At 35.5% G+C, this 72,089-nt stretch overlaps 2 protein-coding genes and 1 long non-coding RNA gene across 3 annotated transcripts; all 3 read right to left on the reverse strand.

Annotated features, from left to right (window-relative positions):
* Positions 1–15,381: 15,381 nt before the first annotated feature.
* LOC145113074 (uncharacterized) lies at positions 15,382–24,824 on the reverse strand. Its single transcript, XR_013710721.1, has 5 exons — positions 24,523–24,824; positions 17,997–18,146; positions 16,608–16,957; positions 15,748–15,901; positions 15,382–15,510 (listed from the first exon to the last, which is right to left on the reverse strand). It is a non-coding gene; the product is annotated as an uncharacterized LOC145113074 (long non-coding RNA).
* Positions 24,825–32,186: 7,362 nt separating this feature from the next.
* Positions 32,187–36,455, reverse strand: LOC145117256 (tubulin gamma-1 chain-like). The gene is made up of 12 exons (XM_079053566.1): positions 36,067–36,455; positions 35,459–35,665; positions 35,204–35,315; positions 34,714–35,114; positions 33,704–33,757; positions 33,505–33,609; positions 33,351–33,425; positions 33,223–33,267; positions 32,974–33,102; positions 32,791–32,895; positions 32,571–32,647; positions 32,187–32,472 (listed from the first exon to the last, which is right to left on the reverse strand). The coding sequence occupies exons 1-11, from the start codon at positions 36,193–36,195 to the stop codon at positions 32,576–32,578; spliced, it is 1,434 nt and encodes a 477-aa protein (XP_078909692.1). The 5' UTR covers positions 36,196–36,455; the 3' UTR covers positions 32,187–32,472; positions 32,571–32,575.
* A 4,611-nt stretch (positions 36,456–41,066) lies between these two features.
* On the reverse strand, positions 41,067–41,384 carry LOC145112704 (uncharacterized). Its single transcript, XM_079048840.1, has one exon. The coding sequence runs from the start codon at positions 41,382–41,384 to the stop codon at positions 41,067–41,069; it is 318 nt and encodes a 105-aa protein (XP_078904966.1).
* Positions 41,385–72,089: the final 30,705 nt, after the last annotated feature.

Raw genomic sequence — 72,089 nt, forward strand, 5'->3', positions numbered from 1 at the left:
ACGGATTAATTTGATCATTTTCTAGGTTATTGGGCCTTAGTTGCCCATTTTTATGTGTGATAGGTCCTGTATACTATTTATATGTTTATTGGGCCTCATTGACCCATTAACATGTGCGACGGACCTTGGATTCTATTTGCGTGCTATTTGGGCCTGTAAATACCTTACATGTGAAATGGGCCTTAGTTGTCCTTTCACATATATTTCGGGCCCATGTTATATAATTTCATTCTAATTTGGGCCTTTAAATGATTTACATGTTTAGCGATGCCTTAGTGGTTCACTTTCATGGTTCATTGGGCCTGTAATGAGGTTATACCTTTCTTCGCGTAAATTCGATTAAGGATCTAGTGAGTTTTGTCGGTTGGCACCTATTAAGTGTACGATCGTAGCCTGTAGTTATAACCAGAGTCTCTTGGAGGGAGAGCGGGGATTTGTGTATAGATCTATACGCGGATGACACCCCACACCTGAGCTGTTCGCTACAGTTAGACTAACTCAGTCTAGGGTGACGAAAACCTTATAATCAAAATCAAAACCGGCGTCCAACGACGCCAAGACAGGTGAAATTGTCATTATTTAGTATGGTTATGACGGCTCGCTTAGAGGAATTAACGTTATGAAGTTTATGGAAGACCATTCTTTTTTTTACAGACAACATCGGGTTGTCTGGGAACATTCTCTTTACATGTTCTTTACATTCTCTCTACATTCTCTTTACCTTTTTAGTCAAATAAACAATAACATACATGCATTAATATAAGATCTAACACAAACACACTAAACAGTTTACAGAAAATATAGGATTTTCTAGTGGTTTTCAAAGTTATACAAATCATTTTCACAAACATGCTTATGAACTCACCAACATTTTATGTTGACCGTTTTCAAAATAACTTGTATTCTCAGGAAACCGTTGAAGCTGGATGAACGAAACAAACTAATGGATATTGTGTTATATTTTGTTTCATCATACTCTTACTATTTTAGCATGTAATATTCAAATACAATACTCGATGTAAACAATGAATGTTGTTATATTACATGTGTGATGATGATGATGTTATGCTTCAACTATATTCACTGTAATGATATTTCAAGATGAAGTCACGCGCAAGCCCCCGGACGTTTCCGCCGTCTGGTTCGGGGGTGTGACATTTTTGATAGACGTTAAATCTTCGTTATTACTCCGAAACGTTTACATGTTAGTTCTAATATCGTAGTCATACGTTTAGAATCCAACACACATAAGGGTTCCAGATCCGGTCGGCAACAGACAATAGAACCGAACAAATAATGGCATATTTGGCAAACATATAGCATTTAGCGCATAAAAGCATTTTAGGCATCTTTCCTAAAATAGACTAGTGCTCGTGTCTAAAATATGATAGAAACTCATCTCACAATCATCACTTAGCATTCTAAGTTTAAGTCTAGAAATCCTACAAATTCCTAGTTCGCTTAATGTGACATCCCCCAATTTCTCGGCCAGAAAAGACCGATTTAATTTATGCTTTTTAAAATAAAGTCAGAGAAATCCTTTTAAAAGATGTTGCGGAATTGGTCCCCAAAACAAAACATGATAAAAGTTTATCAAAACCTTTCTTTAAGAAATATATATTTTCCTTTTATATCAAAACCTCGGGATGTCATGTTCCGATACAGATCAAAAGCATAAACAAGACATTATAAGCCTTACAACAGTTATTTACAACTACCGGCCTATAATCCAAAAATCACTCATCATCATCCGACTATGCTCGGGGTCCACTACCTGTAATATAAAAAGCTGAGTGGGTCAGGCTTGGGAGCCGGATGAGCATATAGGGTTTTCAACCCACAATAAATAAATTTATTATGCTTAAACATCAAACAATCAACCAAATTACCCCAACCCCATTATCTTATTTATTTCTTAAGGATTTACCCTAAGAATCAACTATCACTCATTCCTAAGGATTCATCCAAAGGAATAGGCACGAAGTCACATCGTCACCCGGGTTTATACAACAGGCACTAACTCCATAGCTGGCAGGGTTTATACAACATGTGCTAAGTCCATAGCTCTTATTTATCGACAGTATTATTCACAGGAATCTCCCTGCAATACATGTCAATGGGTTTTTAGAGTACGACTGATGAACATATAGTTCACACACTTACAGGTTGCGAGCATGCTAGTGTTCCACAGATCATCTAGAATAGTCCATGGTTGTCATCCATACTCTGCTGAATGACGGGGGCCAACGTTTGGGTAAGTGCTTTTCTCATATTTCACCACTCACCCTCATCTCATGATCTATATCACCGATCATTTCATCTATCCAACTCATCTTTCATCACACACCAACTATTTCATCTACCCATGTTTTACCCAACATTTTTGTAGATAAAAAAAATTACATATACAGTTTAAATTATTTAAAAACCTGTATAAATCATTCCTTCAACATCCATCTCAATTAAACAAACAATATATATTCATATAGCACATATTTTATATAAAATACTTCATATCTATGTTTAAGATGAAAGTGACTACACACTCACATGATTTAATGATAATCGGGCAGCACTTCGATTCCTAAAACGATCATTTCTAATAAAACCGGGAGTTTTATTGAGAAACCGGGCTCTGCGAGGGTTGGGCTTCAAAACCGAAAAGATAAATTTCTTGGGCTTCTCGGGCACTTCGGGACGTGTTTCGGGTGTTTAGTATAATACCGGGGCTTTGGGGGAAGTTGGAATGAAAGAAATATTGGTTTAGGGGTGTAAAATGACAATTTTCTAAATTATCCCCGGGAGGTCTCGTACCCTTCTATTTATAGGGGCGAGGCTTCTGATCGGACGGCTGAGAAGACTCCACGCGGCAGCAGATGCAAAGGTCAGGCAGATGGCTCGCACGTGCGAGGGTCCAGGTGTGGGCTACTGATTGGACCGAGGTCTAGGGTCCGAGGGTTGGATCGTGGCGCACCATGCGAAGCTCGGACACGCAAGAAAGGGCACGCGTCGGACCGTGGTTGGACCAGCGCTTCGGATGCGAGGGTTGCGACACGCCTCGCCAGCTGGCCTCGGTGACTCAGCAAATTTCGGACACGTGGCGAGCATAGAGCGAAGGTGACGTGGCCGAAGTCTCACCATGCGAAATTTCTCGGATTTTGTGTTTTTTCTTGATTTTTGTGCCAAAACTTCTAAAATCCATAACTTTCGCATATGGGCTCCGTTTTTTACGTTCTTTATATGCACGCGTAGGTAAAATTACGCTCTACAACTTTCGTTTAGACTTTGTCGGCTAATTTTGAATTAATTTTAATATTATTATTTTTAACAGATCGGGACAAGAAATCCGTTAAAAATTCATAACTTCTTCATCCGACGTCCGTTTTCGTCTGTCTTTTTACCGTTGTACTACTATTGACGAGACCTTCGATTCTCGTTTAGGTTGTGTCGGCTAAAAATCACTCGATCTAAAATTCGAGTTTTTAGTTGTCTACTGCTAAGCTGAAACTTAGAAAAATCATAACTTCCTCATACGCAGTCAGATTTGGGCGTTCTTTTTATGCATACTCTCGGTTTAACGAACACTACGACTTTCGTTTAGATCACTAATGCTAAAAAGTAGTTTATCAAAAACTCACTTTTTACGTCATTTGGCACCGTGCCGGTTTTGTCGCGAAACTTCGACAGGTCATAACTTCTTCGTTATAACTCGGATTTCGGTATTCTTTATATATCCGGAATCCTTGTCACGACTACTACAACTTTCTTAATAGATATCGGCTTTATCTAAAATTTATTTTCGACGCTTATTTTTTTATTCTTAATTAATTAAATCCTAGTAATTAAGCATAAAACACATAATTCACATAATTCCTTTTCATTTCATCAAAATGAGTTACAAAGGTTAACCTAGACTATTTTGGTAATATTAATGTCTAGCCTAGATACACGGGCGTTACACTAAGGTTTCTAGAGTTTCTTATTTGATGTTCTTAGTTATAGGTTGAATAGTGAAAACATGGATCTTTAGGTTACATGTGAACTTAAGGGTTTTAAGTTTATTTGTTTGGCAACAAACCTATCATATCCGAGCTAACAGGAATAGATGCTCTCATAAGAATCTTAACAAGCATGAACGCATTGTGATTCCTAGTAGCTAGACTGACAATTGTCTGAGACACTTTCTTATAGGATTGCTCAAGGAACCTAGAGCATTGTATAGACCTAGTTTCTTTTCCAAGAGGTTTCCTAGCCTCTGTTTTTGGATGAAAAATGTCCTTCTTGTTTAGACAAGGATTCTTCTTAGAGTTAGATGATAACCCAGAAGATTGCCCGACACATGGATTGTTGAAATAAGGCTTCATCGAAACTAAGGTAGTCTTATAAACAACTTTTGAGTTTGACACAAAGGAATCGGATGAGGAGCCGTCATTACACTTAGACTCTTCATCAATATCACTATCAAGGGATGCCTAAAATAAGTTAGTGGTATCGTTAAGTTTTTCTGAGTCATGTCCACTTGTCTCAGGAATAATTTCCTTAATAACACAATTGTTCGGAGGACCGGAGTTCGGAAGATAGACTCTAGTACCCGTTGTGCTAAGTGGAATTTCGGAAGACTGGTTCAGGTTCAGGGATATTAGAGGCGGAAGTTGCATGGAATCAGGACATGTAAAAGTGATTAGTTTAAACTCAGTAATCAATTATTGATATCCTTTCTAAGTCTCTTGAAAGGACGACAATGGTGACATAGGAGTATCCGAATAAGTATGATTCGGAATGTCTCCCATAAACATTAGATTCTGAAGTTCCTTCAAAGGACGAGCAACAGGTTTCAGAAACTTGCTTCTGAGACCAGGTGCTTTTACCATGGATGAAGAAAATTGTGAGTCATTCGTCCATTTTATTCAATCATGTCAAGGGAATTATGCAGACTATTAATCTTAGCATTACGACACATATTATCATTAACAAGAAGATTTCTTTCACTAACTGAAATTACACATTTTTCATTAAGGATAATACATTCATCCCTAGTTATTACATGTTCATGTTCTAAGGATTCAATCTTAAGTTTGCGGTCTTCGAAACATAATCTAAGTCTGGTTAACTCACTGTCCATCTTCTCACTCACATCTATGGAAGACTCATGGGCTTTAAGAATGACTGTCATATCTGAGTCAATTTTGAGTTAGATAAGGTTCAGACACAGATAAATCAAAATTATTTTCAGTAATAATAGATTTTACATGTTAGATGATGCTTATGTCTGGTGGATCATTGGTTGCCATGTAGCAGTAGTTTGGCTCTGCATCCACATTTGCATCTTCAGAACCAGAAGACCAATAGCCTTCATCACACACAATGGTTTGTCTAGCCATAAGATACAGATTTCTTCCAAAGTTTCATTCACCCTCATCACCAGATGACCAATACCCATCTACATTTCGAGAAACTGTAGTGAAAAATTCCTTTCCACTTTTTATTAGATCATGTGCATGACGAGCATAGTAAGCAGGTTCTTTCACCTTTGGTTTCTAAGGAACATCAGCCAAGCATTCCTTTGCATATTGGTTTCCGAGACCACACTTGTGACACACAATCTTGGGTTTGACTGAGGTCGGAATTTCTTGAGGTTCCGAGGCACGAGTCGTAAGATTAGGTCAATAAGCTGGTAGGTTTGTGGTAAGGTTGAGGATTGTTTTGGTGAGCAGCTTGAAATCTGTTCAGAGGAGGTTTTTTATTAGGATTCCATGGTCACCTATATTTCATCGATAGAAGTGCAAACTCTTGCTGGAAACAAAGTTCGGAATCAAAAGCCTCTGGATCAAAGTTTTCTTCATAAGGGAAGTTCAGAACAGGTGAAATAGATGGAGTAGGTTGAACAAGTGGAACGGGTGGGGCAACTCTGAATGGATAAGAGACAGTTGGGTTCGGAAAAAGTGGATTGACGGAACTGACAAGAGCAAGAGGACCTCCAAAGAGTTCTTTTAAGCTTTTACCAACATAGAATCGTGACCTTGTAGTTCGTCAAACAACTGGTAGAGCTTTAGTTTCTTCATAGATCCATTACTATGAAGACAGGACTTGACATTTCCCCATCCTTTTCCAAGAATATTGATGAACTTGATATTGTACTCGAGAGGAGTTCAAACAACTCCATGTGCTGTCATCTTGTTAAACACAATTATGTATCGATTTGATGCAGAGGCAACAGATTAACCAGGAGTGGTAGTGAATGTGTCAAATTCGTTCACCACGGATGTGAAATGCTTGTCCTTCATGTTTTCCAAACATTCAAATAGATCTTGAAGTGTATCCCAAATCTCTTTTACAGATTTGCACAGCTTAATGTTCTCAAAGAGAGATATTGGAACACCAAACACCATTTTGGAAAACGCAGTCTGGTCTGCATGGATTTTATCGACATCATTGGATGTTAGAGGTGTTGGACGGAGTTCATCTTGACCCATGAGAATAGTATCATCATCTCTAACCATTTTCCTGACAGAAACATGAGGACCTTCTTTTACATACCTCCATATCTCTTCACCCTTTTCTTTGCCAACCAAAAATCTTTCCATTCTAACTTTCCAGTGATCATACTCTTCGACAACTAGCAATGGGCATGTAAAGGGCAACCCATGCTATTTGCGATTTGCATTAAATACATTTGGTGAGATTGATTCAAAGCAATCATTGTTGCTAGATATAAGAGATGAAGTGGTATATAAAATAACTTTTATCCTGAACACATAAATTATTGAGATACCAATGTAATCTTTAACCAACTATAATTTGTTCTTATGGATTCAAAGGACAACCACTTAGGCTCTGATACCAATTATGAGTTCATGCATTTGCGCAGAAAAGGTTTGAAAACTCAAACCTTGAGTTAAATAACGACAATGGTTGCTTGTAATATAAGTACAGTCAAGTCTAGATAAACTAGTCAAGCCTTGAATAAAATAACTCAACAAAGTGCTCAAAGTAGAGTATGAACAATGAACGGTGTTAAGAACAAAAAGAATGTTAGAGAAATGATTGACTGAATAATTCTTGATTTGACAGAAGTGAAGTGTTTTTCAAGTTGCACCCTGTTTACAAAGGTTGACACTCCTTTTACAGCAAAAGGAGTTACTAAAGACAAATTCTAGTAAAGTGTGCATGGACTGAAGATCAACAGTCTGACACAGCCGTTTGTTGTTGATCTTGTATAATGTACAACACTACATAACAAACATTAAACAACAAAATGTACTTTTGCTAATATCAGAAACAACAGGAACTCTGAACTTGATTTTTCTCGAAAACTCTATTCATTTCATAATAAGCCCTATCTCGGAAATGGATTTTGCTTAGATTGACTAAGGGACACTTTTAATGAACTAACAAATCATTTTTATGACGAGTTAAACTTGTCGGTGTATATAAACAATAGTAATGAGAAATCATTAAAAATGTCAGTAAAGATAATTTATGTTGATAGTTTAATTAAATTTTTGTCTCCAAAAGTCAACAACAGCCGCGATAATATTTATAAACGGTCACCATAAGTAAACATTTATCACTCTACATGGAAAAACACATCACTATAAGTATTTTATGGTCACCATTTAATTGTCCAATGAGTGAGTAAATTTACACAATATGCACGAAACACGTCAGCAAAAGTTATCAATAATCATAATAATAATAATAATAATAATAATAATAATAATAATAATAATAATAATAAGCGTTAGTATGGATCATTTTTGGTGACGTCTTAATTTTTTATTTGCCGGTGTATGTAAACAGTCGTAATTAGAAACCACTAAACATGTTACTAAAGATAATTTTTGCTAATAGCTTAATTACATTTGTCTCCAAAAGTCAACAATGGTCGCGATAATATTTATAAACGGTAACTATAATTGAACATTTAGGACTCTCTAAGAAAAAATACATCACTATAAGTGTATAATTCACCACGGTTATCAAAATAAGATAGATACATCTCCAAAAACACCCTATCTTAAAATGACGGGTTTGATCTATAATAACGGGTTTTCATAGGTTATGCTCACTACAATTGAACGACAGCATAACTTATCTTCAATGACACGAGCTTTCCTTTCATGTTGATTGAAAAAAACCCGACATAAAATGTCTATAATTACGAGTTTTTAATGTGGATAAAGTCCAGTTTTATACCAGTGTCAACGTAATATGCACAAAATGATTATCAACGTGAAAATATTTTGACACTCATTAGGTTCTCCCTAACATGATCTTTTCATTAAAACTCATTTACTATGTGTGTTTGTTAAAAGAAAGAAAAAAAGACGTATAAATAAAAGAGAACAAGGTTCAAACTCAAGACATACGAGACACGAGATTTGTTAACCATTGAGCCAAAGGCTCTATTTGTTAAAGTTGTTAAAACATTCTTACGTATGTAAATCAGTGGCGGACCTTAGTGGGGTATTTGGGGTCCCGGGCCACTGCTCAATTTTCGGCACGCAGTGTAAATTTTTTTTTTTTTTTTTTTTTTTTTTTTGGTTTTTTCTATTAGGTGCACCCGCTTGAAGTATGAGGGACACCCCTACTAAAACAGTCTGCGTCCGCCATTGATGTGAATATTGTACATATGTAATGCATTTATGATATAAAACATATTTTGTATGTATTTTTAACGTATTTATCTACATAAAAAATTCCTTTATATTTCTTTAGATATAAAATAATATTTTATAAACGATATATAATTACGTTTTTAAAAAAGAAAAACCGTTTTTATTCTTTACTATATTATTAAGCATATTGGATAATTCTTGAATTTTAAGATGTATAAATATAAAGTTTGATGTACAAACAAATGAAGCCTAGATAAAGAAGTAATACTTGCCAAAAATCAAATATAATATATTAAATCAAATATAATATATTAAGGAGGTTACTATGGAATGTTGAAATCACCACTAATTCTTACCAAAATTGGATAGTAAGATTAAGTGTTATTATTATAGCCTTAAATGTCTATTAACTAAAACTAATCAACATGTGAATATCTTAATGTGAAGTCTTAAATGTCTATTAACTAAAACTAATCAACATGTGAATATCTTAATGTGAAGTAGGAATGTACCTTAACAGGGAAATGTATATTGGATTCTTATCTTGTATTATAAAACCTAATTGGAAAACCTAAATGGAAAGCATGATCATTGCCAAACAAAAAATTAAAAATGTTGGCAAGATGTTTATCACTTGGTAAAACTAATGTTGCAAAAAGTAGAAGGTTGATTTTTTTTTCTTTTAAAAGAAAGATAAAGAAAGAGACGTTGATATGTTATCTCTATTTTTCGCATGAACATCTTAATTCAAGAATTAGAAAAACAATAGCTTCCAATGAACGTTGGGTTTCTTATCCGTAAGTTTATTTATTGGTTATGTAAAAAACATATCAATTTGTTTATATTATTGTTGATTTCAAAAATTAAGATTTGTAATATGTTTTCTTAAGTGCTAGGTTGCACGAGAATTGATAAATTGAGTTATGTTGTGTATTATCAAATATTGGGAGTGCTAATTATCACAATGAATTGGTAATTAGTAAATTAATAATTAAGCCTCCAATTAAGACGTCATTTAGAAAAGTTGATAAATGTAACCATATCAAAATTAGGAAGATGTCAAGTTTTCATTTGTTAATATTGCTTGAAATAATATTGTTGAAGAGAAACGATATGTTCTCAACACCTTGTACAATTGATCTTTTTTTATCTAACGTCTTTAATAAAGAAAAATGATTGATCTTTTTATCTAACATCTGTTAAATGTAATATTAGTACAAGAAATATTTTTTTTTTCATTTTTCTATTTTGTGATTATACATTTAAACTAACATTGGTACTTTTTTCTCATTTACTACCTCTCATTATTAACTCTCTTAGACTAGGGGGAGTGATATTGAGTTTAGTATGCTCTCACATCAGATATTTTGAAACCACGTAACATTTGCTGAAAAAATATGTCTACCTTGTAAAAGTTAGGGAGTGGCAGTGATGCCATTTAAATAGGTTTGATTAAAAAAACAAATTATGGCCAACCAGTCACAAACCACCAACCACCGCTCCCCTTGTCTCTCATCTCTCTTCTCGTTGGCCGGCTAGCAAGGCTTGCTTGGCGAGCTCCTTGTCAAGAGCCAAGGGCAAGGGCAGACGTTCTTGCCTAGGCTTGGCGCCTACCATTCTCTTCGGTCTTAGTGACTATCCTATCTAATTGTAGTGATTGCATATGTTTCTTTTGAAACTTTGTTTTTTTTTTTTTTCATTCACACTTTTAGTTCGTATTCATTAAGCCGATTTCAAAATACCATGTTGTCTCTCTCTCTCTCACCCGTCTCTTTGTTCAAATGACATCTTCCAAAACATTATGCGTCCTTTAAATTATATGTCTATCTTTTTTAAATAAAACAGATTTCCAAAAGAAGACTATGTTGAAATAAAATTGTTTCCTATTTCGATATCCACCGCATTGCACAGGCATACTACTAGTATGGTATAAAATATATTTTGTATGTATTTTTAACGTATTTATCTACATAAAATTTTCTTTATATTTCTCTAGATATAATATTTTATTATATAAAAATATGTTATTATATGTATTTTAGTTTTTTTATAAAAATATGTTATTATATGTATTTTAGTTTTTTTTTAAACGGCATTTATTATAAAGGAAGAACAAACAAAAGGCTAGCAAGGAGCTAGCAAAACCCAATTACAAGTTGATAGGGAATTGAAGCCAAACATTCCAATCCCTATACATTTTACGGTTCCTAACACAATACCAATTAAAGGAATACAATTTAACGGTATCAACAAGAGCATCTTTGCTATATTTTTTAGTGCGAAAGACCATCGCATTTCTATAACCCCATAAAACTCATAACATAGTCATAACAATTGCAAAAATCTTCTCTTTCTGCCTCCCTTGCATCGATAAAGCATCCAAGCAATCATAAACCTCTTGTAGCGAACCAAACAAAGGCATATGTAAATCCGCCCATCCTGCAATTCGACTCCATAGTTCTTTCGCTAACTCATATTTAAAAAACACATTATTTGAATACTCCAAGTCCTTATCACACATAGGACATCTAGTAGAGGGAATATCAACCCCTCTAATCTCCAAGTTAACCCGAGTAGGTAACCTATCCAAAGCAATCCTCCAAACCAAAACATTCACTTTAATTGGCACAAACCTATTCCATCTATACAACACATGACCCATAGGAAGTAAAACATCATCTAAATGATTACGAAGCGATCCAACAGTAAAATAATCCAATTTACCTAATTCCCATCTCCAAGCATCCTTGTTATTCGAACATTTTACATCCTGTAACTCCTCCATCAACATTTGAAGTTGTTCCGCCTCAATTCCTCCCCTCACGTCCCTGCGCCATTGCAAGACCCAATCTTCACCATTCCAGTAGTCACTCACCACCCCTTCTTTAGCCAACGAGAGCGCATAAAGTCTATCATATTTGATTTTAAGACTTAAACCATCCCTCCATTTATCCCACCAGAATTGAATATCCATACCATTACCAAGTTGTCTTCTCATCCATGAATCACTAACATTACCAATACGATGAAGTTTGAAAATAGCATCAGTAATGTTCCTCCAAACTCCCATGCCACGCACCCGACTATCAACTCCAAAAGTCTGAAATTAACTACCATGACATGCTTTTATAACTCTAACCCATAAAATATCAGGATTAGTGCAAAATCTCCATTTCCATCTATACAAAAGAGCATTGTTAAGTGATGCTAAAGAACCCACTCCCAAACCACCATTATCCTTCGAATTCAGAATTAAGTCCCATTTCACCCAACTTATCTTTTTCTCATTGGAATCAGCCCCCCATAAAAATTTTGCTCTAATTTGTTCCAACATTTTGACAATCTGACCTGACATTTTAAACAAAGACATGTAATATATACCCAAACTGCCCAACACAGACTTTAATAACGTTAACCGCCCACCAATTGAAAGCATTCGAAGCTTCCATCTAGACATCCTTTTTCAAAAACCGATCCACAATTACCCTCCAACCAGCAACTCGATTCATATTCTCACCAATAGGTAACCCTAAATAAATAAAAGGTAAGGAAGCCGAACTACAACCTGTCAAATTCGATAAAGCCTCACAAGTTTGGCTCTCAACACCGACCCCCACCAAATTTGACTTAGAAATATTTAATTGTAAACCTGACATCATATAAAAACACTTTATAACGCGAATCAAATTAGTAATATTTTCAGCATCCCACTCTCCCATAAATAAAACATCATCAGCATAAAATAAATGCGATACTTGCATCCCAAGATTACCCAATTTAGCAGCTCTAAACAAACCGCTCGCCACCGCATCTTCCAAAATGACATGCAACCCCTCCATAGCAATGATGAAAAGAAAAGGGGATAGAGGATCACCTTGTCTTAGCCCTCTCTCCAAATTGAACTCTTGTGTGTCCGAACCGTTAATTAAAACAGAAGATCTCGCCGACACCAAACAAGCCCATATCCAACTACGCCATTTATCCGGAAAACCCAAAAAATACATCACTCGATCAAGGTACTCCCAAAAAATGTATGTATTTTAGTTTTAGTTTATATATAAAACGTATCTTCTCCAATACAACAAAAAAAAATAGATGCATAGAAACGTATATCATGTATATATACATAAAAATGCTATTTTTACATTGTATATACTTATTAAATATAAGTAAATACAATGGAAAAAAGTAAAAAATAAGTTTTTTACATTTTATATATGTAAAAATACGTTTTTTCAACATTTTATTTACATACAAACATAAAGGTATAGTAAGGCATACATGGATATTAGCTAAGTGGCAAAGGTGCCAGCATTAGAACCTTTAGAGTTCCAGTTTGATCATTCTTGATAACAAATTTCTTAATGTCGCAAACAAGTTATTCTATATATAATTGTATGGCGAAGAAATTTATGTATCGAGCCTTTGGCACATTGGCTAACACGTTTGCCTCGGAATCCTCGAAATCCTTAAGTCTTCCGATTAAAATCTACGCCAACCTTTTCAACGATTCAATCCTACCTATACATGTCAAGTCAACAAAAACCGCCACATTAACGATAACAAGTTGGTAGCCTTTTAAAATTTAAGAAATGAAACGTCTTTTTTTCAACTTTAATGGAAAAAAGAGTAAGAAAAAATGTTAATGTAATCTGAAACTAAATGCTAAACTTAAGGATTTTTATAACAATACTTGATTATTAGATGTCAAAACGGTGTTGTAAAAAATATTTTGATTAAGTCCGGTATCAAAACATAATACATGATAAGTTGTTTTTTTAGTGTTTTGACAAATTTGCTTATTTGTATACAATTACCAAAATGACATTTTAGATTTATGTACTTTACGATAAGTTATTACCGTAATTTGCTTGCAATAATAGTAGGCTAGTAGCTTAATAAGAAAATTATACACACCCTTCTTTATTGTGATTTTGTATTTTATTTTAATAATATATTAAGAAAATTGTGGCAAATTTTATTACTTTTACCAAAATAAATTATGTTTTATATTTTTTTCTTATCTAAAATAACAACTATCTATTTTACCAAGCTAGAAAATATGTAACATGATCGATTGATAATTGGTTATTTGGTTTACACTTCCATCCACATCGGATCTTGCATGCAGCTTTCAAAACCCAAATAGCAAGTTGGCCGGGATAAATTCTTTCAATACTTGAAAGTCTTTCTAAGCCTTAAAATGAGGCCATATATATATATATATATATATATATATATATATATATATATATATATATATATATATATATATATATATATATATATATATATATATATATATACTAGAAAAGTTAAGGTCCGTGCTAAACACGGTCCAAGAATAGTGTTTTCAGTATTTCCTAGAAAAACCACAAGCTTATGCTGACAAACCATACTCAAACAAATACATTGCATGATTGCAATGTTCTTTCAATAGTTTTTCTATTGAGTATTTCGATAATAATGTAAGAACAATGCTATTATTGGAAACTCTCTTGATGAAGTACGAAAGGGGAGATGTGCTCCTGGATGCCTCACATGTAAAAAAATACCGGTGTGTATAAGGATGGATAATTTTGTCTCACCCTGAAAAAATAGACATTAGATTTGACTCAAAAATTAATATATTGAAATCAAATTGATCAAATTTCTTATATTTTACTATTCTTGACACTCCATATACATGGTTGGTAAGCAACATTTGTTATAATTTTGTAGTATTTTCGGGGACATGATTTATATTTAATATAAACAAATATGTAATTTATTTTTTATTCTGCAAATTGCTTTGTTTCTAATTAGAACAATGTCTTTAACCAATTTTAGCCCATTGTTGTGGTCTATTTGTATTTGTTAAAGTATTTATATATGGGTAAATGTATTAAATTGACAATATAAAGTTGATTACAGGTTTTGATATTTGGGTTATGGATAGATGCAAAATGTGTGTTATAACACACATTTTGTTTGCAATAAAACAAATCCATTGGTGTGGTTTTTCGGAATTCACATTAGAAACCCACTTCTCTTCTAATGTCACTTATGGTTAATAAAATTAGAAATGAAAACCATTTTACATTTATTATTGTAATTGTATGCAATATTATGCACCAATGACTTCACAAGCAACAACAAATGATTAGACCTGAATAATATATATATATATATATATATATATATATATATATATATATATATATATATATATATATATATATATATCAACTTAAATTTTGTAACAATTTAACAAATTTAGAAACATTTAACATAACAACATCATCCATAAATGAACATTAGAATATCCAAAAGTAATTCACAGTATCGAAATTGTAATAGTTGTAGAAATGTTTTGCAATTTTGGCAGTAGCTCGATATCTATTTCATTTTTTCTTGGTCTTGATGTGCCAACTAATGTTGTTTCTGTGTCTTTTGCTTTCCCATTGTCTGGTTGGTGTCTCTACTGTGTTTGTTTAGGAGAGTGGTTTTGATGTTGACAAAGTCTCAGTTTCATTTGATGGTTGGATTTGTAGTTTGATTTTAGTTTTGATGTTCTGGGACTCAATGTCCCTTTAAACGACGAATCCTGTGATTGGGTTTTCTTTGTTCGATGTCTGATATGATTGTACATATGCAACAATTGATGATGATCGAATTGATGTCACAATTATATATTGTAAACTGTTTTCTTGTTTTGTAAATCGGCTATATTATATATAAGATTTGATTAATTTACAAATTGGTAATACTGAAAATAGTAGCCTTACATTTTCTTCGGCATCTCTAATTTCATTGGGGTTTAATGATCGAATGAAATTTTCAATTTTTGGAGATGAAATACTTGCACCAAAACGTTCTGGTTCCATCATCGATTTCAATTATTGCCCTTGACCTGCCCATAAAAACATCATGAAGTATAAAAAATATGGTTTAAAACCTTGAATGATAAAATACAAATATACAATTACATTATTTGTACTTTTGATTCTTGTTTACAAGCAGGGCATGTATGTGGTGATCCAGTTTACATCAGCTTCAAGTGGTTTTAAACAGTTAGCACATCCTGTTTGTGTGAAACTTCTATCTTTATTAGGCAAATTAAAAGCGCCTGTTATCCAAGTTAGTTTACCTTGCTTAAGATTCCATAATACCGGCCATCTTTTAAATCTCCTATCCCATTCTTTGGGCATCAAATTCTTGCTTTATTTAGTCTTTCACTTAGTACACAATATAATCCCAACCGATCAAGGTCCTCTAAGATATATATCCCGAGCTCTCAAAATCTGTTCAAATTATGCAAATCTTTTGAGGTAACAAGGCTTAAGAAGCATCTATAGAAATAGAAATAGCAATGTACACAACTAAGTCTTAGTGTGTCTAAATAAAAAGATACTAAAATGAGAGCATCAACACAAAACCACAATTTGTCTACAGGTAATCACCATAAATACATGTATTTCATGACTTACACCTTTGTTTTGTTATGTTCTCTGGGTATGGAGCCCCGCATTGAGATAGATGAAGGAGCCTTGTTCATGTCTAGCGCCATCCGACTCTTACACCAAGGGGTTATTTTTTTATTTAAGAGGTTAAGCAATTATTTGGACCAACTATACATAACGGTTTATTTTTCACTTAATAGGGGGATAAACCGACCCTTTTATCTATTTTGCCTTCATTCCCACACAACTTCTGTCATGCTAAATTACTCAAATTGTAAAACTTGTTTTTTGGAATGCAAGAGTAAATTAACCTTATTTCAAACGATTTATTCGATCAAGAAAAGATATGAACTTTATGTATATAGCACTTTATCCAGACATACATCATTATCCATTCAGTCACTTTCCCAATACAGCATGGAACACAAAAGTAGGGACGAAGAAGGAAAAAATATTCCTTGTCGGATCAATTCCAAAAGATCACATAAAAAAAGGACCAAAAGCGTAACTTTTTTCGAATAAAAGACCCATATCTCAGAAAACTTACCAAAAGTTTAATTTTGTAAAACAAGAGTCTGACATTGCGTTTTCTTTCAGCAACTTCTTTAGCCTTAGTGCGGTAAATAAGGCACTCAGGAAGTAAATTGTGGGCATTATCAAAGTTCATCTTTTCGTCACATGGCATTGGAAGGATCTCTTTTCTAGCAGCAACTTGAAGTCTTTTAATGGTTTCTGCATACTCATGTACATACCCTTCTGCTTCATTGTCACTAATGGAGATAAATGTGGTGGAAGAACCCCAATTCACATAAAATGTTGAGGAAAGAGATCAGAAACGGCTTGCAATATGATGAGCTCAATAGTTGTTTGGTTGGCTAAAATTCGCCTATCAATAATCTGCAAAAAGAAATACAAAATTAGAAATAGCATTTAATGTTTTTTACCATTTTCACAACCAAAACCTCAATTTACAACTCTAATTTAAAGATTTATTTGCATACAAAACAGATGCCAAAACATTAATTGAAAATAGGCATACTATACAGCAAATATAACTTCTTGTCTATTAAAATAACATCTCTGGTAGTTAAGGAGAAAGCAAACTTGCAACATAACTGAAGGGTGAAAACACATAATCATATAAAGTTCACAAGTTCTCAGATCAATGGTTAACAAGAAGTTAATAAAAATAATAATAACAAAAGGGGTTTGTCATTAGCTAACCATATATTTCTTATACTTTGATCTTATTATAGCATTCAATGGAGAACTACTGTCATTTGATCTTAAACCAATGAGTGCAAGAACTGTAGATCTTATGGCTTGTAACTTGGGTGGTGTTCTATTGTATCATTCTGCCAAAAACTATTATTATTTTTCTTTAAAAAAATGTTAAATTCTATTTATGCCCTTTATAAAGTTGAAAAAAAGATACATGTCCTTAAAGTCAAACCCAGGGATGGTCAATGCGAATCCATCAAAAAAGAAGAAATTAGAAACAAATATTCATTCCTCGACCCTGCTTATCACCAAATCCAATCAAATCCATATAAGAGGTGGTGTAAAAATTGGGAGTGATGCCATTTTTTAATCGCAGTTATAAATGGAAATAAATGGAAAACATTTTTAATCTACATTGATATCTTCCAACATTAACACAATATTCTTCAGAGAATTAAACAAACAACGGTTTTTTACGAATGAACCCAAACCATTATTTAAATCGAAAATGAAAAGGAGATACGATGAAACAAAAATGAAATCTATTGCGCACATCGTTCAGTCGATAGGACACATGACACAGAGACATAATTAGCCGATATGATATGTGAATCGATCTTGATTGGCCAGAGTAAAAAAAATCAAAACCCAACAAAGCTAGGGTTTCAAAGGAAAAAAATGAAAATTAAAAACTAAGAAGAGAATGAAATCTTACTTAACATCAATTCCTTCAGTGATTTCAACAAATCAAATAAAATATGACAACTGTTCGGATAAAAGCAATCCTTAAGACCATGTAATCCGAGGAAAATTCATTATCTTCGGGCTTAATCTGCCACCGCTTTAGAGCATCTCCATTTAGATCCTGCAAAAAAAAAAAAACTAACGATCTTAATAGACAATGAGGAAGAGAGAATGCGTATGGAAAACTGAAGAGCAATCGAGACAGAATAAATGGAATGGAGAGAAGAGGGTATATATATATATATACCCTTTGCCTTCAATAAGTGTATGAGAGGTTGTGTCGATTCAATGCATCATTTTCTGAAAGCCCTGTAAAGAACACTTGTCGGTTCACCTTAATCCCTTTGTCACCAATTTGATTGGTGTCGTGCCAATTTTGGGTGACGTTTGGCCTTTATTAGTACAAATGGAGAGATATGAAGCGACGACTTTGATGTTCATGCTTCATTTAACAGATAAGGTGCGTGGTTGGACATTGTGTGAATTTGATACAGGCGGCATCAGGAAAAGGGCTTGAGGAGAAAGCAAATCGGTGGATCTTGCGGAAAATGAATATTAGGATATGGTGCGTCGGTCGGAATATAAGGCACGTGGCTTAGATTGAAGGGGGTAAATTTCCGTTGGAAGACATGAGATTAAAAGGGCTTTAATATATATATATATATATATATATATATATATATATATATATATATAAAAGATCAAAAGAGAAACTCTCAAAGTTAAAAACCATTTAAAAACCATTTTAATAAAGGATATTTTTGTCAAAAAGTCTTCCTGTATGTTGACTACTCTAACATTATAACTATCAGACAAAAAAACTAACTAAAAACTAACTAATCTGATAAACGTACACTCTCTCATTAAGCTTCATGTACTCAAAGTCTAACACCACTTATGCCACCTACCTCCACCACTTACATCTGCCACCTACCTCTGCATCGTATCTTCCTACCACCGCCGCTACCAGGTCATCAGATTTCAAGCCTCCAGATCGTGAACTACCAGATATCCCAACTTATCAGATTTATTCAGATATGGTCAGATTTTCACCGGAACCTCCAGATCCGCCATCAACGACCATCGTTACCTTCATCTCAATGTTTTGAATGTGGTTTCACACCATACTACTACCGTAAACCACCGGTGTTTGCAAGATCTGACCTCTTCCTCCGTCGTCACTCATAACCACAACCTTCTTTCATCACCGATGATGACCGCCACCAACCTATCATACCAGATATGTGTAGATCTGTGTAGATCTGGTCAGATTTGAATAGATCTAACCAGATATGACATTTAGATGTGATTTCAAAAAGCCGTTTGTTTTCCAATGAGCTTCTTCACCTCAGATTGTCGAAAAGGTCACTAGTCACCATCAACTTCTCATATCTAAAGCCAAATATGCACTGATTTCTCGGATCTGGTCATGGCTAATCTATTTGATGTGTGTTTAGATGCTAATATACTCATTTTTTGTTCCAAAACTCTTGAACTCATTTTTTTCCGGTAGTTCCATCACCGGAGAAATCTCAGTCGTATCCTTACCAGATCTTTTTCGTGACCACTTTCACCTTCTCTCCAACTCATATTCATCTGTTTTTCTCTTATCTCTAGTCAAACACCACTTGATCGTCATCAAATCTGATGTGTTTGTGTATTTTCAAGTTAGATATGGTGTTTATGTGTGTGGTATTTCACGATGGCCAGCAGCGGTTCTACCACTGCATCAGATCTGGTCTCCGATGATGGTGTTTACATAAGAAAGTTCTGCAAAAAAATGCACCCAAGGTTCTTGATGAAATGCCTCAATGGAATTAGGCAAGTTATTAAGTTGTGAATTTAGCTGTGAATGCTACTGTGAAGTCTTTTTAGTGTTTAAACAGCGAATATTGTAAAGTAAGTTATGAATAAGTGTATAAACTACTATTATAACATCGTATTATATATCTATGTTTTATGGTGATTGTGGATCTGATGTGTATTGTGCACACAAAGTGTTTGATGAAATGTCTCAACCAAATTCGGTAAGTTATTAAAGTATGAATATATGTTTTTAATGTATTAATTTGTAAATATTTAAGTTATTAAGTTGTGAATGTGTATTTTTCTGATGCATTAAGTTGTGAATTAGTGTTTGAAATATGAATTAAGTTGTGATTTAGTGTTTAAAATGTTGTATTAAATTGTGAATTCTAGTTATTTTTATCCAGATTTGGTTTTTGAGGGAAGGATGTTGGCGTTGTTTATACCAGTGGTTGGTGGTGGCATATGGTAGTTAGCGGTATTGATGTTGGGGTGGTGATAGAGAAGGGATATATTTCTATTTCTCACTCATATTCTTCGTTGATTTCAGATAAGTTATCCTCTTTTATGATTCATGTATATGTTTTTCTTTTGATGTTAGGTTCTAAAATATAAGATAATTTATGCATGTATTAAACTGTGAATGGTTTGTTTAGTACACTAAAATATGATATTATACGTGTAAATGATTTGTGGATGTATTGTATTAAACTATGAATTTTATGTATTAACCTATGAATTTTATTCACAGCTTACTATCATAAATTCACAATTTAATAAACATAAATCTCTCTAGATATGAATGTATAAATGTAAGTTTTAGTTGAGAATATGGTTGTGAATATATAACTTTTTATGTATTAAACTGTGAATTTCGTGTATTAAAATTGAATTGATTGCATTAACCTGTGAATTTTTTATGAATATTGTGTTTGCTTCTTTGAAAAGAAAGAAGCATTATACACATATATGTTTTTTTTATTCTTAAATAAATTATATAAAACTTAAACTATGAATATTATGTAAATTAAACTTTGAAATAAGCACCGACTCCTATATCTAAAAGTATAAATGTATGTTTTAAGTTAAGAATATGGAATTATGTGTATTAAAGTATGAATTTATTATATTAAGCTGTAAATTTTATGTATTAAATGACAATTGACTGTATTAAGTTGTGAATTGATTGTTGCGAATTTTTTCATAAATTTTATGTTTAAATATGAATGATTGATGTATGAATTTTTGTATTAGTTTTCTTCTAACTATAATTATTTTTATGTGTAGAAATATGTAAGAATGCATTAGTTTTTATAATTGTTTTGCATTAAATTCAAAATGAGTGAATTAATAAGCTTTTAATTTGTGGATGTAGTATTTAAGTTGCCAATATGTAGTATTTAAGTTGCCAATGTATGAATTTATGTACAGAGTTGTTTTGGAAAGAAATATGGTCACGACGTTGACACGAGTGGTTGGTGGCGGTGTGTGGTGGTGGTGGTAGTGGTAAAGTTTGGGTTTGATTTTTCTAAATTTGTAAATTAGTATAAAATAAATTGTATTAAGTTGTGAATTATATGTATTAAAATGTAAATAGACTATATAAAGTTATATTTCATATAATTTTTGTGTTAAGATATAAATGAATGTATGAAAGTCTCGTCCCGGAAGGGGGTGACACGCTTGGGAAGCGTGGAAAATTAAATACAAGGTACATTAGATCATTCGAGATCCTTGCCAGGATCGGTCCGGTGGCTTATAAGCTTCGGCTACCGCAAGAACTCAGCAACATACATCCCACATTCCACGTGTCCAACCTTAAAAAGTGTCTGTTCGACGAAACTCTTGTAGTCCCACTCGACGAAATCGAGGTAAACGAGAACCTACACCGTAAAGAGGAACATGTGGGGATCATGGACGAGGAAATCAAAAGAACGAAGCAAAGTCAAATACAATTAGCGAAGGCCCGCTGGAACGCCAAGCCAAGGCCTGAATTCACTTAGGAGCGGAAAGACCATATGAAACAGAGATACCCGCAACTTTTCCTCCAAATTGCAAGAACCCGTCCAAGATGCTAATTTCGGGACGAAATTCCCTCTAACGGGGGGGTGATGTGACAATCCGAAAGATTTAGATCAAGCAAGGTCTAAATTGTAACCATGTACAAGTGAATTCACAATGCAACCTTGTTGCAATAAACCCTTGAAAGCCATAAGGGCACTAGTTGTATAGGTATGTATATAAGTATATATATATACACCTTGGAAATCATATTTATAACAAGCTTTTGAAACTAAACAAAGTATAACAAGTCGAGACAAATCAAATAGTTGAAACATAAACGATGAATTAATACCTTGCCTTATAATCTTAAGCATAGGACCCCACCCATTTAATGTTTAGGAAGTACTAGACCGAAATCACCCCCTTAGTGAGTGTTTCAAAACCGAAATCACCATGAGGGAATGAGGTAAGACCGAAATCCCAATGCCTAGAAAACACTAAGGCCGAAAACTCCAAAGGTAGGTCCATTAAGGCCGAAAACTCTAAGGATAAGTCCATTAAGGCCGAAATCATACTTGGTGGGGGAGTTAGGACCGAAATCACCAAGAGAACAAGGTGATTTCGGTCATGCATGGCCGAAAACACCACCTTCCTAAGGTGATTTCATTAGGATTTAAGAGGATAAGGTAGTTGACTTTTGTGATAAGATGTTTCATCATTTTCCCATGCAAAGTATTAACCACCAGTATCCCAAGCATTACACAACAGATTTCCAAGTAAACATCCTATCCTAGTACTTCTTCCATTAAAATCGAATTCACCCTCCCCAAACTCCACCATTTCCATCCTCACTCACTGATTAATATCATTTGCTCTCAAATAACCAAGTCCAACTTCCAAGTTCAAAGATCTTCAAGTGTATTCTTAGATTTGGTAAGTATTCCTTCAAATCTAGTGTATTAATACACTTTTATGTTAGTTTCATTATATTTACCCACATATTATTATTTGTTAAACTCTTAGGATAGCATTCTTGCCAAGAAAGTGCAACCACCACCTTCAAGTGTTAGGCTTGGAAACCTTCACACCATCTTCTAAAATAACCTACAAAACCACTCAAGGTGAGTTCATACTTGGAATCTCAATGTATGAATGTTTTGTGTTGCTATGCTTCATTTATATTCAGTTGTTATGATACTGCACATGAAGTCACTCAATCCGCCCCCAGACGTTTCCGTCGTCCTGGTTTTGGGGTGTGACATACATATTTTAATATAAGTATATAAATTCTAATGGAATGTCATAAAAAATGAATAAAATTATTAAAAAATATCATTCTTAAATATACTATTCTTGAACAACCATCCCTTTAGGCCCTTCATCATGTTCCCTTTACGTATTTAATGACAACCCCCCTCTCTTTGGTTCGGTTCCAACATGTTTGTAATCAAGCAAAAAAACAAACAGAGCTTCATTTTCGAAATAATACTCTCTTATTGACCTAAAAACAAAATCCGAGGCATTTTGTAAGAATGGTGTAGAATTATTTTAAGTTGTAAATACAAAAAAAAACACAAATAGTAAAATAATCAAACTATACATTCGTCGTGTGCATTCTAAATGAATAAAACTATAGATTCTGATAGAATGTGGTGGACATTAAAGAAGTGAAATTTATTCTTAAGTAGAAACGACCTTATCTTCTTTAAGAATTATGAGTAAGTTGACCAATTTTCTTGTAATAAGAAGATTAGAACTAAAGAATTCATTTTAAAATGATAGTGTGTTCTAACAGAATATACCACTTTTGACAAGAGTATAAGGGGAAGAACAACTTGAAGGAAAGAATGTTATAAATTTCAACCATTCTTAATGTTTTTTCATATAATGAGTTTTTAAAGTCATATATGCTCATTCTATATCAAATAAACCAACATAATTAACTTATTTTTTTAATCGATTGCAAATTCTCCCACTATAGAATATGAAGATACTAATGTCTCCGTTGACCTAAAACAAAGTTTTGTATTAGCTATTTTGGAGCTCGTGAATGAAATTCACAATTTTGAAAGTTTACATTGGCAATTTTAAAACGTCATACATATTTGCTTTGAATTAAACTAGAATCCAAAAAGTGAATATGTGAATTTGATGTGTACATAATTACTTTGAATTAAATCGGAATTCAAAGTAAAAATATCTAGTGGTGTTCAATACATGTTTGCCACTAGAATAACATCTCCAAAAGTCAAAGCCCCATGAGTTAAAGAACAGAGGCTTTCCTAGTTCAAATTCTTCATTCTGATGCATCATATATTGTATTGTTTTCAAACATGAGATTAAGAATTTTGAAGGGCAAACTTTATCTTTTGAAATATTGGTTGTACTAAGCATATTGGTGCTTTTTTTTTATCTGACTCTTTCTCTTATTTTTGTTTTCTGAAAAATTATCAACTCCCTTTGATGGCTAAACTTTCTTGGTCTTCTTTTTCTTGTCCAGATTCTTAGAATCGAGAATTAATGGGAATGGGATAACTATTTTCCTATCAAGATTCTTAATCATCCAATAAACCAACAGAAAACTGAAATTGATCGATGCAATACAATTAAGTACGACATTTCGATAATCGGAACCCTAGAAAATAATTGAATTAGTCGATTAGGTTTACAAGTATGAAGATTATTACCTTCCACTTGAGATCATATAATCTGGAAACGAGCGAATTGAGATGTTGAACGACATCGTCTTGGTAGATATCGAGGGCATCTGAAAGACTGGACATGATAACAGATACCACTTTCTCGACAACCTTGTGGTTGGTGCAGATCGTCTTCTTGTAGTGTTCGAATGGGACTCACTGATGTTCTAGTTTTAAGGACTTCGTTAGTTGGGTGAGTTTCAAAGAGGGAACTACACCATGAAATGATGGGAAGGATGCGCTGATAGCTACAGTGAAAGAGGGTGTCAGCGGTGGTGGGAATGAAAGAAGAAGGTGATGCATTTTTATTAGGTTACCCCCTTAATTATAGGCTTAATAATAAATCATTTCGACTAGAATTTCTGAGAAAAAATTATTTTTTTTAATTAATATAAAATCCTTTCTGATAAATCAAAGTTTTTTTTTACTGTTTGTCACATTCTCATTCAATTTGTCAAATGTCATTTTCTGGTTATTTTGAATTAATTTTTTTTCCACATATAATTTTATGAGTTTTTTTATTTTATTAAATTCCACATACTATTTTAATGTAATAATTGCAATAAATGTAACAATAAATGGATATTAATTTCATTAATAAACTTACATTTTAATTTCAAATCTCCCAAAATTAAAGCTCATTTTTTATTTTCTTTATTTAAATTATTTGTTTAAATTTAAAAGATAAAAAAACATTTCTATTATAATAATTCATTATTTTTTTTATTTTCTTATAAATTCAAAGTTCTCAAATATTTTGACATTTATATTTAACTTTTTTTTAAATTAACTCATGTAATATATGGGTCTCACAACTAGTAATAAATAAATAAGTTAGAATGATGTGAGTTATAAAAATTAATCGTACCAATAGCTCGAATTATAGTTTGAAAGGTCAAATAAAAGTGTTAAATGGTGAAATGTGTTTGACCAAATGGCTCACTCGCTTAGGTCATCCACAATGGGAGTTTAAAGATAGTTCAATAGAATAAATTTGAATATAATATAGAGGAGAGAGAATGTAGAGTTGAATCACCATTGAACGATTGAATAGAATGTGTAGTGAAAAGTTGTGGGTTTTTTTTAAGAATTTAATTGAATATATATATAGTCTCTCTCCTAGTTGGCACTCTATTAAACTCTCCATGGGTTTAATGCATTGGAGATGGCCTTAATTGACTCTTGGACCACTATATTTGTAAAATTGATGGAGGGGGACTAAACTGAGTAATTCCCTAAGTAAAACCTCACTAGTTGGTGGATTAGGGCCATTTTGTCAAAAATATGTGGATGTGAGGGAGGATACTGAAAATATGTTTATAAGACACAACCTCTCCTCTTAATTCATCGCTAAAACAATGTTTTAAAAACCGGTTTTTTAGTTGAACCGGAATGGTGACCGGTTTCCGGTTCAACCGGTTTAACCGGTTCGACCGCTGACTAACCGGTTTCTATAATTTTCATCTTTTTTCGTATTTTCGTACACATACCTACATACAGAAATCAAGAATATGATGTCCACAAGTTCCAACATTAAAATACACATGAAAACAAGTTGTAGATCATTCTAAATACATTAAAATAACTCATAACCATAAGTTTTACATCAATCCATGTGCATTAAAAAGAAAATAAAGTCCTAGATAAATATAAATGAATCAAAAATTTCATGACATTTATCAGGTGCTTTTATTCAGAAAAATTTTAATAAATGTGAAAAAACTACCAAAGTTTATTATGCAAAAGGTTTCGATTCCATGGGTTTTTATTCAATTTAACCGGTTCAACCGGTTTAATTGAACCAGTTCAACCGGATTTTTGTAAAAACCGGCCGGTTCGATCCGGTTCAGAAATAGACATTAAACCGGTGATAATTGAACCGTTACCTTCCCCGATTCCCGGTCCAACCGGTTCGACCGGCCGGTTCAAACCGGTTTTTAAAACATTGCGCTAAAATCGATGGAGAGATAAAAAAGAACCTCACCATGATGATTTCCTTCCCTCCATTAGTGAATTCAAGCAATAAGTGGTGATCAGGTGAAGCATCAAGCATCTTCACATCAAGTTCTAACCTAAGGATTAATAACTCATCATTTGATAAACGACAGAAGAGATAATGAATTCAAGCTTCCAAAGTGTAAACCCCCATTTTCGTCTTAGAATATAAACGATCAGTTACGTAAATAGAAGTTGGTGATAAATGACCATTTAGGATAAATAGTCTTAATGAAAGTAGTAATCAAAAAGTGAACTCGTGCATATAAAGAACGCCTAAATCTGACTTCGTATGAGGAAGTTATGACTTTTATAAGTTTCAGTGCAACAGTGTGCGACACGGAAATCAAGATAGAAATCGGTCGATTGTTAGGAAAAACAATCCAAACGAGATTCGAAGATCTCTTCAATATGATTCCGTCGAAATAAAGACAGTAAATAACTGATGTTGTATGGAAGCGTTATGATTTTTATATAGACTTTAACAGTCTAAGCATGTTAAAAATATAACTTTAAAAATAAAGTGAGAATTAGTCGACAGAGTCTAAATGAAAGTTGTAGATCTCGTTGATAGCTACACGTGGATATAAATAACGACGAATACGGAGCTCCTATGAAGAAGTTATGGAATTTACAAAATCATGTTTTGCGTCACGTACGCATACGTGCATAGTGCGCTTCTAGAAGGGGTCCACGCGGACAAATCCTGACCTGACACGTGGCACCACCCAACTCCACAGAAAAGCATGGCACGCAAATTAAAAAGCGCAACGCGCACTGTCTAAATTTTGCCTATGAATAGTTGGTTCCAGCCCATTCCTCCTCACACCATTTCAGAATCATTCCTCTGAAATCATTCAATCTTTAGCCCGAAATCTCTTTAAGTTTTAAGGTATTTAGCTAGGCTCTGAAGTGTCTGAGAGCAGTAGAATTAGAAGCTATTAGGTCGGAGTTTTGCCAGTACAATTTCCAATTTTTTGCTAGAAAATATTTATAAGTTAGGTTACACTTATCTTAATTCAAGTGTAACTTATATTTATATTCAAGTTGTTGTTATGAATGTATAAATAAGATTTATCAGTAGTTCCAATTATAATGTCGATTGATTCACGTATGGGAGAGGTGTCTAGAATGGTCTAATTGGCTTGGTTGTTGGATTTCAAAAATGTTATATTCTAAAATGGTCCTGCTTCCCAATTGTCCTGCGTGGCTGATCCTTATTTGATAGAACTCTCGGTATTCATTGGGATTAGTGAAAGATATAGCTTTCATTACCAGATTGTAGTAGAGATTAATAAGTTATAGTATTATAGGTTAATACTTGTTATGCGCACTACTCGCTAATTAGATCGCCAATAGAATCACCCAGATAGTTGTCAATTGTCTGAGTAATTGTCCAGGTGTGTTACCTCACTATTATGTGTATTACAATACATATCCTTGTATGTTAGTTTATAAGATCTAGTAGAGTAAAGCCGATAGTATAGTCTCTCGATGCTCAATGTTAGTGTACTTAAAGTTAGTAGATTAGAAAGTACAGCCTATATGTGCCTGTATTAGTAGAGCCTCAAAGTGTAGTCTCTATATATGTAATATGCTTATGTATGTCGGACAGGGCCCGTTATGTATGTTGGGTGGGCCTGTTATGTATATTGGGCGAGGACCATTATGTAGTTTGGGCGGGGCCCGTTTATATGCTTATTGGGTGGAGCTCATTTGTATGATTATTGGGCGGGGTCCGATATACGTATTGTGGTATATGATATTTTGGGGAACTCACTAAGCTTCATGCTTACCTAGTTGATTATAAATGTTTTACATGTACTTTAATGATTTGTGAGATGGGGAAGGTTTGAATGTATACAGGCGCATTCGTATCATGTTTTCTGCAAATGTAATTATACGCTGATATATTTGAATAAATAAAAATGACAAAACTGGGTTGAAAACCGAGACGTTACACAAAGAGGGCTTTACAGTTATAGATTGAAGTTCAAGTGAGAGATTGAAGTCACCAATAAAGATTGGAATCATTTGAGCTATAATTTTGTCCTTGTATACTCCAAATTCGAGTTAGGGTATTAGTTATGGATCTAAATTCTTTTTTTCATGTTTTGATGTTTGTGGTTTTGTTTTATAACCCTTTTTAGTTATTTGATGTCGTTCTAAGCTCTAATCTATCATCCACTTGATAGATTTGGTGCTTGTATGAAAGCCTAATTATGAATCCAAGCACTTCAAGGCTTGATGATGAAGTTTTTAAAATATTATGCTTTTGATCCTATTATTACTAAAGAGGAATTGTTCCGATAAATCCTTCAAGGATGCACAAACTCAAGGAAATAAAAGAATCAACATGTGATGCTTTATATTTGGGATTATTAGTTGATTATCGGATTCCCACTTAGTTAAATAATATTCATTCATGTAAAGGATGTTCATATTTATTAATTGATATTTGGTATGTGGATTGAATGCAAAACATGAAAAATCAATTGAGTTACAAATGGTTCTAGTGATTGTTAAGTCATAAATTGGAATAAAATGAATGGAATTATGATCTTATAGTTAGAACTAAATTCATCACTGGAAGGGATATTTGAAATATATGTTAAGTGCATCATAGATGGTGAATTTTTATTTTGAAATGGTTGGGATTTTTTCAAGAAACACTAGTGGGATTTTGGATACATTCGACACTTAAGTCCATTAGAAGAAGTTGAATGATCAATAAATGAAATGGTTTATTGAGAAAACTTAATAAATTAAGCCAATGTATTCTTGTGTGTCTTAATGGCTATTTATGGTGTTTGGAAGCCCATAATGTTTGTACAAATAAGTATTTAGGGAAGCCACTTGTTAAGTGGAATTGGTATGGCTTAATGTGAGTATAGAGAAAAATAAGTTGGTAATTTGTTGTAGGGTATGTGACCCGTTCCTTTGTAGAACAAGACACATAGTATTGAGTATGTTGCCCAAATCGGGATGACGTCTAAGAATGTGAGCCCTTTCTTAACAATACACAATGCGTAGAGAAAGGTGATGTGACACCCATTACGTAAAACGTCCTATTTTAAATCCAAATTTCTTAGTGTGAGGGGTTCTATTCATCCGTTTGACCTAATTTTAGTTGTATTACTCCTATTTAGGTAAATAGTGAGTAATTTGCGAGTTTGGGAACATTTTGACACTAGGGGTATTTTAGTCATTTTTAGATATTCGCTTTAAATGATATAGGTGGTGTCTGGGGGGTGGGGGGGGGGAGGGAGGGCTTTCATTGAAGAAAGGGAGTAAATTAGAAAGCTAGAAGTTAAGGTAAGTTACTAGGAGACCACATCTCATACTAATTTTTTTTTTGAGATTTTGAAACTATTCATCCCATGACTTGATTGTTAGTTGCCTAATTGTGCATTTACTTATTTCATTCATGAAACAAGCTTTTGAAAGTTTTTTTTATAGTGAAATCTACTATTAATTTTGAAAATGGTTTTAGCATCCTATTACACACATACTAGGATAGACGAGTTGAGTGGTCAAGCCCTTGGGATCTCTTGTGTGTTGAGCTGTTGTGAGTAAATTTCTAGATAATCATCATGTATGCAAGTAGAGGTTAGATACCCTTGTATAGGCTAGGGGTAGTGGATCCATAGCCCTAGCATACATATTACCATCAGAGTGTCTATTGGATGCCATCAAGAATAGACTACCATAAGAGTGTCCTATCGTCCCGTCTTGGAGATTGAGTGGGTTGGGCTAGTTGCATGCATTACATCTTATGATGTGTTATAGCCTTGATTTCTCCTTTATTGAATATTTTTAAGACAAAGTCTTTTGGAAATAATAATGCTTATTTTTTATCTATTGGGCTTATTATTTAATCTGGGCCTATTGAATCCATGAGTTCTATGTGCTGAAAGTAATTATGTTTGTGATTTTTTTTTTTGGGGGGGGGGGTGATTTGATCATGATGGATCGCCATCCTCTGCTATAAATGCATTGACCACGGGTAACTCAAAAGGAAAATCCATTACATAGCTTATTTTGATGTGTGCTCAGAAAAAATACATTGCTTTTAAAACTATTAACTTGAATACTTTTGGGATCGTTTATTTCCGTAAAACTTTATGAAACTATAAAACGTTGGTTTTTAAAAGATTTAAACATGTTTTAAAAACTATTTTAAAATCACCTAACGAGGGGTGTTACAATATGGTATTAGAGTAATAATTTAAGTAAACTAGGCATTAGGGTTAGTACTTAGACTTAAACTTGCTTTAGAGATGTGTATAAATATCATATTTGACTTTGGAATAAGTGACAGATGTTTGTGCTTAGGTCTCTAGATGTTTAATTATTATCTTAGAGCTAGCCTACGAATATTTATTTGAATGAACAGATGTGTTAGCTGTATCATTTTAATGATAAAAATATTAAGGGAACTCATGTCGTGAAAGAAGTTACTCTAACTATGCTTGGTAGTATCTGAGGTGACAAGACGTTTTGCAAGAGCCTGACAAATACAAGACAATGACAATGAAGCCGATATGTGGCATCTTATAATAGGAACCAAAGACATGCCATTCTTATCATATGCCCTAAAGGAAATGTAAAATTTAAGTATATAAGTATTTTCTGGAACTAATCCATTAGAATTCTATGGATGATGACAACTAGAAGTTGCTACCAAGCTGTGGAAAAGAAGATAAACGAGGACAGTAATCTAGAGCAATCAACCCTAACTATGTTGGAATAATTCAAACTCATGTTGGAGGGAGTAATGAAAAAGCGAGATAAAAAGCTACTTGGAAGATTTTGAGAAATGATATAGGAACATGAAGTGAGACTTAAGAAAGAGACCATGATGGAACATGAAAAGTTTGTTAACACTATGACCAAGTTTAATGGAAAGTATGTGCGCGCAACACCAATTGGACATTTTCAAAGGAGAGATGGAAGTTATGTCATCCCAACAATAAGAAAATTTCATGGTGATGTTGTTACAACATAAAGATCGGTACCATCAACATGTGAGAAGACATAAGAGTTCGATGACAAGTGGCTTGAGTAGAATGAAAACTCTTACTTAAATGATTATTAAGAATTTCCTCATATGTAGTTAAGACGATTGAAGTTGAAGACGAATTCTGATTTCTGATTTTAGTAATGTTAACAAAGAAGATGTCGAGCACAAAAAGCGGCTTCGAGCAAAACTATATGATATAAAGTTGGAAACGGTACGCTCCAAACTTGCGGGAAAAAAGATATAATAAAGATAAGCAATTCTATTTTCAGTTGCAAGAGCATTTGGTTGAACACAAATGGATACGATACTCACACACAAGCATGACGTAGGACAAAGCTCGGGTTGGGAATGAATTATTATTATTATTATTATTATTATTGTTGTTGTTGTTGTTGTTGTTGTTGTTGTTGTTTTGAGTTATTCTTTTTAAATATTGTTTTGCCTTGAATTCTTTTTAATTAATAAAATGTTACATTATTATTGCTTTTACATATTTATTTATTTATTTATTAGTTTATATACTTTTAATTATTTTATTTAAAAGAATGTGAAAATTAGAAAGGGATAGAAAGATGACCATTTCCATGGTTTAAAGAGTGAGAGATATGATGATGATGTGAGGTTGATACGGATAGACGGATCGAATGATAGAAACATGACCATTCCTACAACCCTTATAATTAAGCAATGGAGGTTCACAAAGACATCGTTTTGCTCAAGTGTAAGCCACTAAAACCAACACTAGTTTTGGAAATTTCAAACTTGGAAAAAAGCGACTAAAACTAAAAACAAATATCTTCAAAAATATATAAACGACTTTAACAAAAATATGCAAATCCTAGTTTAGAGAGACTTTCCATAATGCCCACATGTTGCTTCCTTTGTGTTATCTCATTGTACCCCAAATGCTTTGTGATGGTCTGAATTTGTAGAGATTATGACATGTAAATGTTGTATACATAAAAAATAAAAAAATAAAAAAATAAAACTTTTTCTTTTTTTGACTAAAATAACACACCTGTATTATTGATATTGGTAAGTAGGATCGATTGATCCAATATCAGTTCCTTCATCAGTCAGAAGATTATGTGGGTCCTAACATCACATGTGAACAACTCAATAAAACTATATTTCTATTCCTTTTATATATATATATATATATATATATATATATATATATATATATATATATATATATATATATATATATATATATATATATATTTGGTCATGTATACCTCCATTCCCCATTTGATGTAATCAGGGGACTCACACGCCTTATATTCATCAACCAAACTATCAAGTATGTCTTTGGACTCATCAAATTCCGAAAGATCATTATCCTTAAAACGTTAAAAAAAAAAAGATAAATTTTAAAAAATTTCAAATCGAACATATTTTTTTCTTAATGAATAACTTACAGCAAACATAGGAAAACTCTTGTACTTATCGAGAAAGGCTTGTCTTTTTCTCAAAAGAGAATATTGGCTCAAACACTTGGAGAATAAATGTCGAATTCCAGTGTAACTTGCTAACATGAGCCCACTAACCTAAAATATATATAAAAAAAATACAAGGTTTTATTTATATTAATTTAATAATAACTAATAAGAACTAATTACTAATAAACAATACGATAAAATTTTGAGGATTTATTGAAGTCTTCTTACCCTGTGGGCAGTTCGAACATAAGGAGACTTTCTTGAGAGAGCAACCTAAATACAAAAGTTATGTGAAACTAAATGATATATAAAAACTAAAAAAGCAAAAGGGCAAATATGTAATTAATATCGGTTACTTGAATGCTAGCAGGACCCCATTCTATGAAATTAACAAGCTTTCTTTCACGTATTCTTTGCAAGCTTTCGTGAACCTAAAGAAAGAAAGAGACAAAAGGTATAATTCATATGTAAAGAAATGGTTAAAAATGTGTAATTGTAATTTGTAGTGACCTTAGTTGGATCAACTTCTCCTTGAATAATATTTAAAATTGATATGTATTTTGCTTGACTGGCTTGCTTCGTTCTAGCATTACAGGTTACCATTAAATTTTTAGTCTACAAAATATATAAAAAAAAAAAAACATATTAGTTTGTAAGAGTTTTAGGAGATTTTATGCTTTGTCATAATATTTATATATAAGTTGTTTACTTGAAGAAGTCTTCTCATCACATCAAGAACTGTGGTTTTTCGAATCATATTAGCCTGACAATATCAATCAATATATTACATAATATTGAAGTAACTAAACTTAAAGCATCCACAATAGGAGTTTTTTCATATCTTTTTTCAATAAAAAAAGGCTTTTTCATAGAACTAGGTAATTAACAAGTAAAACTCAACTATCTATTACATTACATATATGTTAAGGAAATTATTCAAAAGTCTTTATGTTTAGGCCTCATAATCGATTTAATACTTATCTCTTTTTTTAGTCAATTAAGTCATAAAAACCTAAAATTGTATTCATTTTGACCCTTTGTCAACAAGTCATCAAACTTTCAAAAATTACATTTTTGGCTCATATCTTAAATTTTATTACAAATTTGGTCCAAAATTTACACTTTTGGCCTAGAGTTTAAATTTTATTACAAATTTGGTACAAAATTTACACATTTGGCCCAAATTTTAAATTTGATTACAAATTTGGTCCAAAATTTAAACTTTTGGTCCAAATTTTAAACTTTATTACAAATTTAGTCCAATTTTACACTTTTGGCCTAGATTTCAAAATCTTGTTACAAATTTGGTCCAAAATTTACACTTTTGGCCAAGATTTTAAATTTTATTACAAATTTGGTCTAAAATTTACACATTTTGCCCAGATTTTAAATTTTATTACAAATTTGATCTAAAATTTACACTTTTGGCCAAGATTTCAAATTTTTGTTACAAATTCATCCTAAATTACTTTTTTCCACATCTTTTTTTTTTCAAAATTTTGTTTCGAATATGTTTTTCTTTTTTGCTTTATAAAACCATATTTACACAAAAAAACATATTTTCACATAAAAAAAAACCTTCTTTTTTCTATACAAAAATCTTTTTTTTTTAAAACACTGTTGTATGCGAAATACATATTTATAAAGTAGATATTTATCAAGTGCATAAATATATACAAATCCGTTTTTTATAAAAAAAAAATGTATACAAACACCTACCTGGCGTTCCACAGTTAGTGGGGTATACCCCGCCATAAGAAAATGACACCTAGGCGTTGGAATCAAAGAAGCAAGAAGTCCAACCAAGTCATTATTCATATACCCTGGGTACCTTAAGGTGGTTGTACTTGCAGCCATAACAGTAGAAACTAAAGAATTTGTCTCAGAGACAGTTGGATTCTGAATATGAAGCCTTTCTACTGCAATTCTATTGAGGGCAGTATTGTCAATAACCACTACACAGTCAGCATTGAGAGTGAGACGTTTAAGTGTCAAGAGGGAGTTGTAAGGCTGAACCACTACATCACTTGTCTCATTCTGGTTAGGAAAAACACTGTATGTCTGAATAAGTTTTTTGCTGTAATGATCATTTAATGTCTCAAGAATATATGATCCCATTCCTACATGGAAATATGGAAATATGTAGTTCCATTTAAGGACATAATACAAAGATTAAAAAAAAAAAAATTAGAAAAGAAATTGGAAAAACCTGATCCTGTTCCTCCAGCAATAGAATGACATAAAACAAATCCCTCAAGACTATCACTTCCATCTGCTTCTCTATCTATCATGTCCATCAGATCCTCCTCAAAATGCTTACCCTGTTTGAAAGATGATAATTATGTTGCAAGATCACATAAATACATAATCCACCACAATTTTGAAGTTTTATCATTACAATCATATAATTAGTGGCTAATCTTCTTTGTGTAAGAGGTTGATGAAATTGAAAACAGAATTTTACCTGTTCATATCCACTAGCCCAATTGTTTCCAGCACCTGCTCCTTCTTGTGAAATAAATATGTTCTCATGATTATAAAGATCCCTATATTCACCAGTTTGGATTCCATTAATCACTCTTGGCTCTAGATCCACAAGCAAAGCTCGTGGTATGTAATGTTGATCATCAGCTTGATAGAAAAATACATCTTTTCTGTCCCCTGCACCTCCCTGCAACAAGTTCAATGTCAACATGCTGAAAATTGAAAAGTATCTCAAGTGATAATTGATAAAGAGTACCCTGATTTCTAGCCTCTAGCATAGAAGCTAAGTAACACAAAAAACTGAATTTTGATATTGATTGCATCAGATTATCATCGACGATTGCATAATTGGCCTTACATTTTGTTTCTCAAACAACAAAAGGTGTTTCACGTTTTTAACACGAAAGGGAACGTAAACCCTATAAGCTGTGATCACGAGAACAAAAAATGTGAAAACACTTTTATACCGATTGAATTGTTTAATTGTGGTTGTGAAACAGGTTGTAATTTGTTGGTTTATACAATTGAAATCAAGTTATTACACAACGAAGCACATATATATTCGAAACATAGAAGTTCGTGTATAACCTGAGTGGCGTATTCTTCGAGAATGCCGTCTTTAGATATTCCGTGTTCAAGACATAGTTGTTTCCAGAACTCCATCCCGATCTGATTTCCGCATTGCCCTACTTGCAGATTGATGATTTCACGAGGCATTATGTGATTTTCTTCTTCTCTAACTAATTGTTCGGTTCTGTTTCTCAGTCACTAGGGTTCCGAAAGGTGTGATGAAGACGGACATAAATGGTGAAACCGGCGACGAGGAGAGGAACGATGGCCGGTGGCCGGAGTGATGAAGTGAGGCCGTGTGTGTATGAGAAGATGGAAATGATGAATAGCGGTTTGTTGCGGGTGCGTTAACATGTGCAAGTTGACACAATGTGTGTTTATGGTATTGAACTACAGAACGATGCCGTTTTAAGCAACCTATAATGAATGAATAGCTGGAAAATGGCAATCGCGATTATATATATTTTGTAGTAGAAGTGTATATGTATATTTTAAGAAAAAGTTTGAGTCGGTATAAAAACATCATTGATGTGATAAATTGTTCTTAAGGCTTTTTTTTTTGGTAAATTCTACTTATATCTTTGTATACATCTAGGGTTAATTACTTAAAGAGGGTATTTAAAGATACAATTTCAATCGAGCCGAGTCCAAATTTCTAGGGTATATTTTTCTATGTCTTATTATGTTAGTATAGAAAAAAAAATTGATGTATCATGTATAACGGTTGAGCGGAAAAAAGAAAAAGAAAATGGAGCCAAAACAAAATCACTGGAGAAGACTAACGGACGTGCGATTTTTTGGATTAATTATCGCATTGGGTCTTTCACCACCATCGATCGAAGGACGTGCGATTTTTTTAGAATAATCATCGCATAATTCCATTTTGGTTTTTTCAAGCGGCCTTCTGATTTCTAACTTCAGATTCTATTTTATAATGTCTTATTCTAATCTTTCTTAATACTAGGGATGTCAACGTGACCAAACGGGGGCGGAAATAGCTGCCCCCGCTCCCGCCCCCGAAATCAACTGCTGCCCCCGCCCCCGCCCCCGAATCCCCCGGTTACCTAGCCCCCGATCCCGCCCCCGAATACCTCTATTGCCCCCGATCCCGCCCCCGTTCCCCCATTTATGGGCTTAAATTGATTTTTTTTCTTAAAAATGCTATATTTTGGGTTTTAAAAAAACTACTCTTCATAAAGTAATTCACAGCAAACATCAAAACTTAAATCACACCAACATCATCGCAAACATCAAGATAGCTAAACTGAAAATTATCACAACAATCTTTCATAGCAACTTAAATACAATAACAAATCAGAAATCAATTTACAACAACTTAAATCCAATATCAATTCAGTATAAATCAATTCAGAAATTAACTCACTACAACTAAAATCCAATTTCAATTCAGAAATCAGAATCGAAACAAGCACACTATCAATTGAAATCAATCCAGAAATCATAGTCTTAATTCAGAAAAGAAACCATAAAATCGACAATCATACAAATTAGAAAACTGAACTGGACTAGAAATCATTGTCTCATTTGAATTGGACCAAAGAAGAAATTACCAAAACTGTCACAGAGAAAAGAGTGCTTGATGTTCGAGACAAGAACTGTTCATCGACGCTGGTGGAGGAAGGTATGTCATCGGTAAGTAGACGGCGACTGGACGCCGGCAGGTGCAGTCGAGCAGTACTCTGTCGTCGTTCCGTTCGTGGTCTTGTACTCTTGTCGCCGACTCGTTCGATTGCAATAGAGGGGATGTGAGTCAGTGACTCAGTGAGTGTAATTTTTGAAGTGTGAAGAGTTAAGATGAAGAAGAAGACGTGATTGCTAGAGAGTACAGTCGAGAAATTGGGAATTTTCTAGAGAGGGGTTGAGAGAAGTCGACTTGAAGGATGAAGTGGATTGAGAGAAGCTGTATGCGTGAAGTGGATTGAGGAAGGAAAAGGAAAGCAGGAAACCCTAAAAATTGATACTCTATTTTCTATATATATTTTATATTAAATATTTTTTTTATATCAATATAAAAATGGGGCCCCCGCGGGAGTACGGGACGGAAACGCCTATTCCCGACCCCGATCCCGAAAATAAACGGGGTTTAATCCCGCCCCCGCTCCCGCTCCCGAATTTTTTTTAAAATTAGTCTCGTACGGTATCGGGGTCCCACGGAAACGGGATCCCACGGGGGTTTTTGACATCCCTAGATTCAGATAATCTGATTTCACGCATCCTTAAAAAATCGATCTTGTATTCGTTAAATATGATTTCAGGCAGCCTCACAAATTCTGATTTCTGATTTATAACTTGTGTTGATCTGATTTCTTATTCATGTAAATTGTAAAATTTTGTTATTATTCTTCACTTCTTTTATGTTAGTTTTCTTATACAAAAATTATTTGTGCTTTCTTTCTGATTTTCTATTAATAACTTTAAACCTCAACATAACAAGTTTTGAAATCATTGTTATTAGAGCCTAGAAAACGATTCAAAAATTGTATCATTGATGTTGGAAAACGATTCAACATCCCAATTTGACAATTTGGTGTTTTCGTGAACATATAGATCGTGTTGACGTTGTCACAGTAAACAATTGTTGCTTTAGGTGTGGGACAACAAAGCTCAAGTAAAAGATTTTGGATCCATGATGTCTTTGCGATGGTGTTGGCGACACCGCGATATCCTGCTTCAGCACTAGATCAAGAAATCGTGTCTGCCGTTTTGAGGAAAATGATATGAAATTGTCCCCAAGGACGACGTAGTAGCCTGATGTAGAACGTCGGGTGGTTGGACATCCCCCCAATCTGCATCAGAGTATGCAACAAGGGATGAGTCGGGGGAGATGTGAAGTTGAAGCCCATGATCAAGAGTTCCTCAAATGTAGCGAATAATCTGTATGAGAGCATGGAGATGAGTTTCTCTAATATCATGCATATATAAGCAAATCTAATGAACTACAAAAGTAATGTTAGGTTTGGTAAAAGTGAGATGCTGAAGAGAACCAACAAGGTTGTGGAATAATATAGGATCGAAAACTAGAGATCCAGATGAGTCCAGTTTTATGAACTGCTTCTACGGGTGTTCAACATGGATTGCACTGCATCATGTTTGCTCGTTCCAAGATTTCGATGGCATACTTATTTTGAGATAGAAAAGACCTTTAGATTATCTTACGGCTGAAATACTGTAACATCCTAAAAACACGATAATTTTTTTTTCATTTTTAAATTAAAAGAAACCATTGTTTTCAATTTTAAATCATATCAAGTCAAGTGTCAAATACAAATATTCCCCAAAATCAAAACATCATAAAATCTCCCAAAATATATCTTCGAAGGATGTGTACGATCACGCCTTCGTCTTGCCACGGTCATCTAAAGTACTTGAAACAATAAACTAAAATTGTAAGCCAAAGCTTATTGAGTTCCCCCAAAGTACCACCACACAACATAACATATACAACATTGCATGTTGGGTCCAGTCACTCATTGGAATGGAATACCCCCAATCCAATCAGTCATCGGACTGGAATGCCCATAGACAACAGGTCCACTCAGTCATCGGATTGAAATACCCTCGGGTCCACTCAGTCATCAGACTGGAATACCCCCGATATATTGGCTCACGCACAAAGCAATAAAGCCTCAACCCCAAACCATAACATGTCAGCATATACATAACAGACAACATATAACCAGTTAACAGGCAAACAGACAAATCTACAGACCACTACTGAGTCATAGCAATATCCTATATATCAGGTGATTCAATTCTAGCTTTTCAATACAACATAACAACATCCTCTAACCAAAATACATGATTCAATGGGCCGACATTGGTGCCTTCGGCCCACGAGTACAGTGAGGAAAACTCACATCTCATTCTGAAAAAGATAGTTGATCACACCACAACTCTACGTACCAACTCTACGAATCACCTGTACAACAAACAATGACCTTGTCTCAAAAAATATTGTCCAAAATACCCTCAGGTCGAACTCGTTCAAAACCCTAGTCAAAGGTCAAAGTCAACAAGTCAACGCAACCAGTCGTCACATCATGGTTAGCTCCAACCACGACGTGGTGACTAAAAGATGAGACAGTCGCATGGCAGCCATCCACCACGTCGTAGTGACCATTTAGACCATCTTAATCCATCAAACCAACCATTCAAACTTCCCATAAGGCCTTCTCTCACCCAATGAACCATAAAAATCGTTGCCTTATAGACATGCATGTCCAATGCATGTCTTGAACTTAAACTAGGTCAAAATAGGTAAAAAGGGCCAAGATCACATGCAAGAGTTAAAAACTCTAAGAAATTCCAAATCCAACACTCCTAACCCCAAAGGGGCTATGGGGATCCATAAAGTTGGAAACTTTATGGAATCCCAACACTCCAATATGTTCGAACATGAATAATAAGAAATAGAAACCTAGATCTATACACAATAAACTAAAAAGCATGGAACTTGAGGACTTACAAAAGTCCAGAAGATGCACAACAAGAAGATGAGAAGAGTTTCTTGTTGAATCCAAGCCCAAATGTCACCTTCTTTTTCTTCTTCTAATACCCAAAAATCAACAAAACAAAGGCTTAGAAAGCAAGTTGGAGGTTAGGTTTTGGTTGGAGGCTGAGAGAGTGTTATAGAGGCTGAGGGTAAGCAACCCTAGCCATCATATTCCCTTAAATAGGGTCTCAAACCCCGGAGATTAGGGTTTCTCATTAAAACGCCACCACGTCGTGGTCATAGGCCGCTATGTCATGGTGGTCATTTAAAACTCGCAATACAATGACCATCGCCACGTTGTGTGATGCCTTCATCACGATGTGGTCTCGTCCAAAATAAAAAAATACATTTAATCTAGATACCTCCAAGAATTCGAATGTTACAATTCTCCTCCACTTGAATTAGACTTTGTCCTCGAAGTCCGTAGCTACAAACAACTCGGGTAATGCTCTCACATCTCTGCCTTGGGTTCCCAAGTCCATTTGGAACCCTTTTGATGCTGCCACTAAACCTTGACCAAAGACACCACCTTGTTGTGCAAAGCCTTCATTTTTGATCCAAAACCACCACCGGCCTCTCCACATACTTTGGGGCGATCATCAACCTGAATATCCTCCAAGGTAACCACCGCCGAATCATCAGCCACACACTTCTGAAGTTGCAAAACATAGAAGGTGTGGTAGATATGACTGAGCTCCTCCGGCAAATCCAGTCTGTAAGCTACCTTGTCAACCCTGACAATCACTCGAAATGGCCCAATATAATGGGGCCCCAACTTGTCCCTCTTCCTGAAGCGTATTACACCCTTCCAGGGTGATACCATTAGTAAAACCATGTCGCCGACCTGGAACTCCAACTCAGATCGACGCTTGTATGCATAACTCTTCTGCCGACTCTGAGCTATCTTCAGCCTCTGCCTAATCAGTTGAATAATCTCTATCGTCTGAAGGACTACCTCAATCCTTCTCATGAATCTATGACCCACCTCTCCCCAACATATTGGGGTACGACACTTCCTCCCATAGAGAAGCGTGGTGCACTAATGCTGGAGTGACAGTTGTTGTCATAAGAAAACTCAGCTGGGGGAAGTTAGGAGTCCCAACTCCCACCAAAATCAATCACACATGATTGCAACATATCCTCAAGCGTTTGAATGGTTCACTCACTTTGACCATCCGTCTGCGGACGATAAGTGGTGCTAAAATGCAACCTCATACCTAGTTCCTCGTGGAACCTTTGCCAAAACCACGAAGTAAACTGAACATCCCAGTATGAAACAATAGAAACCAGAACACCATGCCTAGCGACAATCTCGCGCATATAAACATCGGCCAACTTCTCGGCTGACGAGCTCTCGCGGATGGCTAAGATGTGGGCACTCTTGGTTAACCGGTCCACTATCACCCAAATTGCATCAAACCCTTTAGCTGTCCAAGGCAACTTGGTGATGAAATCCATGGTGATCTATTCCTATTTCCACATGGGAACTTCCAATGGCTGAAGCTTGTCATGCGGCCTCTGGTGCTCAGCTTTAACCATCCGATAGGTCAAACACCGCTCTCGACATACCAGGCTATCTCTCGCTTCATGCACGACCACCAATAACTGAGTCGAAAATCTTGATACATCTTGGTGGCTCTGGGGTGTATCAAAAATATGAACTTGTGTGCCTCCTCCAGCATAGCCTGTCTGACCCCACCAAAATCTGGTACCCATACTCGACAACACCGGGCCAATAATCCACGACTGTCAGTAGCGAACCTGTCAATCTCACCTCTGAGTCTCTTTTGTTTCCAATTCTCCTTCTTGACTCACTTGGCCTGAGCCTCTCTAATCATAACCAACCATGGTGAATCAATTGAAATCCTCATACAAAGGTTCCCAACAACAACACTAACCGTCTTGGGGCTCAAAGCATCAGGGACCACATTTTCTTTCCATGGGTGGTACGAAATCTTGCAGCTATAATCGTTGACCACATCAAGCCACCTACACTGCATCATGTTCAGCTTCGGCTGATCCATAAGATATCTCAAAATCTTCTGATCCGTGTAGATGGTACAACAGACCCCATACAGATAATGCCACCAAATCTTCAAAGAAAACACCACTAATCCCAACACCAAATCATGAGTTGGATAACGAACCTCATGCGGCTTCAGCTGTCGAGAAGCATAAGCAATAACCCTCCCTCATTTTATAAGAATTGACCCCAGGCTGGTGATGGATGCATCTCAGGGAGGGTCAATACTAGGGCCTCACATAACTTCCTCCTCAAAGTCTCGAATGCAGCCTGTTGCTTAGTCCCCCTAGTGGAAATCCACGCCCTTCCTCGTCAAACGAGTGAGGGGTACAACAATATTGGAGAAATCCTAAATGAACCTCCAATAATACCCTGCTAATCCCAATAAACTCTTGATCTCAGATGGGGACTTTAGAATCTCCCACTTCATGAAAGCCTCAGTCTTAGTCGGATCGACCAAAATCCCACTTTGGTTAACGAGGTATCCCAAGAATTGGACCTCTCGTAACCAAAACTCTCACTTCGAGAACTTGGCATAAAGTCGTTCCCGCCTCAATACTCCCAGAAGCTCTCGAAGATGCTCTTCATGCTGCTCTTGGATCTTGGAATACACCAAGATATCATCAATGAAAACAATGACTGATCAATCAAGCATCGGTCTGCATACCCGATTCATCAAATCCATGAATGCTTTCACCGTGTTTGTGAGCCCAAACGACATTACCACAAACTCGTAATGACCATAACGAGTCTAAAACGTGGCCTTCTCCACATCCTCCTCTCTCACCCTCATCTAATGATACCCCAACCTCAAATCGATCTTGGAGAACCAAGATGTACCCTGCAACTGATCAAAGAGGTCATCAATCTGCGGAAGTGGGTATCGGTTCTTCACCATCAACTTGTTCAACTCCTGGTAATCAATGCACATATGGTGTGAACCGTACTTCTTCTTGACAAACAAAATAGGTGTTCCCCACGGCGAATTGCTCGGACTAATGAACTGCTTGTCCAATAGCTCCTGAAGTTGAGAGGACAACTCTTGCATCTCAGGTGGTGCCAATCGGTACGGCGCCTTAGCAATCGTAGCCACACCCGAAACCAAGTTGATCCTGAACTCAACCTGCCTCTCAGGAGGCACACTGGGTAACTCCTCTGGGAAGACATCTGCGAACTCTCTCACCACAGGCACATCTGAAATTGAAATATGCTTCCCAACTCGAGTATCAAACACATATGCAAGATAACCCACACAACCATGTTGAATATACTGCCGAGCCCTGGCAGCATAACAAAAGGATGACCCAATCCTGGTGCCCTCTCTATAAATAAACAGATCTCCCCCACTTGGGGTTCGAACTACCACCCGTTGACCCTCGCAATCAATCATATCCCAAAATCTAGTCAGCCAATCCATCCCTACAATTACCCACACATCTACCATGGGAATAGGGATCAAATCAATCAGATAAGGCACCCCAAAAATCTCCAAAATACAGCCCCAAAAAACGCTCGATGTAGAAATCATGTGTTCGTTGGCGATAAAAACTCGCAACGGACACTCTAACTCTCCAAGAGTCATATCAAAACTTCTACTGAAGGACCAAGATACAAAGGACTGACTCGCACCCAAGTCAAAAACGACAAGAGCAAGCAAAGAATTCACTAAGAAGGTACCTAACATAAAAAAAACATAAGCATACCATAAAATATTTGACATAATAATAAGTAGAAACATACCAGTAACGACGTCTGGCGTCGCCCTGGCCTCCTCTTCCGTGAGCTAGAAAGCACGACCTCGAGCCCTCGGAGGCTCCGCCATACCCTGCCGTCCATAAGTGATGCTCAGTGCAGCTTGTGCTGGATCCTACGCCAATCTAGCCACAAGCAATGGACACTTGTCCCTCATATGGCCAACCTGCTCACAATGGTAACAGATCTTAGTGCTCGACAACGGGGCTTGCTGACGACAATCCCTCGCAATGTTGCCCTCCCAGCTACATTTGTGGCATCTAGATGATGATCGGCAATCACCCTCATGAACCTTACCACACTTCCCACAAGTGCGCCCCCCTGTCCCCCAGGTCTCGAATCAGCGGGCTTGAATTGGTTCGCCGCAGGTTGTGACTGAACAGGAGTCTGCCTCAACTCCGTCGCCTGAACCTCTATCTCAATATCTTGCCTCCTCGCGGCATCCATAATCTTAGCGAGGGTAGCATAATGTTGGGTGCACAGGAACTACCGACTATCCGTCACCGACTCTATAGTTTGTCTTAAATCCAAGTACTCTTGATCCAACCTCTCCCTCTCCACCAGGGGAATATGTCTAATGAGGATCTACATGCTCAAGAAAGCCATACCCTTAAATCAAATCATGAGCCATACCTTGTACCATTTTAGATAGAGTCTAAGCAAGAGGGAACTGCGTGACTCCTATCACACGTAGGCAAGGCCAAATAGGGGGCAAATTGACTGGCTACTATACTTAGGTAAGCCATATGAGCCCCACATGAGGTTACACCCTTATTAAGTGCCTAAAAACACACATAGCCGAGTGCATCGAGATCCGAATGTCGAGAATTTTTTTTCGAACGTGCCAATAGATAGAGTTTAATTCAAGAATCCCAAAAACTCAAACGGATTAATTTTTCGAGTTATGGAACTCCGAGAAATTGCGTTTAAAGTTCTGCGTCTAAATAACGTGAAACGCTCAATTTTTTGATTTTCGCAAATATTTTTGCTAAAATTTTTTTGAGTATGAAATTAAATATTAGGCTATAGCCCGAGTCCAAAAACGCTCTCAGAATTTCCATCGGAGGTGTGTAAGTGCCTCAACGGATCGATTCGATTTTACGCAATTAAAGAAAATCAGTGTTTTAGTGTCCGTTTCTTAAAACTATCGTATATTTTGCATACGAACTCCATTTTGGATGTTTCTTTATTGTTTCGGAAATAGGTGAACATGTACTATAAGGTTTTAATGTTTTCCTGGTTCATAAATGCTTAATATAATTTTCCAGTTTTTCAGACGCATTAACCAATGTTGTAGTTTGAGCTATTTGATTCGTTTGACAGTTTACACATTTGGAAGTAAGGTATCATTTGACATCTTATAATATTTGAAATGAACTCATTTATTTTACAATAGATGCACTAAAACTGAATGGGTTAAATTACAAACAAATTTACTATAATTTAATCGTTTGTAGTCTATGACCTAAATTCTGGGATGTCACAGTTGGGATCTTATCACTTATAATTTAATCAAGATCTACGAAGGTTTCAATGACTACAAAGGTATGTATTCTTTTTTCCTTCTCTTTATTTTAGTTGCAATTGATTGGTTGAACATCGATCCATGTTTAGTTTATGAGGTTACTATTTTTGTTGCTTCTGATGTGCGCCCTTGTGGCCTTTTAGATCCCTCACAACCCAACACTTTCATTTTCCACTCCACTGTTACATAAGTTGCATGTGGATGAGACACCCAATTCCAAGTTTCATTAGACTTTCCAATATATAGAGCTTATTATGTGTAACATACAATTTTTCAGGAAGAAAAAGAAGTTGATGTGCAAGAGACCACCAAGCAAACCAATCTTCATATTCTTGTGCGTATTTTGGACCCTTATAAGTCTCCAAGTTCTCATTTTTTGCTTCATCCTTGTGTAGGTCAAGAAAATGAGCTTGTATCTTAATGTTGTGCTCTCTTAATTGGTTGAACTTGATAAACTTTGCAAATTTATGATTCCTTGAGGTCCCTAGGGAAATATATGTTTCAGATTTGGATTCCCAAGGTTGTTTTCGTGCCATGCATGAGATTTGGCCATATTTCCCTGATTTTGATCTAAATTGAGTGCATAACATGCATTAGGAATGCATGTCCATAAAGTTGGGAATTTTATGGTTCATTTGAGTGCCTAGAAGCCTTAAAGAAAGTTGGAGGGGTGGACTTAAAGTATTAAGGACTTAATGAGATTTGGATCTGCCAACATCTCTGTAGCATGATTGAGTGCCAATCAAGGCATGGTGGGCAGATCCATCACGATTTTGGACTGGCCTAGGCCGACACGATAACAGATTTCACCCGTGATCGTTCTATCATGTAATTGCCACGACGCGGTCAAGGGTTGGCCAGGACACGGTAACGACTATTGTATTTTTGACCATTTTGACTTTTGGTCAAACTTGGGAGGTTTTGAGTTATAGCCTGAGTTTTGGTTTGTGAATTGTTTAGGACGTTGTTGTAGTCGAGTCTATATGATTTCAAGTAGTGGATTACAACTCTTTGATCAGGTGGGTTTTCTCACTATACTATGTAGGGCACTAGGTGTCATGGTATGTTGGATTGTCTATATTACTTTTTGCATGAAAAACTGTGGTGGGATCACAACACTTGTATGAAAGAATGTGGTTGGATCACAACAGTTGCATGGAAGATCATGGTGAGACTATGGCGGGAAAGACTGCAGCGAGTCTGTAACAACGGAAGTGAATGTAAGACTATGGTGGGATCATAGCATGCACATAGTTTGGAATATAACCCTAGGGCGGGGCCCTTTTGTTATGTATGGTATGTGGTATATTGGGGAAATTCACTAAGCTTTGTGCTTACGGTTTTAAGTTGTAATTGTTTCTGATTTTCTTGGTAACGAAGGAAGGACACAACTCAATTGATGCTTTGAAATAAATAGTTTTACTTGGATCCTTGAAGTTGTAATGGAAAAAATGCTTTTAATATTAAATGTAAAATTTACTAGGGAATTTTGGATGTTTCACTATGTGAGATCCTTCATGCTAATATGTTCAGTTTTTTGGGAAACAATTTATTCCATTTCCAAGTCCCATTAGTTTTAGAAAGTGTATTTTCCTCGATGTGTCTCCGAAGGGAAGAAACCATGAATATATATGCCATTGTTTTACAATCATCAACGCCAAGTACTATTGTTGTTCACAATAATAGAACTCGTGAAAAGGGTAGTGAATGAAGTATGATATTTGTACACAATGTTCAGAATGTTGGTGATTAATCCTCAACAACCCCCATAATTTTTTCCATAGATGGTTGCGTTGATCACCGATGCTATATATTATTCCCAGATACATAAAATCTCCACCAACACTTCCATAGGAGTGTATGGTTTTGTGCTTTTAGGTTTTCGATGGTTAAACCATCATGTTCTTTGTAGGGAATAATTTTATCTCACATGATCCATGACATCTTCCTTTTTTTCAAAACTTCCATGCTAAAATAATTGGAAACATATTTGTTGCGAACATTTAATTAAATGTAATGGTACTTTGTAAATGGAAAATTAGTATGTACCTAATTTCAAAGAACAACCTTATAAAGTGTAAGACGACCTCAAAATGAAAGGGTTAAAGATTTTTGTTTTAGTGAGTTTGGCTTTAAACTTGTCGATAATAGGGTTCATTGATTGATTCTAGCCATCGAAAACCCTATCATAAGTCCTTTGTATGTGAATGGTACTTTACCGATGGAGAAGTCGATTTCTCTTGCAACCTAGTCAATTTAAAAGTCTTGTACTCCTATTCAAAAGTTTTGGTTTTACTCATGTTGACTTTGAGCCTTGAGGAGATTTTAAAACAACTTAGAATTATAATTAATTCTTAAAACTTTCGATTGACCAAGTGCCCAAAAATATAACGTCATCTGTGTACCGATGGTGAATGAGTCACATACCATTGTTTGGTAATTTTGTTTTGGAAAGGGAACTTCCTTAACGAGGGTTCCGGGCTAACTTTTGCATACATACTAATCCCATACTACAAACATGAGGCTATGTCTTATGTCCTGCAGTCATTGCAGATGAACTTCCATGACCATATGTGCTGAGTTGTGTAATGATTTGAACATGGGTCAATAGGGTAGCCAACATATCTTCCACATGCCTTACTAAGTCACCACAACCCAAGTGTTTCATTGTTTGGTAATTTGGTACCTCGATAAATAGAATTATCTTTTACTTACTCTAATGCGATGTTTAAACCTTCAACAACTAGAATGAAAAGGAAAGGGATATGGTGTCACCATATCATACACCCCTCTTCATTGAGAATTCTTTGGTGGCTGAACCGTTAATAACTATTGATGCACAAGCAAGATAAACACACCTTTATTTGACAACACTGATTTGAACCAAACTCCAACTCGACCATAACTAAGTTGGGGCATTTCCAACTTAGACAATCAAACGTCTTCTCAAAATCTAAAAAATGCCTTTGTTTTGCTCTTTTTTTATCAGTGAGGTCAAGTTCATTGACAATAAGTGACCCATTAAAGATATCATTGTCCTTGATGATATTATTGGCCCATTAAAGATATTATTTTGGAGATGGATTTACAAAGATGCCTAATAAACCATTAAAGATAGTATTATCCTTGATGATATTATTTGCTCATTAAAGATATTATTTTGGAGTTAGTTTCACAAAGACATCCAATCAAATTTATTAGACAATACTTACTGTGTCAGGTCAGAAATCTTGGTAACTAGGTTATATATTGACCCGAAGAGAGTTTTACCCAACTAGGTGTATATATCTTCGAATTTGGATCTTATATATATGAAGTACTAACTTGCCAAAAATTACATATTTATTCGTCATCAACCATATACTATATATGATAATAGGGAAATGATCGGTATACAACAGTTTTTTATCATACACAACAATTAATGTTTTATACAGTTGTACAATACAACATTTTAAAGCATCAATGTTGAAATATTGTGGTGTACAAATCATCTCCCTAATAGTTTTTCCAATCTAAATCATTGACAATCTCTATGTTTCACGTCTTATTTATTATAAATTAATTCCAAATATATGAAATCTTTTGTTGTTTCGTAATTAAATCAATTGTCAAATAATTTATATTTTATACTTAAAAACTAACAAAACTTTTTAATGATAACTAACCGAACTAAAAATAGTTAATAAATTACAATAGTTAAAGGAAAAAAAGCGTAACGACAAAATACATGCATGTTTATTAATTATCAAATAGGTCTCATTTTTTTTTCTTGAAAAAGGCATTCTTACGTATTTAAAAAAATTTAACTTAGTTAGCCACTAAGAAATTTGAAAAACTAAATAATAAATAAAATAGTATAAATACATTGTAATTACGAATAGATTATTTCTTGTTCTCAAAGTTTCTCACACATTTACGGATATACTTAATTAATAATATGTTATTTAGATAGTTATTAGAGATTATACCTATAAAAAATAAAGAGTAAAAGTAAAAATAATGACAGACTAACTAGAGTTTTATACAAATAACTATATACAAGGAAAGTATAACATAAAAACGAAATTTTGGAGAAATCCAAGGCTATTCTCCCATTAAATTTCAAACGGTCTATCACTCGATAGTTAATACTTATCATGAAGGATTTAAGGAAAGCTTTCCTATTGGAGTAAGGAAACTTGTTCAGCACATATATATAGACATATACATTCGGCTTCTTGTTTATCAGAACGATTTATTAATATTTCTTGGTTATTACCATACCTTTAATCAGGCAATCAGCCATGGCTGAGCGTTTGAGTTCCAGCAAGAAGATAAAATTCCATTATGAATTTACTACTTGACATTTCCAGGTGATAGCTAGAACGTTTAAAGAAGATGTTTCAAATTACTTTAGATAAATTTTTGTGAATGTGTGATTTTTATTATTATATTTTCAAGAATAAAAAAGAATTTCTTTGATGTTTTGATACATCAAATATTTAGATTTATCACATTTGTGCTTCGCGAGACTGAAGGAAATTTTAGTAAAAGTAAATCCACACTTTGTATATATATGAGTCATGGATGCTTTGTTAAGCCATATAGAAAATTGGAAAAATTCCATACAAGCATGCGTATTCCTGATATTTTATCTACTTGTCATTTGTCATAAATGTTTAATATATTGCCTTATATATGATTCGTAAAATACCAATTTATTTAAGTAGTATAGGCAACAAATCCGTTGAGGTGTTTGATCACATACCATTTGCAATGCAGAAAATATATACATTTTGAATTCAAATATACAATTATGCATGGAAGTGGAATGCATAATATATGGAATTAGCAGTAAATGAGTCATATCTGCTCAGTGGATGGGTATGTCGATAAGATACTAAGCATTTATAGTTCACTCAGATTATTTTGGACCAAAATGGAAAAATCAACAAACTAAATGTATTGGTTTTATACAATAACATCATACTCCTATTTTGTTTCCAATAATAGCAATATACTTGGCCGGTCACAAAAGTAAAAACAAAAAAAAATGTAGAAAGTGAAGAAAAACGACAAATCGGACCTAAATAAAACGGACTGCCCAAGATGGACCAATGACTGCAAAATGTTCACCTCTAGGAAAATAAATGGACGAAGGTGTGTCTTATTAGAAATAGGCATTCAAATAACTTTGCAAAAAAAACATATTTAATATGTGGCTGAATATGTAAGCTAATGAAGAAACACATGACACATTCAATCCAGATGAGAAGAAAAAGAAGAACATGGTGATGTACGAGTACAACTGCCACATTACCAATTCTATTGTCTTTGTATTTTTACTGGCAAGCTAACAAAATAAAGAAAACCACATATATGTTGTAAAAGGGTGAGCAAAACTTTAACCTGGAAACCAAAAAACCGAAACCGAAGCATAAACCGACGTTTGGGTTTAGATTTTTCAAAAATCGCAAACTTCGGTTTTGGGTTTGATAAAACCAAAAGAAACCGAACCGAACCGACTATATAAAATGTTTAAAATAAATATATTTTATATACATAATATTAAATGTTTTGGGAAAAAATAACAAAAGAAGTAGATGGTGCAAGTCGTTAGGATGGTTGTCTCAGGTTTTGTACGCTCATCTTTATTTATTTCTTCAATGTCAAGATATGTGTGTGTGTATATATATATATATATATATATATATATATATATATATATATAGAGAGAGAGAGAGAGAGAGAGAGAGAGAGAGAGAGAGAGAGAGAAGAGAGAGATCAAATGAGAACCACTAAAGATTAAGAACCTCCATTTTAGTTTATAAATAAGATATATTTGTAAATTCTAACATTTTGATGTTTTTTATGTTTTGATTAGTGGACAAAAAGCAAGGACATCATGGTCATTTTAACAACAAACAAATTGGTAACATATTAGAATAGATCAAACACATTATCCTACATTTCTAAATCTCCAACTTATGAACACCTTCAAATTCTCCTACCAACACCAAGCACTACCACTATCGGCCACCACCATCACCGACCGCCACCACCTCCCTCGTCATTGTCTCCTATCAGCGTCGAACCACACCTCTGCTTGTCTTCTCCGGTGGTGTGATTCCTTTAATTATCTTTTGTGTTTTTTGCTCAGATCTGATTAGATATAAATGATTCCGGTGATTTTTCGTCATGTCTGGTAATGTTATTAGGCCAGATCTAGATCTACAAGCTACACCTTCTAATAACATCGCCTTCAGCTCTGTCATCATCGCCTGACTGCCGCCTCTTGCCACCGTCGTCAATCTTACCACCACCGACCGTCACCTTTAGATCTATAACATCTGCCTCAGATCTAGTCAAATCTAAAGATATTCTCTTCTACATCTAAGATTTTTGCCTCCTAAATCATCTTCGTTGCTCATCACATCCACCATCATTACCACCACCACTGTCAACCGTCACTTCCCTCTCTCTCACAATATATATTCAGATATGATATATATTTAAGAGTTTTGTTCTATTTCACAAAGTATTTTTTTACCTTCTACCGACAACATCACACCGCTGACGACCATCACCACTACTGATGACCGCCACCACCATTGATCTCTTCTCAAGGTGTTTGATGTACAAATCGGGCTAGATTTTATGTATATTATGCTTATAAATCTGATATGTCTTATGCACATAATGTGTTTGATAAAATACTAGACCTTGTGTTCTATTGTTTGATCTGTTATTTTATAGAAAAAATTATAGATAAAAGTTATAGAAACAATATGCACACAAGATATTTGATGGAATGCCTTAATGAAAGATTATATATTTTAAGTTGTGAATTAGTGTTTGAACTAGTCTTTTATGCTGTGAAGTTAATGTTTTAATCTCTTATTATTTTTTTACTTTTATTAATCATATTCTTTTTCTGCTATTAAGTTGTGAATTCATGTTTTTTTGTTCTTATATGATATAATATTTACATCAAATTGTTATTCACAGTTTATATTTTATGGTTGTTATATTTAGAATTGAATTTAGAATGTATGTTATTTTGTTAGTGTTTTCTCAGATAATGTGAAGTTAAGGTTGTTTAATGATTCAACCATTTAGTGTAAAAGTTTGTTTTAACTATGAATGAATGAATTAATATGTTTTAAGTTGTGAATATTATGAATAAAAGTCTTAAATTGTTTTATTAAAGTGTATTGATAGTACTGAAATGTTTTATTAATCTAGTGACAGACCCTTGCTTATACGATATATGTGTGCGGAAATTAAAACTGAAGACTTTGTTGGAAAAAATTAAGGGCGTCAGATATTAAATTAAAAATATTAAAAGGTTTCAAGGCAAAAGGTAATCAAAATCTACAATTTAAATTTGAATAAATCATAATCACTTCTCGTAGTATTAATACTTTTAGATTCATTTAATATGGAATATATTACAAAAAAAAAACCATAAAAAGCTGCCCTTCCCCGTCGCTTAGAAGTCACGACAACGGCAGCTAAATGGTGTCTCCAGGTTTCGCATCTTTAACTCTTTATTTAACCATTTTTCACTCTCTCGCCTTGCTCTTACTCATTTATTTGAGAACTTTATTGTTATAATAAATCAAAGGGTGTGTATTGGTCTATTACCCTATGCCTACATGCTGCATAACCTATCATACTTTGACTAATAAAGTAGATGTAATGACTTAAGTGTTGTCACTTTTTTCTTTCTTAAGTGTAGAAAAGTACAATGAATCACAAGAGTAATATGTATATAACAATTGTTTTATCACGTTAAATTTATTAAGAGCATCTCCAATGCAAGCTTATTTATTTATAGCTTTTTACTATTTGTTTGACCACTTAGTATTATTAAGGCATCTACAATGCATTGAACTCTATAGAGATTAATTGTCACATCATCTTTCTACAATCCATACAACTCTATAATTTTTTTTTCCTACAATGCATTGAACTCTACAAAGTTAAATAGAATGTTACAAAATGTGATTTATAGTAAATATTTATGAATTAAAAACGTTCCCTTTTCCCATTGAAGAGTTCAATGGCCATTGAACTCTAAATCCATTAAATGCCAATGTGACATCTCACAATGATAGAGTTTCATCCATTGAATGAGACATAGACTTGCCACCTCATTCAACTCTCCCATTGAACTCGCCATTATGGATGTTCTAAACACCATTGGAGAGGATAACCTTTTTGCTTTTTTTTATTGACCACTCAATATATATTGAATGGTCAATATAGTATAAAGCTTTGTCCAATCTAACCCTTTATCTTTAAGAATATTTAATTTTACCTACATAATTTTATTTTAGTTGAAATAATATTTATTTCTTTAATAAATATTTATTTCTATTAGATGTTACAAATGTTTATATATTATAACTACAATAAATTTTAATACAAACCATATTTTAATAAAAATATGATGTCTTTAAAAACAACTAATTAAATGAAGGGGTTTTAAGAAACAATTTATATACATGTGGATCAATTAGTTAAACTTTTAAAAAAAGATATGTTGAGGTTAACCATCGGAGATGTAACTTAATTAGAGCTTAAAACTAATAGAATGGTGAGTTGACAACGGCTTTAAGTTATAAGATAACTTAACCATTAGAGATGCTATAATAATATTGTATAGTCACTTGCTTGCATGTTATGATTTATGAATTTATTTGTTTATTTTACTTATTTTTTTCTTTTGTATAGAACAGTAACATTTTTATAACATATTTATTTTTTATGATTTGAATTTGTTTTATTAGCAAACATATTACCATCTAGGCATCTATTATTTTTCAAATAAACAATCTAACAATATTTATCACCATTGTTTTATAACTGGCGTTGATAAAGTACTAATAAAGTATCAATTACTCGATCGAGTTGCTACTAATAAATAGAACTTGTTTATTTGTTTTTATTTTAAGGATTTGATTTCGGCCCCTCTAGTTCTAATCCCCGTGTTCCATCTTGTATTAAACTGTGAATTAGTGTGGTGCACATAAGATATTTTAGCAACGCTTTAACAAAATCATTTATGTTTTTAAGCTATAAATATTGTGAACGGGACATAATTAAATTGTGAATTAAAATCTTGAAATGTAAGTTTTAAGTTGTGAATTAGTGTCTGAAATATCCTTTTAAGTTGTGATTTGATTGTATTAAGTTGTGAGTTAGTTGTATTAAAATGTGAATTGAATGTGTTAAGCTGTAAATTAATTGTATTAAGTTTGTATTAAATTGTGATTTTTTTATAATTTTTTTGTTTGCTTCTGGAAAATAAGATTGAAGAAACATTATATACATATATGATTTTATCTACTTTTCAATGAAGTATGTAAAACTTAAATTGTGAATATTTGCGTGAATAAACTTTGAAAGAAACACTACAATATAAATCTGAAGGTATCTATATCATACATACTTATAAAGCTAGCATTTTTTCTTGAATCTCATGCATTTGAAACTCTATTTTTTTAACTTCCTCAAACCACATTCATTTGAAACCCCCTTTTTTAACTAATGCAACTCAAAAGTTTTCTTAATTATGATTGAACACTCAAACGTTTTATAACTTATATTATGTTTAATTAGCATTTAGTGAAACGTTTACTATAAAAAAGGCCAATCTTTTGGAAAGACATGCATACAAATCATATACAAATTTCAAAAAGAAAACAAACTTAAAGGTTTTTGTGTTGGGTTGAGGTCTTATGCCTACCGGTGGTAGGAGATCCACATACCCTTTTTAATTATTTATATTAATGCTTAGTAATATCTATTTTATATTCCTATTCATCTTAATTTTTTAGGTACAAATTAAGGAAGAGGATTATCGGCGCACCAACATAAAGTCAAACGTACGCCTTGCAAAATATGTAATTAAAATTAAGTATCATATTTACTAATCGACTTATTTTAAAACTCTTGATGACATTTATGTATAATGATATATTTTGTATGACTTCATTCTGAATTTCAATGTTTAATATTTGAAAGTTCATATATGAAACATTGGATGTTTTGGTGTAATATAAATAGTGTAATACAAAGTTTATTAGTTCAATATTGTTTATTAATAGCTCATTCAAAATAACTTATTTCTTATTTTATCCAAAAAATATTATCGGACATAAGAAAAATAGATTATATCAATGTTATACAAAAACTTATAATATATATTGGATATTATAAAAGTAAAAGTAAAGTTTATAAGGTATGGACTATATTAGATAGTATTAAAATATAAGTTGATATATTTTTATGTTATTTGATAATTCGGTTAATGCCCAAAACATGACTAAAAACGTAAATTTCAACATATTTATATTTTTTCCCATAATTATTTTAACCACTTAAATGTATTCTTGCGCAACGCGCGAGGTTACGCCTAGTATACTTATAAAAGAGACATTTTTACTTGCACCACATGTATTTGAAACCTCCATGACTTTTTAATTTCTTATAGCTCAAACCACATTCATTTGAAACCCCCATCTTTTAACTAATACAACTCAAAAGTCTTCTTAATAATGATTTAACACTCAAAGGTTTTATAACTTATATTATGTTTAATAAGCACTTAATGAAATGTTTACTATAAAAAGATCAATCTTTTGGGTAGACATGCGTACAAATCACATACAAACTTCACAAAGAAAACAAGCTTAAAGGTTTTTGTGTTGGTTTGAAGTCTTATGACCACTTTTTGAGATATGTTATTATATTATAGTTTTTAATTTGTAAGTTTGTTATATACTAATTATTTATATATTTTTCTTGATTTTGGATTCTTTTAATACAATTGTTGTATGTTGTACTTTAATCGTTAATATATACTAGATCAGTTACATGTTATCGATCATATGTTATATACCGTGATGTGGATAATATTTAAATTGATATGTTAAATATGATTGTTTGTTTGTTCTGCTTCAAACAAGTAACTAATTAAAAGTCATGAATATTTTAAATTTTCCATGTAAATATGAAAGATATATTTTTCTTTTTTACCACATGTATTTAAAACTCCTATTACTTTTCAATTTCTTTATAATAATAATTATAAATTGGTTAATAATGTTAAATAGATGCAAAACCTAAATTGTAATCCTAAAATTAAGTAAACCTGAATATTAAATTAACATATTTTACTTCTACTTAGTTTTGATATGTTATTTCTTAAAATGCCAGTTTAAAGTTACAACTTTTAAATGATTTGTATAAAATACTTCAATTATTAATTTAAATATAGTGTTAAAGTATTAACTTAAATGGAAATTTCAAAGAAAATCCAACAACTATTTTCTAAATAGTTATAAGTTATAAATTATAGTGTTAAACGTAAAAGCTAAGTTGTAATCCCAAATCAATTAAAATATTTCCTAAAACTATTTTTGTAAACATTAATAATTTCTAAAGAAGTAGCTTACAAATAACTTACAACAATAATAGTTAAAAGTAATATTGTTACCTTTAAAAACAAAAACAATGCGTGATGCTTTAAATAACTACAATAATAAAAATAAAAAAGTTAATTAAATATAGTTTTTAAAACTTATTTTTAAACTAATTAATCATAAGAACAACTATAAATAACATTAATTCATATACTCTATTTTATTTATGAATAACATGTTGGTAGATGCCATTGAGACGAAAGAGACTATATAGTTTTAATAGATTTATATATGATCATATAATTCAAAATAATCAATATTTTATACCAAATTAGTATAAGATTTGTTATATAAAAGTTAACTAGGACATTTTTATATTTAAACAACATATAGTTTAAATTTATAATTGTATTCCGCGCAACGCGCGTATATTCGCCTAGTATATGTAAGTTTAAGTTGAGAATATGACTGTGAATGTATAATTTTTGTGCATTAAACTGTGAATTTTGTGTACTGAACGATGAATTGACTATATTAATATGTGAATTTTTAATGAATTTTATGTTAAAATATGAATGATTTATGTATGAATGTTTAAACTAATTTTCATGTGAATATATTTATTTTTTTATTGTATAAATATGTAAGAATATATTAGTTTTTATAATTATTTTGCATTAAACTCTAAATAAGTAATTTAATTGGTTTATTAAATTGTGAATGTAGTATTTATCAATCAATGATTTTATATACAGATCTGATTTGGAAGGAATGATGATGTCGACGGTAGCACATATGGTTGGTGATGGCATGCGGTAATTGGTGGTGGTGGTAGGTTTTGGGCTTAACTTCTTTAAATATGTGAATTACTGTATAATTAATTGTATTATATTATGTTGTGAATTTTATGTATTAAACTAAAAATGGACTCTATTAAGTTGTATATTTTATATAAATTTTGTGTTAAAATATGAATAAATATATGTCTGAAAATATTAAACTGTGTATTATTGAATTAATATGTTTATTAAACTGCGAATATGATATTTTAAACTGTGAATATATCTTATACATGATATATTTTTTAAATAAATCTAGAATTTAGAAAAAAAAAGCGCAAATTAAATTTATCAAGGCATAAATCTATTTTTTTTAATTCAAATTTTGTATATTTGTGTAACGACGTAAATTTTCAAAACAATTTTTCATTTTTAAATCATACTTTCAATCACACGATAATCACAAAACATAATGTATCCACTGTGTCATAACAAAACATGTCCCAGAATCTCAATAACATAAACTCCATAAGTGTGTACGGATCATGCCGACGCCTTCCCGCGATCCTCGCTAGCACTTGAAACACATAACACAACAACTGTAAGCATAAATGCTTAGTGAGTTCCCCAAAATACCACATACCACATATACGCCTTTCCAGGCCATAACTATATCGGATCTTCCGATCCATGTGTCTCAGGGGACTTCTGTCCCGAATCCTGGTAGACCTTCCGGTCCTACCCGTATCGACCTTCCGGTCCGTAACCTCCTGACCTTCCGGTCCATATCATCCTGACCTTCCGGTCCTTACCATACATAACGTACATAGCACATACATATCACATAACCGCATATAGCACATACATCATAGCATAACCGCATATAACACATACATCATAGCATACAAGACCTTCCGGTCACACATAAGTACCCTTCCAGGTACAGTATAGTGAGAAGACTCACCTCAATGAAGTTGGATAAACTCTCGTGCTCAACGTCCTGACCTAGCCTCCTCCTATTATTCAAATAGCATTCCCGATCAATATTCTCTCATAGCCTCATCTCTACAGATTGGGTAGAAGGCCATTCTACCCTTCCCTGAACTCTCTTGAATCAGTCTTGACCAGAACCCTAAAGTCAACGAAAGTCAACGGTCAAACTTTGACCCGACTCGTCGAGTGCACATGGGCGACTCGGCGAGTCCATGCGGGTTCTCTGAATCCTTTCAGCCTCTCTTGGCTCGTCGAGTCATCCTTCCACTCGACGGGTTACACCTGTCACGAATCACGGGGCAACCCCGACTCTACTCGTCGAGTCCACTTATGGACTCGGCGAGTTGCTTCAGTGTTCTTACTCAAATGACCTTCTAAGGTCAGATCTGCTTCCCTAACTATCAGATCTACCGTTCAAGTGTTCAAATGTCACGTAAAGGTGCAACCTTTACGTGCATGCAACCCACATCAAGTCACAAATGGAGAAATAACTCTAAAAATGGCAATCTAATCCCCAATCTCTTATTTGCTTGCATAAAGCTGAGGGATAGTGACTCTATGGACCTCTCATGGTCCAGATCTGATGCTATTAACACAAAGGGGACCTCATACTCACTAGATCTTACATAAAATGGAGGTAAAAACCCTAAAATCATGAAATCTATCATATCAACATGAAATAGAAAGGATTATACCTCCAGAGATGAACTCTCAAGATGATTAGCCCAGATCCAAGCCCCCTTCACGCTCTAGATGGGTGTTTCCTTCTTCCTTCTAGCAAAACTACACCAAAAATGATGTATTAACCTCTTCTTGCTCTCAACTCTCCTACTGCTCTCTCTAGGGTTTCTCTGGGATGAAGTGGCCGCAAATGGAGGCCATAAAGGCCTTTAAATAGGGCACAGGCCTGGGGATTTAGGGTTTCACTTAACAGCGCGGACTCGCCGAGTCCACGCATCGACTCGTCGAGTCCTTCATTAAATCAGACCAGAAATGCGTGATCCTACTCGGCGAGTCTGAGCGCCTACTCGCCGAGTCCCTCCCTAAAATTTAAGATAAATACTTAAAATAAGATACCTGGGAATCCGGATGTTACAATTCTCCCCCACTAGAATTAGACTTCGCCCTCGAAGTCTTGCTCGACAAACAACTCCGGATGCTGCTCCCGCATCTCCAGCTCCGGCTCCCAAGTCAGCTCGGACCCTCTCCGATGTTGCCACTGGACCTGCACTAGGGGCACCTCCTTGTTCCTCAGAACCTTGATATTCCGATCCATAATCGCCACCGGCCTCTCAACATAATTCTGGCTCGCATCCACCTGAATATCTCCCAATGGCACCACCGCCGACTCGTCGGCTATACACTTCCTTAGCTGAGACACGTGGAAGGTATCATGAATCTGGCTCAACTCCGCAGGTAGCTCCAACCGATATGCTACCCTGCCCACCCTCGTGGTCACCCTGAACGGACCGATGTATCGGGGCCCCAACTTGCCCCTCTTCCTGAATCAGATCACTCCTTTCCAAGGAGACACTTTCAGGAGTACGAAGTCTCCCACCTGGAACTCCAACTCGGATCGTCGTCGATCCGCATAACTCTTCTGACGACTCTGAGCCGTCAGTAACCTCTATCTAACCTGTTGTATCTGCTCTGTCGTCTGAAGCACTATCTCAGTGCTACCCATCATGCGCTGCCCTACCTCTCCCCAGCAAATGGGAGTCCGACACCTCCTCCCATACAACAACTCGAAGGGAGGCATACCAATACTCGAGTGGTGGCTGTTGTTGTAGGAAAACTCAGCCAACGGCAAGTACATGTCCCAACTTCCCCCGAAGTCCAACACACATGCTCGAAGCATGTCCTCGAGTGTCTGAATCGTCCGCTCACTCTGCCCGTCCGTCTGTGGGTGGTAAGCGGTACTGAAATGCAGCCTCGTACCCAACTCCTCATGGAACTTCTTCCAGAACCTGGAAGTGAAACGTACATCTCGGTCTGACACAATCGAGATCGGCACTCCATGCCGCGATACCACCTCCCTCACATACAATTATGCCAACCTCTCAGCATAAGAGCTCTCACTGATAGCAAGAAAATGCGCGCTCTTCGTCAGCCGGTCGACGGTCACCCAAATTGCATCGACACCCCGCGCGGTCCTCGACAATTTGGTGATGAAATCCATAGAAATTTGTTCCCACTTCCATTGGGGAACCTCAAGTGGCTGTAAATTGCCATGCGGATGCTGGTGTTCGGCCTTAACCCTGCGACAGGTCAAGCACCTCTCAACAAACCATGCTACATCCCTCTTCATACAGGGCCACCAATAGTCCTTCTTTAGGTCCAAATACATCTTAGTGGCCCCAGGATGGATCGAGAACCTCGATCGGTGCGCCTCCTCCATCAAAGTGGTGCGCATCCCGCCTGCATACGACACCCAAATCTGACCCTGAAAGGTCATAAGCCCACGACTATTGGTAACAAACTCAGGTACCTGCCCAATCACCCGCTCTCTCTTGCGGTTCTCCGGTCTCACGGCCTCTGCCTGGGCCTCCCGAATGGTGTCCAACACCGGAGTCATCACTGTCAATCACATACAAGTGTCTCGAATCGGGGCACTCTCCGCCCTACGACTCAGCGCATCAGCTACAACATTAGCTTTGCCCAGGTGGTACAGGATCTCGCAATCGTAATCCTTTACCACATCCAACCATCTCCTCTGGCGCATATTCAGGTTGGGCTGATCCATCAGATACTTTAAACTCTTGTGGTCCGTGTATATGGTACACCGAATCCCATACAGGTAATGGCGCCAGATCTTGAGGGCGAACACCACTGCCCCCAACTCTAGATCGTGGGTGGGATACCTTGTATCATGAGGCTTCAACTGCCTCGATGCATACGCTATCACATGCCCCCTCTGCATAAGCACTGCACCCAACCCCGATATCGATGCGTCACAATACACCACAAAATCCTCCATCCCTTCCGGGAGGGCTAACACTGGGGCTTCGCATAATCTATGGCGAAGTGTCTCAAACGAGGTCTGCTGCTCCGGACCCCACAAAAAAGTGATGCCCTTCCGGGTCAACCTGGTGAGAGGCACATCGGTCTTGGAGAAATCCTTGATAAATCTCCGATAGTAGCCGGCCAACCCCAGAAAACTCCTGATCTCGGTGGGAGATCTCGGCACCTCCCAACTCATCACTGCCTCAATCTTGGCCGGATCGACCAATATCCCCTTCTGATTGACGAGATGCCCCAAGAACTGAACCTCTCGCAACCAGAAATCACACTTGGAGAATTTGGCGTACAGCCTCTCCGATCTCAAAACCCTGAGGATCTCCCTCAAATGCTCATCATGCTGCTCTCGAGACCTCGAATACACCAGAATATCATCAATGAACACGATCACCGATCGGTCCAACATCGGTCTACACACCCTGTTCATGAGATCCATGAACGCTGCCGGTGCATTGGTGAGCCCAAAAGGCATCACCACAAACTCGTAATGCCCATAACGAGTTATGAACGCCGTCTTCTGGATATCCTCATCACGCACTCTCATCTGATGATATCCAGACCTCAGATCAATCTTGGAGAACCAAGACGCTCCCTGCAACTGATCGAACAAATCGTCGATCCTCGATAATGGGTAACGGTTCTTGACCGTCAACTTGTTCAACTCCCGGTAATCAATACACATCCGGTGTGAACCATCCTTTTTCTTGACAAAAAGGATCGGCGCTCCCCATGGCGAGCTACTCGGTCGAATAAACCCCTTCCCCAGCAGCTCCTGAAGCTGCGAGGATAGCTCCTGCATCTTTGGCGGCGCAAGGCGATAAGGCGCCTTGGCGATAGGCGCTGCTCCCGGAACCAAATCGATGCGGAACTCCACCTGCCTCTTGGAAGGCACACCCGGCAACTCCTCGGGAAAAACATCCGGGAACTCACGCACTATCGGAACGTCATCCATCGAACTTGGCCTCCCAGCGGCCTCTCATGTGTCCATCACATAGGCTACAAACCCGCTGCAGCCCTGCTGTAAACTCTGTCTCGCTTTGGCGGCTGAACAAAACGCCGACCCACATCGGGTACCCTCGCCGTACACCGTAAGTACTCCCCCACTAGGGTCTCTTATCGTCACCAACTGTCGCTCGCAATCTATGACAGCCCCAAATCGGCTCAACCAATCCATGCCCACTATGACACATACGTCCCCCATTGCAATCGGGACTAGATCTATCGGGAACTCAACACCGAAGATCTCGAGTATACATCCTCGAATCACATCCGTAGCATACACCGCTCGCTCGTCAGCTGTGGAAACTCGTAGAGGTCGACTCAACGCCTCTCGTCGGCTACTGATGTGCCGACTAAACACTATCGATACAAATGATTGACTCGCGCCTGAGTCAAATAACACTAAGGCAGGTACAGAACTCACAAGAAAAGTACCTACGCATATCATAATATAAGCACAATATCTCAACTTAGCATAAATAAATAAAGAATACATACCAGCCACAACATCGGGCGCTGCGCGGACCTCCTCCGCTGTCAACTGGAAAGCTCTCCCACGAGCCTTCGGTGCCTCGGCCTTCGCTGGCCGAACCTCGGTAGCCCTAGCAGCAGGTGCAGATCCCTGTGCTGATCCCTGATGTAGCTGCGGGCACTCGGCCTTCCGATGGCCAGTCTGGTTGCAATGAAAGCAAACCATAAATTCCTTGGGGCAATCCTTGGCGATATGCCCCTCCTTGCCACATTTGTAGCAAGCACCCGATCGACAGACCCCATCATGTCCCTTGCCGCACTTCCCACAAGTGCGGCCCTTCTGGCCTCCAGATCTCGTATCAGCGGACTTAGCCCGCTTGGCTGCCGGCTGAGACTGTGCCGGCCGCCGTTCCATCCTCTGAGACTCGGCCTCCTCCCTGGCCTGAGTCTCCAACTCAATCTCCCTCTTTCGGGTATTTTCCTGGAGCTTAGCAAATGTCCGGTAAGTCGAGTTCGACACGAACTCCCGAATATCCCTCCTCAAAACGCCCAAATACCGGCTCATGCGTGCCTGCTCGGTAGACACCTGCTCAGGGCAGAACATCGCCCTCTCATGGAACTTCCTGGTAACCACAGTAACGGAATCAGTACCCTGCTTGAGGGTCAAGAACTCCTGAACCAACCGTTCCCTCTCCACCGGGGGAACATACTCGTCTCTGAACATGGTGGTGAACCTCTCCCAGGTCACCGCTGAAATCTCTGCAAGAGTGAAGCTCGCCGTCACGAACTTCCACCAGTCCTTCGCTCCCAAGCGAAGCTGGTTCAACGCGAACCGTACTCTCAGATGCTCCGGACATGAACACGTGTAGAAGCATCCCTCGATATCAGAAATCCATCTCATCGCAGCGATCGGATCCTGCGTCCCGTCAAACTCTGGTGGCTTCGTGTTGCTAAACTCTCGAAGCAACAACGAGTCACCTCCCTGAGGTCTGGCAGCAGCCACAGTTGCAGTAGCTGCAGCAGCCGCAGCCTCAGTCACCGCTGCGTACCGCTCATCAAAAGTCTCAATCAATGTGGTCTTGATAGACCCAAAAATCTCCGGAATCTCGGCTCGAATCGCCGCTGCCACCTCATCATGGATCATCTGACGAAGCTCCTCGTCACTCACACCACTCGGCTCAGGTCTGTGACGTGTCCCAACCATGATGTCTCTGAAATACAACATAATAATATCAGAGACTCGCTCGAGCATACTCGCACTCGATAACTCAACCTTACTCGTTCCTTAGTACCCAAAGGATTCTTACTTAGAGTGCGCACTGCTCCGGTGTCTTCAGTAGTACGGGCCCTATACTACTGTCCACACCGCATCAGTATTCACCCTAAGTCCTCCTCCTTGGATCCCAGATCACAAGCACCCTACATCGTGCTGGCATAGGCTACCCTTCGGTAGACTTCTCATAATCCCTCACTGCTATCTACTCACTCTCAAGCATCACATAGCAGCAGAAATATCCCTAGGCTAAGGCATCACAAATCAGGCCACTCCAGTCCTAATATGAATACCTAGCCTACTCTAGCATGCATATCATAACATAACATATCTCATAACACATAATGTAAGGGTATTTTGGGAAATCACCGTTCAGGCGCTGGCTGATCGTACACACTGCTTCCTTCTGCTTTTCTCAAAATCTTTTACTCTCTTAGAAAAATTGTTTATTTTATGAAAAACTTTCTCAAATCCTCAGTTTGAGTTCAGATTCATCCAAAGATGCACCCGAATCCCTCAAACCAAGGCTCAGATACCAACTTGTAACGACGTAAATTTTCAAAACAATTTTTTATTTTTAAATCATACTTTCAATCACACGATAATCACAAAACATAATGTATCCACTATGTCATAACAAAACATGTCCCAAAATCTCAATAACATAAACTCCATAAGTGTGTACGGATCATGCTGGCGCCTTCCCGCGATCCTCGCTAGCACCTGAAACACATAACACAACAACTGTAAGCATAAATGCTTAGTGAGTTCCCCAAAATACCACATACCACACATACGCCTTTCCAGGCAATAACTCTATCGGATCTTCCGATCCATGTGTCTCAGGGGACTTCCGTCCCGAATCCTGGTAGACCTTCCGGTCCTACCCGTATCGACCTTCCGGTCCGTAACCTCCTGACCTTCCGGTCAATATCATCCTGACCTACGGTCCTTACCATACATAACATACATAGCACATACATATCACATAACCGCATATAGCACATACATCATAGCATAACCGCATATAACACATACATCATAGCATACAAGACCTTCCGGTCACACATAAGTACCCTTCCAGGTACAGTATAGTGAGAAGACTCACCTCAATGAAGTCGGATAAACTCTCGTGCTCAACGTCCCGACCTAGCCTCCTCCTATTATTCAAATAGCATTCCCGATCAATATTATCTCATAGCCTCATCTCTACAGATTGGGTAGAAGGCCATTCTACCCTTCCCTGAACTCTCTTGAATCAGTCTTGACCAGAACCCTAAAGTCAACGAAAGTCAACGGTCAAACTTTGACCCGACTCTTCGAGTGCACATGGGCGACTCGGCGAGTCCATGCGGGTTCTCTGAATCCTTTCAGCCTCTCTTGGCTCGTCGAGTCATCCTTCCACTCGACGGGTTACACCTGTCACGAATCACGGGGCAACCCCGACTCTACTCGTCGAGTCCACTTATGGACTCGGCGAGTTGCTTCAGTGTTCTTACTCAAATGACCTTCTAAGGTCAGATCTGCTTCCCTAACTATCAGATCTACCGTTCAAGTGTTCAAATGTCACGTAAAGGTGCAACCTTTACGTGCATGCAACCCACATCAAGTCACAAATGGAGAAATAACTCTAAAAATGGCAATCTAATCCCCAATCTCTTATTTGCTTGCATAAAGCTGAGGGATAGTGACTCTATGGACCTCTCATGGTCCAGATCTGATGCTATTAACACAAAGGGGACCTCATACTCACTAGATCTTACATAAAATGGAGGTAAAAACCCTAAAATCATGAAATCTATCATATCAACATGAAATAGAAAGGATTATACCTCCAGAGATGAACTCTCAAGATGATTAGCCCAGATCCAAGCCCCCTTCACGCTCTAGATGGGTGTTTCCTTCTTCCTTCTAGCAAAACTACACCAAAAATGATGTATTAACCTCTTCTTGCTCTCAACTCTCCTACTGCTCTCTCTAGGGTTTCTCTGGGATGAAGTGGCCGCAAATGGAGGCCATAAAGGCCTTTAAATAGGGCACATGCCTGGGGATTTAGGGTTTCACTTAACAGCGCGCACTCGCCGAGTCCACGCATCGACTCGTCGAGTCCTTCATTAAATCAGACCAGAAATGCGTGATCCTACTCGGCGAGTCTGAGCGCCTACTCGCCGAGTCCCTCCCTAAAATTTAAGATAAATACTTAAAATAAGATACCTGGGAATCCAGATGTTACAATTTGGCTGCAAAAATAAAATGGTATGTATTCAAAACAATTACCAAAGAAACAAGAACTACAATGTTTTTTCTATTAAGCTATGAATACGAGCAGAAAATGCCATTAAATTTAGTGTTAGTTCAGCGGTGGTTCGACGGCGGTTCGACATTGGTCTGACGACTGTCCAACAAGTGGTAACTAGTTACAAACTAGGGAATATAAATGTTTGATTGATATAATATTAATGTTTGATTCCTCCAACAAGTTATTAATAAAAACATTTTAGAAAATGGTTTTTAGGGTTCTTAACTTTTTGGGTTCTTATTTGAACCACTCCATATATATATATATATATATATATATATATATATATATATATATATATATATATATATATATCCAGTGACATGTAAACACAAACATTGTCGTGGTTTGGTGGTTAAGTCGTCCGTTGGTTATGCAACTGGTTGTAGCTTCTATTCTGGCTCCTTCCGATTAGTTTTATTTTACCAGCTCAACTCTAAATGAGTAAATTCCTTCCCACATCAAAACTCACCCTTTTACCAGTTCTAGTTGTTGGGGTACAAAGTTATTCATGATTGACTTTGTAAATGTTTGACTTTTGTAAAACCCACTTGCATGTGGTGCATTAGCCTTTAGACCCATGTGTTAGTGAGAGTGAGAGAGAGACATGTAAACACCTCTATATAAGGTGGGTTTAGTCCACTTGTAGAGGTGTGCTTGAGAGATGTAAAAGTGAGTGTGTAAGTGTGTGTTATTTATGTAGTCTAGAACTAGATCCTTTTTGTGTAACACCATATACAATCAATACATCTCTTGAACACCCAAATCACCATGTTCATTGTGCAAACTTTAATTCCGCATGCCAAACCATGTTCTTATGTCACTACAATTGGTATCAGAGCGGGTCTTCAAGATCAAGGTGAGTTTTGAAGAACGATTCTCGGTTTGGCAACTTTTGTCACAATTTGAAGCAATTTTGGTGAGTCTCTGTCTATGATCTCTCTTAATCTTGTTGATTCGTGCGTTACGTTTTTGAATTTTGATCGGTTTGATTCATTGGATCTAATTTGTTTCAATTTCCTTTGTTGATCCAATATTTTTTTTTGATAATGCTTAATCTTGTTTTCTAATATTTTGATCTAAAATTCGAATTCAATCCAATCACATAACGAGTTACTGTTCATCATTGGTTTTAAGCCCGTTAATAACTTTGATCCGATAACGTCATATTTGAGCCCATATTTCGCATCTGTTCATCTGTACCAAAATATGACTCCAATCCATTTGATTTTTTTTTCAGTGAATATTCTTCATAGTCGCATCATCTGTTCGGAAGTTTATAAACATCTAGATTTCTCAACATTTGACTTGTTCTTTCTGTTAATTCACGATTAATTGATTTAATCAATATGCTTATTTGACAAATTTTTTCAATCGAGTTGTTTGAGTCGCACAATCGTAAATCGTATCTCAAAATCATGAAATTTCATGATTAATCTTTTCAGCAATTTTGTGTTTCTCTTTGTCGATCGGAAATAGTATCTCACAATTGTTGAACTGATTTTGAAATTGATTTTCGGATTCATCTATCGATTCTTAAACTTGAAATTAACGATAATGATGAATGCTCAAGAAGACGATGAAGATGGTTCTATTTTTGAAATTGGGTGTTTTGATCTGAAATTGTTCAAAGAATTGTTGATTTCGATGTTTATGGTTGCAAGGAGAATACTAAATCGAGTCAGATTGCGAACATGTTTGAAGTTAATGATGTCGAAATTAAATCTTTTGGTGAAAAGAAGTCAAACTCAGATGATGGTTAGACAAAATCGAAAGAAATTGGAATCGATTGTTTTCGAAATCGATATTGACTGTATTTTATCGTTTGTTTCGAATGTATTGGATGTTAAGTCGACATTTGGAAACAACTTGGATTGAGTTGATTTTGATTTCGAGGATTTGAAATCGACGGGTTGATGAAGTGTTTGGATGAATGATCGCGAAGGCTATGAATTTGACCTGTTGCTGTTGTTGATGGTTTATTGTTTGGATATAGATATTTTGGGGCTAAAGAACGAAAGCTAGATTAGGTTGATTTCTTGAGAACGAATTCGATTTTGGCTTGATAATGAATTCGATTTTGGGTTGATTTAGGATGATGTTGGAGTCTGGATTCGTTCTTGGAAGGATTGGAATCGATGGAAACTTGGACCCATTGACGAACAGATGGTCGATGCGGAGTCTAAGTGGATATTGGAATCGATTATGCGAAGTTAAGGATTTAAGGAAATCGATTTTGGGGTCCCTGTAATGAAAAGAACGAAGAATTGGGTCGAGAAAATTGAACGAAACTTTACTGTTGATGGTTTGGGAAGAACTGTAAGAACGAAAAGTCGATTCAAAGGTTGGATGAATGGCTAAGAAGTTACTGTTCATTACTGTTCATTGGATAGGCTTCGAATGCTTCGAATTCGTGTGTTTGGGAAAATTTTCGTATGAAGAGGAGAGAAAAATTTTGGGGAAGATGATTTTCATACGAAGGGGAGAGAGAAGAAAAAAAAAATTCGTATGTTTGGATGCAAAATTTTTGTATGTTTGGAATGGAGAAGAAAATTTTTCGAATGTAGTCCCTCAAATTTCGAATGGTTGTCAATTGGAAAAAGGCTTCGTATGATCGATCAAAATTTCGTATGTTTTGATCAAAAAGCAGAATTTTCAAATTCAGCCCCTGAACTTTCGAATATTTGGCAACCTCCACAATTAATTGAAGTTTCGAATGTTTGACACTTTTCACCCAAATTCGAAAATTTCTGAATTTTCGAATGTTTGGGTCAACTCTTCGTATGTTTGGTGCACAATGGCAGAATTTTCGAAAATAGTCCCTGAGGCTTCGAATGTTTGGCGGTTTATACCCAAATTCGAAAAAGGACTGTTTTTGCTGAAAATTGAAGAAAATGCATTTCAAGCCCCTATAGTTTGTGCAAATTGACGCTTTCTACCCAGCTTTGGAAAAGGGGGAGAGTTTTGCATATTTTGCTGTTTTAGGCGCACCGGGTCACTGCAGAATTTTGAAATTGACAATTTCTACCCATTTTTGAGAAATTTTGTCAAAGGCGATCCGTGAACGAAGCTAAAAATTGAATATTTTTTTGGGTTTTCCGGAATGAAGCACAAAGTTTATGCCACATGTTAAGGGGGAGTTTTGACACGAAAAATTCCGAATAGAGCACGTTCTCTTTCCTTGAAGGTTTTATAATCAATTTTCAATTATAAAAGGGGGAGAAATTTATATTGAAATTCGAACTTGAAATTTTGCGGATTTGAAGACCGAAGTGATCTTGAAGTTTTGAAGCTTACGAAATGATTCAATTGGATGTTCGGAAATGATTTATTTTCGAAATGGGTTTGGTTTTATTGAAGATTTTTGGGATGTGTTTTTATGCTCAACTTTTGGGTGATCGATTTGGAGTTTGAGAAGCTCGTGATCATTCGTTGATGCTCAGTTTGTATGGTCTCACATCCTAGAGCTCAAATTGAAGAATCATGGAAGAATTGAAGATTGAAGTTTGTTTCGACATGTGTCACCTTTGAGGCTCGAATCGCGTAGTTGCTTGATTTTGGAAGATTTGAAGTGGGTCATTCATTCCTAACTTTGAGGGGGAGAATGTTGGGGTACAAACTTATTCATGATTGACTTTGTAAATGTTTGACTTTTGTAAAACCCACTTGCATGTGGTGCATTAGCCTTTAGACCCATGTGTTAGTGAGAGTGAGAGAGAGACATGTAAACACCTCTATATAAGGTGGGTTTAGTCCACTTATAGAGGTGTGCTTGAGAGATGTAAAAGTGAGTGTGTAAGTGTGTGTTATTTATGTAGTCTAGAACTAGATCCTTTTTGTGTAACACCATATACAATCAATACATCTCTTGAACACCCAAATCACCATGTTCATTGTGCAAACTTTAATTCCGCATGCCAAACCATGTTCTTATGTCACTACACTAGCTTTATATAAGATGACTTGAGGTGGTTTAAGAATCCATATGAGGTTTGAGTTTTGAGTTAATGCCGAACCCGAATCGAGGAAACATAAGTAGAAACCGAAAACCGAAACACTTAACCGATGTGTTTGGTTTGGGTTCGGTTTTAAAAGTTTGAAAAGCGAGGCTGTCGACCCATTCTCAACACATGCCCTTGTATTTTATTTATTTTTTTCTCACTTTCCGTGCCCTTGTATTTTTTATATTTTTCTTTAGTTTCTTTGTTGTTTTGTATCAGTCGTGTGTGTCTATATATATATATATATATATATATATATATATATATATATATATATATATATATATATATATATACACACACACAAAAACATACACACGTTCAAATGTTTGAAATAGTGGTTCAAATGATAACAAAAAAATATTTAGAACTTTATTACCTTTAGTTTTTAATTTTTTCATTAAGGGTTTTTTGGACAAATCAAATATCAATATTATATTAACTAAATTTTCATTCCCTGGTTTTAATGTAGTTGCTACTTGTCATTGGGTCATCGTCAGACCACCGCCAGACCATCGTCGGACCGTCGTAAGACTAACACCAAATTTTGTGGCATTTTTCTAGTCGTATTCACAGACTAACATAACAAACATGGTAACTCTAATTTCTTTGCTAATACTTTTTCAAACATATCATTTCAGTTTTATTGCCAAATATACAAAAATTAATAAAAAAAATGAATTATGCCTAACAAATTCAATTTTCTGCTTTCTATAGTGTAGATTTCTTTAAAAAAATATATATCGTTTATTAAACATATTCACAGTTTAAATATCAGATTCACAGTTTTAATAGTTTAATATTTTGATTCATACTGTCATTTATATTTTAACACAATTTATATAAAATACAATTTTATACAACCTATTTAAAGTTTAATATAAAAAATTCATAATTTAATACAATCCATTTTACAATAATTCACAAATTCAGAGAAATCAAATCCAAACTCTACCACCACCATATGCCGCAATCAGCGAT

This window comes from Lactuca virosa, chromosome 5, assembly GCF_052849685.1.
Source record: "Lactuca virosa cultivar CGN04683 chromosome 5, Lactuca_virosa_CGN04683_v6, whole genome shotgun sequence".
Taxonomy (NCBI): Eukaryota; Viridiplantae; Streptophyta; class Magnoliopsida; order Asterales; family Asteraceae; genus Lactuca; species Lactuca virosa.

What these genes read in the sequence shown, in the direction of transcription:
- LOC145112704 (XM_079048840.1), bottom strand. Translation starts at nt 41,384, where the DNA reads ATGGTATCACCCTGGAAGGGTGTAATACGCTTCAGGAAGAGGGACAAG.
- LOC145117256 (XM_079053566.1), bottom strand. Translation starts at nt 36,195, where the DNA reads ATGCCTCGTGAAATCATCAATCTGCAAGTAGGGCAATGCGGAAATCAG. An exon ending in TGATGAGAAGACTTCTTCAA is followed by an intron (nt 33,610 to 33,703) that starts GTAAACAACTTA and finishes TATATTTTGTAG; the next exon opens with ACTAAAAATTTAATGGTAAC. An exon ending in ACATCAAATGGGGAATGGAG is followed by an intron (nt 32,648 to 32,790) that starts GTATACATGACC and finishes ATGTGATGTTAG; the next exon opens with GACCCACATAATCTTCTGAC.